At 37.1% G+C, this 72,089-nt stretch overlaps 4 protein-coding genes across 4 annotated transcripts; 2 read left to right on the top strand and 2 right to left on the bottom strand.

The window, feature by feature from the left end:
• Positions 1-9,451: 9,451 nt before the first annotated feature.
• On the bottom strand, positions 9,452-10,572 carry LOC127082663 (uncharacterized). The gene is made up of 3 exons (XM_051022890.1): positions 10,332-10,572; positions 9,720-10,007; positions 9,452-9,651 (listed from the first exon to the last, which is right to left on the bottom strand). Exons 1-3 carry the CDS (start codon positions 10,570-10,572, stop codon positions 9,452-9,454), a joined length of 729 nt encoding a protein of 242 aa, XP_050878847.1.
• A 12,686-nt stretch (positions 10,573-23,258) lies between these two features.
• LOC127082662 (uncharacterized) lies at positions 23,259-24,632 on the top strand. Its single transcript, XM_051022889.1, has 3 exons — positions 23,259-23,435; positions 23,820-23,953; positions 24,305-24,632. Exons 1-3 carry the CDS (start codon positions 23,259-23,261, stop codon positions 24,630-24,632), a joined length of 639 nt encoding a protein of 212 aa, XP_050878846.1.
• Positions 24,633-41,802: 17,170 nt separating this feature from the next.
• Positions 41,803-44,748, top strand: LOC127087617 (uncharacterized). The gene is made up of 5 exons (XM_051028537.1): positions 41,803-42,314; positions 43,862-43,915; positions 44,036-44,098; positions 44,177-44,245; positions 44,357-44,748. The coding sequence occupies exons 1-5, from the start codon at positions 42,039-42,041 to the stop codon at positions 44,450-44,452; spliced, it is 558 nt and encodes a 185-aa protein (XP_050884494.1). The 5' UTR covers positions 41,803-42,038; the 3' UTR covers positions 44,453-44,748.
• A 1,662-nt stretch (positions 44,749-46,410) lies between these two features.
• LOC127082661 (DNA-directed RNA polymerase subunit beta-like) lies at positions 46,411-46,977 on the bottom strand. The gene has a single exon (XM_051022888.1). The coding sequence runs from the start codon at positions 46,975-46,977 to the stop codon at positions 46,411-46,413; it is 567 nt and encodes a 188-aa protein (XP_050878845.1).
• Between the last annotated feature and the right edge of the window lie 25,112 nt (positions 46,978-72,089).

Genomic DNA, 72,089 nt, shown 5'->3' with positions numbered 1-72,089 from the left:
CATCCATGTTGGCGGAATCATCACGCAGATTGCGGTCGCTTTAGGTCAGTCTCGCAAGCTGTTACATCTTCGGACCTACTGTGGGTACACCACCATGGACATCGACTTCTGTTTGACCAGAGGGTTGATGAGGAGAGCCTCTTTCCACCCATGTCAGTTCCGATTGCTAGTCGATAGTGAGGTTATCCATTATTTCACATTGCCAGATCCTATGATGACCAGCGTGCATGATCCAGCGAATTGGAGTTATGCTTTGGAGGGCCAGGGAGAGACCGTCGAGGAACCGAGATCACCACCCATTGCTGAATACACGCCTACACCACCATCTCCCAGAATCACTGTTTTCTCTAATAATCTTTTATTGCAGACACCCGACATCCGCACTCAGATTGCTGAGTGTCGAAGAGAGATCGCAGCGCTTAGACAGGAGGTGGCTGACCTCACTTTACAGATGGGAGTGTCTGATCTCACCCATGCTACTGAAGCCGACTGTCTATATCAGGAGATCGCAGAACTCAAGCAAGAAGTAGCCATGCTCCGTGGTTCCTCTCAGGAAGATGACATCCCCACTACATGATCTCACCATTTAATCTTATTTTATCTCCTTTTTATATTTCTCGTATTTACATAACTCATCTTATATTATCGCATTTGGAATATTATATAAACTACATCTATACATTAGTATTTCTATTTTTATCTATGTATGTTCTATGTTTATTTTATTTGCATTTTAATTTTTCAGTTATTTATTTATTTATATTTAATTTTTGTTTTTGTTTCAGTTTCATTTTTATTTTTGTTTTTACCTTTATAAAATTATGCAAGTCAAAGATACTAGGAGAATCACAAGACAAATGCTATCTGGACCCCTCAAAGCCAAAAGACAAGCGAAGCCCAAGCCAAAGGACCAAAATCCGGCCCAGCCAGATTTTGCCTTGTGGCGCCCGCCATAGACCTTGTGGCGTCCGCCACAACCTCTGTAAAAGGTCGGGACAGAACCCCTTTCTTCACCATTTTTGCAACTTACAACCTTCCAAACCCATTTTTTCACCTTGGAACAACATCCTTGAACCCACAAAAAGCTCAAACTTTTCTAACCACCACACCGTACAAATCATCTTTCCGAATTCCATTTTCATTTTCATCAGTCGGATTTTGTAAAAATCCAACCTTTTCACAAACCACTTCATCTTCTTCATCACTTTTCAAGAGCTTTCAAATGGAGTTTAACGGATTCATTCTTCGAGGAGGGAAACCGGGGGATAGACAAAGAAAAATTATTGAACGGTTGCAAAATCGGGAAATCCTCCCGACAATGTATGTTGACGAAAATTATCTCTACACTTTAGGTATCTATCATAGCATATTTCATTTATTAGATAATTTAGGTTTGCATAATTTCTTTTCCAATAAAGAACCTACCTATGAGCGGTTGACAATTGAATTTTTGAGTTCCTTAATTTATATTGTCAACCCTAACACTGCTAGCACAGTTGGTACTGTCAAATTTAGAATGTTTGCTGTTGAATACCAATTCAGTATCGACGAACTAGCCAACTTGTTAGGGATCCCTCATGGGAAAGGTGCTATTTGTGAGGGCCCTTTGGATTCCGAATGGTCTGTTGAGGTATTTTCCTTCTGGGAGCATTTATCAAACACTTCCATAAACTCTTTTGAAGGAGTTCTTGCCTCAACTATCCATAACCCGACCATCCGAGTTTTTAGATATCTGTTGGCATGCACTATTTTTGGCCGGGAGAATCCAAATAAGGTTAATGCTAGAGAGCTTCTATTTTTACAAGTAAGCCTCACAAATAGACGTATTAATTCGGTCCCGTTCATGCTTGCTCATATGATTTTAACTGTGAATAAAGCGGGACCGATTTCTTTTGGTGGATTGATTACATCTATTGCTCGGGCGCTTAACCTGAACGATGAGATGGCTACCCTAGAACCCTTACCTCCTCGCACAATTAACCTAAAATTTCTAAGAGACATGAAATTGTGTCGCTCGAGGAGATAAGGAGGCTATATGCTTATGGTTCATGGTGTAGCCATCCCGTCTGTTGTTTTACCGTGCACTAGACGTACAGATGTACGAGATGAAAGGAATTGGACCTACGCTTTAGATGCCTCACCTGTTTTGGATCCTCTTCCTCCTAACATTCCTGATGAGGCGGGACATGACACTGATGATGAATATGATCGGAGAGAGAGATCTCCCGTACCCCATGTGTCCCCCCATCATCCTTCACCACCACACACCATACCATCTTCTTCTTCTGCAGGTACCACTTCTGGCTTCTATATTACAGAGGAGATGTGGCGTGACCACATGGCTAGAGAGCAAAGGCGTGACGACCTACTCTCTACCATCCAGCAACAAATGGTGGATAACATGAACTTCATGCAAGAATCGCAGCGGAGGACAGACATGTCCTATGACACTGTTCTACAGTCTCTGCAAACGATCACAGATACACAAGCCCGTCAACAAAACTACCACCAGAGACACATGGCACTAATTGAAGCCACTCAAGGTTCCATATAGGTAACCTTCGAGAGGTGAGGACCGCTCAGGATGCCCTGCAGGCGAGGATGGATCAGAGAGATCGTCGTCGTACCCGATCCCGTCGTCCACCTCAGGATGGCGAGGGCACTAGTGGTCAGCAATAGGTTGTCAGGTAACTCTTCCCTTATCTTATTTCGAAACATTGGGGACAATGTTCGATTTAAGTGTGGGAGGAGATTCTATCGTCTTTTCTTTATTGTCTTTCTCGTTTTTTTTCCTTTATCGCTTTTTCTTTGCTATTTTTAGATAGTTTATTTATTTGTTATTTCCTTTTAGTTGTTTATTTTGCTTTTTAGTATGATGCATGAGTCTGACGAGTCACCAAATATAGTAGATCTTTAGTACATTCCTACCTCCCCGTACCTTTAGCCCCACTGATTTTTTTTGCAAAAGAAAATAGTGTTATTCCGAAAGTTTTCAGGTTTTAAAGACATGTTTTGAGTAAGGATGCGGTGACTTGGGAGAACTTTGCGAAACATCAGTATCTGTTTTAGCACCATAAGCTTCGTAAATATAGGAATCATTCCCGAAACCCCATATACCATGGCCTTAATCATCATTTCCGTATAAGTCCTTAGTAGTTTATCTCAGCAGTCAGCTCCGGCCTACGCATCCTCTATGTAGGGGACCGATGCAAATAAGTGAATGATCCAGAAAAACAAAAATAAATAAAAGAAAGCAAAAAAAGGCAACTCCGATATAGGTGACCCTCACAAAGTCATTTAAACCAAAGAATTGTAAAAAAATTGCTACAAAAAGAAAAAGAAAAAGAAAAACTTACCCACTGTTAGTTGGTTCAGAGGTGTCTGGCACTGAACTCGGTAGGGAGGATTATGATCCGATCCCCCACAACTACGGTTGGGTCCAATAAAAGGGTTTACACATATTTATGTGCCAAAAAACCCATGCTCAGATCATAATCACTAACAGGCCACTCTACTATGAAGCATGTACGGATAACGGGCTTAATGTGATTGCGCCTGAACGAAAAGGATACAAAAGAGATGAAGAGGCAGGCCTAGGTATTGTGGGATAATATGGGTTGGTTAATATAGGAATGAAGTTTATGTCCGTATTTGCGGATTAGTGTCATCATGATACCCTTAGTTCACTCAGTTAGTACCTATCACTGCATCCCGACTTGAACTTAGAATTTTCACCTAAAGCACTCGTTTACACCAATTTTCTTTTATGAGCTTTTTTAATGTTTTGCTTGAGGACAAGCAAAGGTTTAAGTGTGGGAGAGTTTGATAACACTAAAATTTACCCTATTTTCGACTCCGATTTCACATGTATTCTAGTTGTTTTATTATCATTTTGTTGTGTTATTGGTATGTTTTCCTTTGTTTTCAGGTTTTTACTTTAATCGAAGCCCCGATCGAGAAAAGGAGCGAAAAAGAGCAAAAAACCCTAAAATTCAGCATTTTGTTCTTGTGGCCTACCCCATGGTTGGCGCCATAGACCCTGCCATGACGTGTCCAAGCTCAACTTCCCTCAACTCCCACGTTCCCCACTACTTCCACTAAGGCGCCTCAGATTGGCCTTGTGGCGGGCGCCACAAGAGGAAAATAGTTTCCCTCCCATTTTCAAGTTGAAGGGCATCCAAGTCATTTCCATCTTTTTACTTGCTTATAAATAGAAACTCGAATTCACTTTTACAATCATCCAAACTTAGAGCAGAGGCAAACTCAGAGCAACTTTGTTTCACTTAGGCATATATTCAGTTTTATAAAGTGGTGATCGCTTCGCATTGGAGTGTTACCACAATTGTGTAATCGAGTCTGTGATAGAGTCTGTAATCGAGTTTGGAGCACTTTGGAAGGAAGTTAATCCTGCCGCCATTTTCATTTCCTCTTTGCAATTTATTCAACCCTCCGATTGGAGCAGGTTTTTATTACTTGTCTTTATCTTATTTACTTTTCCGCACTCGCTTTACTTTATTTATTTTCCCGCACTCGCTTTACTTTATTTATTTCCCGCACTCGCTTTACTTTATTTATTTCCTCGCACTCGCTTTACTTTATTTATTTCCTCGCACTCGCTTTAAATTATTTATTTCCTCGCACTCGCTTTACTTTCATTTATTTCCTCGCACTCGCTTTAAATTATTTATTTCCTCGCACTCGCACTACTTTTGTTTACTTTCCGCACTCGCACTACTTTTATTTAAATTAATGCACTTTTACTTTACCATGTCTAACTAAATCTATAAGGTTAGAATGTAAGGATCGTAATTGAACCAGTAATCCGTACAATTGTTTGTAGAAGCACTTAAGGGCTATTTTAACTTTCAAATTAAGTTTTCCCGCACTTCAATTCCGTTGGGTAAGATCGAAAGCCGTCCAACGTATTTTTAAACTTAATTGTTTTTAACTATTTCAAAAACAGCGAAAGCGCTTTGTTTAGTTCATTAGGAGATTTTAACATTAAGAAGAAAAGAGATTTTAAAACTATTTTCGGACGCGTTTATAAGTTTAGAGTCTGGTTCCTGAGAACCTCTTTTGGTTAAGAAATCCAGGTTATAATACTTTACTTAGTCAAGATACTATATTTCTTAAAAATAGGTTTACTACTCTAAAGCAATGCGCGCCTTTTTATAAGTGACAATAAGAGGGTTTGATTAGGGAGTACAACTCGGTTCTGAATACGCGAAAGCGACAGTTCCTGTTAAATTAGTTCTTTTCAAAGTAGGAAACATTTCCCATAAGTAGCTCTACTAGCAAGTACTTGGATTATCAATTAATTACGTGAATTACATTCGACCCTGTCTTTATTAATTATATCTTTATTTTAACACTTTACTTTTCATTGCACACTCCAAAAACACCTATTTCTATTGCCTTTGACAAACACCATAACAATAGATAATGATAGATTGACACTTGGTCTCTGTGGATTCGACAGTCTTTTATATTACTCTGACGCGTTCATATACTTGCGAAACACCGCATCATAGCTTCAAACATACCTCATCTTTTTAATCATCTGAATGACGTGATGTCACTAGTGCAAGATTTGCAGATTCTCTACTTTCCGAATTGGATGATGAACTTACTTCATTATCACCCCATGCTATATAGGTCTTTTTTTATTTTGATTTCTTTCTCCTTTTATGATCAATTTTCTTAATTTTTTTGGACAATCCATCTTCATGTGTCATTTGCTTTCCACATTCAAATAAAATGAAATTTTGGATTGTTGTAGAAGTTTCCTTCTTGTTGAATTTTTTTTTCCTTTTTCAAAGCTTAAAGATTTATCATTATTGAAAAACTTGTCTAAACTTTTTACAAGAAGAATGAAGTTCTTATCTTCATCTGATAAGTCTTCTTCCAATTCTTCCCTTGAATCAACTTTAAAGTAACATTTCTTGAGTCTCATGTTTCTCTAGTCTTTCAAGTTCAATCTCATGCTCTTGAAGTTTTCTAAACAATATTGCGGATGTCATTTTTGATAGGCTCTTCTTTTTCGATATCCCCCTCGCTTTTGGTTTTCATGCACCAATTAAAGATATAAGAATTTTAAGATTAAGTTCATCATTAGAAAAAGTATTATCAAGTTCCATTAAGTGGTTTGTCATGTGTGCGAATCTTTTCCGCAAGTCAAGAATTGATTCGTCGGGTTGCATCTTGAACAATTCATACTCTTGAGATAATGTGTTCAATTTTGATCTATTCACTTACATGATTCCTTCATGAGTGACTTCTAGTGTATCCCATATTTATTTTTCTGTTTTGCATTGAGAGACACGAAATAACTCATTCATTCCAAGTGTCGATTGAAACATGTTCTTTTCTTTCTTGTCAAATAAGACTTTCTTTTTATCATCTTCATTCTATAAGTCTTTTGCCTTTACTTATTCTTCATTGTTAATGACGGTTGTTGGAATGAATGGACCTATTTTCAGCAACATCCCAAATATCATCGCATTGTTTTTCAAGATATGCTTTCATTCGAATTTTATAAAAATCATAGTATTCTCCAACAAAGCAGGGAGGCTTGTTGTTATTACCACGGTCTCTAAAAATCGAATTTGTGGAAACCATTCTCTGGATTTTAGAAACAAATTATCTATAACCTGCTTTAATACCAAATGTAAGTATAAATTGTTATCTTAGAGAAAGTAAATTAGATTATCCGATACTTTAGATTTTTTGCAGGATACTATCAAAGAGTAAATCAAGGATCTTCTGAAAGTTGGTGCAACAAAATAAAAACATCAACATTATATTGATTGCACCCAATATTTGCAGTTTTTCCACGACCTTTAATCTACGACTATCACTCATCCTGAAGACGGCCACCAAAATGAGAAGAAGCATACTTATATGAAGCCATGAGTGTTTTCACCTGATGTTTAACCTTCTAGCATATTTTATTTGTGGTTGAATATGTTAGGAATAAGGACTAGTTCTAATAAATGTATAGAGATTTCATAGGATAGCCAGATCCAGATAGTTAAAGTGGATCTAAATTGGAAATTCTGGCAACTCTGTTTTAATTAGAGGAATTAGCATGCATGTAGATGTTATTTTGAAATGCATTCCAATTGAATGAAAAACTGCCAGTCTGTAACATATTGAACTGGTTTTAACGTAAGTTAACCTTTAATGAAGTCGTTTAGTTGTCGATGTCAGGAATTTCTATTAATTATTCATAAACTTTCTATGTTTTCACGGAACTTAATGCAGATTTTGACAGGTATATATGTTAATCGAGTTTTACCCCTCCTATGTAAATGTAGCTATGATGGAAGAATGTGTGGAAAATGTTAATGTGGTGCTTTGGTACCTCCATGAAGCTCTTAAATGCAACAAAAGATTGTTGGGAGAAGATCAAATACATGTATGTCTTTTCCTTACAGATTATTGTAAGAGCATTGATAGAAAAAGTTTCATACTTTATTTTTCATCCTATAGACGGGTGCAAGCTATCACACCATAACCACAACTCTTTCTTTGATGGAAGCATATTGTGAGTGTGCGACACGAGTAAACTACTCGTGAGATACTTCTAGATTTATGAGAAGATCTTCAAACTCAGGTCATTCCCTTTCTTTATTTATTAAGAGATATGTTGTAAGACATTAATTTTTGTTAGTATTCAAGGCGAAATGGATGAAGATGGAAGAAGAGAGAGAAAGAGAATAACAAATTTTCACTACTCTGCTAAAACGATTATAACAAATGATTGTGCGCACACACATACACATTGCTACACAAACAACTCTTACAACTATTACATGCTTAATGGCTAAGCACACTACTGCTTATATACACAAACAATAATGACACGTAGGCAAAATACTAAAATATTGAATTACCCTTCAACACCATTCCTTAATTCACGGTTTAATTAATAAAAACTAATAACATCAATTTCATCCCTCAAGTGGAGAAATTGATCAGTCTTGATCACTTTCGTCAGAACATCTGTCAGGTGCTTTTGAGTGCTACAATGCATAACTTCTAGCATTCTATTATGAACCCGAATTCTTAGAAAATGATTGCAGACTTGTTATCAATCATCAACTTCAGAGGCTTGTTCACCTTGATCTTCAGATCGTGCAATAAATTCAGAAGGAAAACAGCTTGACACGCAACCACAACACCTGCAATATATTTTGCTTCACAGGTTGACAAAACAACAACTGGTTGCTTCTTGGAACACCAAGATATATGACTTTCAAGAAACTTAAATAAGTATCCATAAGTACTTCTCATGTCAACTCTGTCTCCACACCAATCACAGTCTGAGTAATCCATCAACTCTAAATTAGCCTTTCCTCCAGAAGGAAACAAAACTCCATACTTCAGAGTTCTCTTTATATACCTCAGAATCCTGACAATAGCTTGGTAATTAGACCACTTCGATTTACTCATGAACCTACTAACCATTCCAATTGCATAATAACTGTCAGGTCTGGTATTACACAAATACCTCAGAGAGCCAACCAACTGCTTGAAAGTTGTGGCATCTACATCGTCACCTTCAGAATCAGAATCCAATTTGTGATTTATTTCAGACGGTGTAACAACAATCTTATAATTCAACAACTTGAATCTCTTCAGATGATCAAGTTCATACTTTAGCTGATGCAAAATGATACCCTTCTTAGACTAAATAAACTCCATCACTAGGAAATATATCATCTTTCATATATTAGTTTTCTCAAACTCATTCATCAACACCTTCTTGAACTTAGCTATCTCATGTTCACAACTCCCTATTAACAATATGTCATCAACATAGAGAAACACCAAAATTATATTGTCTTCAGAAGTATGATGAACATACACGCCATACTCCATCTTAGACTTTCTGAATCCATGATGCTTGAAAAATAAACCAATCTTCATATTTCAAGCTCTAGAAGCTTGTTTCAGTCCATACAAGGCTTTATACAACTTGTACACCATCCCTTCCTGATTATTTTTATCAAATCCAGGAGGTTGTGAAACGTATACCTCTTCTTGTAATGGACCATTCAGAAATGAAGATTTCACATTTAAATGCATCAGAGGCCAATTCCTGTTAGCAGTTATTGCAATCACCAGTCTAATTGTCTCATGTGTCGCTATAGGAGCAAACACCTCAAAGTAGTCTAACCTAGGTTTCTGTAGAAAATCTCTTGCCACCAACCTTGCTTTATGTTTTCAATTGATCCATTTGGCTTCAGTTTCTCCTTGAAAACCCATATGACGCTGATGGCTTTCTTGTCCTTTGGAAGCTTGGTCAACTCCCAAGTCTCGTTTCTTTCTATAACCTAAAGTTCTTCTTTCATGGCCTTAAGCCACACTTTCTAATTGAGCGCTTCTTCAACATTGACTAGTTCAAAGTCTACTAACAAGTCATACTAAATGACTTCTCCTTTAGAGTCTACTTATGTGTCTTGTAACATATTAAACTCTGCAAATATCCTTGGAATGTTTCTGATTCTTTCCGACCTCTGAACTTATTCATAATCTCCTTCAGATGTTGAACAGTATCAGATGCTAGAACCCCATAAGTACCACCTTCAAAGGCATGACCACCTTCAGAGTATGTAATATTCCAAGAGTCTGGATCTCCACGAGAGTCTGAATCACCATCAGAATCTAGATCATAATCAGATTCACCATCAGAGTTAGACTCGCCTTCAGAGTACTTTCAGAATCAACTTCTGATTCTGACTCATCTTTAAATTCAGAGTCATCTTCTAAGTCTGACTCATTTTCATAACCTTCAGATTCTGAAGTATCTTTAGAGGTTAACACTACACCAGAGTTGGATTGAGGTGTACTCCAATCCCACGCTTCTGATTCTTTCATAAAGGCATATCTACTGAATTCAACCTTGTTAGTGACAGGACAATATATCTTATAGGAACCTGTACTATGGCACCCTACAAGCAACATAACTCTGCTTCTGTCGTCTAACTTCCTTCTCTTAGCATCTAGAACATGTTTGTAACAAACATAACCAAACACCTTCAGATGGCTTACATTTTTCTTATCTCCAGTTCACTTATCTAAAGGAACAATTTCTTTCAACTTCTTGGTTGGACACCTGTTGAGAACATACGTTGAAGTAAAAACAACTTCTCCCCACAAAGTGTGAGGTAACTTCTTCTTCTTCAACATGCTCCTTGTCATATTAAGCAAAGTTCAGTTTCTTCTCTCAACAAGACCATTGTGTTGAGGAGTGCATGAATAATTCACCTCATGCTCAATTCCATTCTCCTCACAGAACTTTCTGAACTCTGTAGAGTTATACTCACCTCCACCATCAGTTCTGAGAATTTTTAGCTTCTGATCACACTGATTCTCAGAGTTGATTCTGAATTTCTTAAATTCAGCAAACACCTCGTGTTTGAACTTTATAAGGTATAGCCATGTTATTCTTTTGAACTCATCAACAAATGACACAAAGTATTTATTCCCTACAAGTGAAGGTACTAGAAATTTTCCACACACATCAAAATGCACCACACCCAGAGCATGCTTTGCTCTTAGATGCATTTTAGATGCAAATGGTAGTCTTGGTTGCTTCCTTCTCATGCACACATTACATTACTTCTCTAACTTCTTAATTACATGAATTCCATGTACCGAATTCTTTGAATTCAGATTCCCTAAGCTTCTAAAGTTCAGATGACCAAATCTTTTGTGCCATAACTCACTTTACTTCACAACACTTGTTACACTAAGGAATTCAGAGTATGCAGTTTTAAAATTCACTTTGAATGTTCTATTCCTCCCCTGTTCTGACTTCATAATCAGCTTCTAATTACAATCGTACAACTTCAAAAGTATTTCCTTCATGGTAACTGAAAAACGTTTCTCAATTAATTGACCAACACTCATCAAATTTCTTTTCATGTCAGGAACATACCACACATTCTAAATCAGCGATGATTTATCATTATTCAAAACTACTCTGACATTTCTCATACCTTCAGCATTGAGGTATTTGTCATCAGCACATCTGATCTTGGTCTTCTTCCCAGAGTCAAAATCAACCAGTCATTTCTTATTTTTAGTAAGATGATTTGAGCATCCAGTGTCCATATACCACCAGTCTGCCAAATACGCATCATCATATTCAGAAGCCATCAATAGCACAAATTCATCACCAGAATCTCTTTTGGCTATGTTTGCTTCTTCTTATTTTCTTTTCTTGTTTGACCAACAATCAGCTGCGAAGTGGCCAAACTTATTATAAAAATAGCACTAAACTTTCTTCTTATCATACTTCCCCTTCCCCTTCTGAGCACTTTTTTTGCCTTCTAGAAGTCGAGGTTTTCGACTTCTGAACACCATCAGATCTCTTTAGGGTTTTTCTAACTAAGACTGCTTATGATATTTCTTATCAGAAGTTGCTTTCAGAGCCTACTGTTCTACCTCCATTTCAGAGTTTCCCTCAGTGAGACGCAACTCTTGTGCCTTTAGACTTCTTTGCAACTTTTCTATCCTCATGGTGCTAAGATCCTTAGAATGTTCAATTTCTACAACGATTTAATCAAACTGAGGAGTAAGAGATCTAAGTACCTTCTCAATGATACTTTTTACAAAGAGAGTTTCTCCACACAACTTTATTTCATTTGTGATCAGAATCACTTTAGAGATGTAGTCAGATACCTTTTCATTGTTCTTCATGCTGAGATTCTCATACTGCTTACGCAGAGACTGAAGCTTTACCCTCTTCGTTGATTCTCACTTTGGAGATGTAATCGTTTTAGCACCATACCGATGTGTCCCATGCAACCTTCGTCGTAATCTAATCAATAATTTTCTCAAACACATTCACATCCACACACTGATGGATGTAGAACATGCATTTTGATCATTCTTTCTCAGATCATGCTGGACATTTCTCTGTGTATCCATTGCATTTTCTGGAAGTGCAACCTGAACGTAACCATCGCTGACGAGATCAAAAACATCTTGAGCGCCAAACAACATACGCATCTGAATCTCCAACGATTTCAGTTCTTGCCATCGAACATTGGAAGGTTGATACCCAGATTACCGTTTCCGTTCATTTTCAACCTTGTGCAAAACTCAGATCTCACCAAACACTAGTGTTTCCCAATCCCACAAAATAAAAAATGTGATTCTGTTACGATTGCAATCAAAAGTTCAACACGAACTCAAGAAACAAAATCAATCACACAACGCCTCACCGTTCACTCGTGTTTCCCTGTAGATCTGAACCAGGCTATGATATCAATTGTTGGTGCACAAGGTGAAATGGATGAAGATGGAATAAGAGAGAGAAGATAGAATAACAAACTTCCATTACTCTGCTAAAACAACTACTATAAATAGTTGCACACATACACATTGTTACATAAACTGCTCTTACATTTATTACATGCTTAATGACTAAATACGCTATTATTTAATATACACAAACAATAACGTCACGTAGACGAAAAACTAAAATACAAATTATCCTTCAATAATTGTATGATAGTTCCAAAGACATTTGTTTTACTAATAATTGTTTGACTAATAATAATTCATATATAATAATTGAAATAAAAAGATCCCAATTAATTTTTTATTGTTACATTATTTCATACTAAAGTAATAGCTAAATTTCAATTGGAGGGATGAAAATACCTTTCTGGCACACATGTATGCAATGCATAAATATTAATGGGTTTTATAGGTTTTTGTTGTGACTGTGTATTTATTTATTTTTAAATAGATATTGAATTAAACCAAAGACTTCAACGGGGACAATTTTTGTTATGTTGTGGTTGTGATTATATATATATATATATATATATATATATATATATATATATATATATATATATATATATATATATATATATATATATATATATATATATATATATATATATATATCACGGAGAACGATCTTAAAAATCAATCGTATAAACTTAAAAAATTGCAACTAATTAAAAAACATTAGTATATTTAATACAAGAGATCAATTTGGATTTTTTTTTAAATAACCATAATTAAAAAAAACCAAAATAATTATTTTCCAGTTTCCCCCCAAAATAACCACCTTTTAAAACAGATGCGCCAGATGAACTGGCACATCCATTTTGTATCATGAAGAGTCGCCAATGCCTATGGCGCATTCATTTGACTCATGAAGATGCGCAAATACCTCTGGCGTCTACATGTCTTGACATGTCAGGCGCCTAACCCTTTGACGCATGCATTTTCTAGTTGCTCTGTATAAATACCTCGTCCTGTATGCAATATTTTTCACGCAAATCTTACCATACAACCATATTTTCTTTCATTCAACTTCACTCTCCTTCAAGTTTTTTAGTTTTAACCAAGTCTGAATACATTCACAAACGAAATGCCGATTTAATATTTTCCGCCGTTGCGTCTCCAATAAAGATTCGACTTTGGAATATATATTCGTTTGGACGTCTTAATCGGACGTTGAACAATTGGTTAAATGGAGGAATTGGGGATGGTGAAAGGATTAGAAGAATCCAATGGCTTGTGCCCACGTTCAACCAAAATGGAGAAGTGCGTGAGTAGATGGATATTAAGACTGACCGAGACGTTCATAGGATGATACATTACATGTTCAAAATAGTTTTGATGGTTGTAATCTCTTAGTTATTGTATTGTAGTTGTTTTTGTCTGCATTGTTGTTTATGTAATGATATTTCCTCACAAACTTATAATATGAAATAAATTTAGTTTTTCATATATTACAACAGAGGTACATGTGAATTTATCTGGTCGTGCTCGTTTCAACACTAGGACAATTAGTACGATTGTGACCTGACTGACGGCATGAACTACATAATTTAACCATTTTGTTCGCCGTATCCATTTTGGTTCGAATGCGGATGCTGTTTGGGTGACCCTTTTTCTTTCTTCGCATAACTTTGTTGTGCCAGACGATGTCCCCTTGATATTCTGGCCAGTAATCCTCTTTTACCACGACGGAAAAACTAATTTTATAAACATTTGATAGGCTGGTGACTTTGTAAACGTCAGATAGCAAGTATGATAGATCCCTTAGAACCTTTGAACATGCCGCAATGATATGGGAGCAGGGCGTACAAAAGGCTTGGAACTTTCCGCAATCGCACCAACCTCTATCTAGTTCGACTTTGTACTGTCCCATCGGCATGCCCTCATTGTGATCCATGGACTCGACAACACTATACCAACTTTTAGTGCAGTCAAACACCGTGACCACATGTGTGTTTGCTTTGGCAACTATACCGTCCACAATCCATCCAACCCCATCGACCTAACTACGATGACATGGGCTCAAATGATGACATATCTATCAAATACCGCTGAAACTTCCGCCGGACCTTCACACAAGGGTATATGTGCCAGATGAATTGGTGCATACGCCACATGCCAAAGCCAGGCGCCATAGGCATCGACGCCTCTTCATGAGGCATCCAATGTATGCACCACTCAAGCTGACGCCTCCTCTTTAGGGGAAATGGATGTGTCAGTTCATCTGACGCAACTTTTTTGAAAGGTGGTTATTTTGGATTTTTTTTTTAAATTATTATTTTAGATTTTTTTTTTAAATTGTGATTATTTAAAAAAAAAATCGACCAACTCATTTAAAAATAAAAGGAAATGAGTGCAATAATACAAGATGTCTAGGTATGTTTAAAAGTTAATGGGACATGAGCTTACACTTTCTTGGGAAGAGCTTTAATTATATATATATATATATATATATATATATATATTATATATATATATATATATATATATATATATATATATATATATATATATATATATATATATATATATATATATGTTTGAGTGTTGATTTATATAAAAATTAGATTAAATTTAATTAAAGATGACATTTTCATGCTTATTTCTATTTGAGTTGTATTTAGTTATAGTATTTGATAATGAATATGTTAAATAAATTTTTGTATTTTTTATGAAAAATGAAATTCTTAAAAAAAAATCCTTGTATAATCTCTAAACAATAATTAAAAAAATATGAGATCCTATAGTAACATTTATAAAGAAAAGTTTTATAGGTGTTAATTGGAAAGCTTATGATAGCGCTTTTCTTAGAAACGCTACTAAATCATGTTCAAAAAATGTGAAGTTAAAAATGGCTACAATAGCCTCTCTTTTTTTTTTAGAAGTGTTATTAAAGACTAGACTTTTAATAATGTTTATATTAAGTGATTAACCTATAATAGCAGAGTTTTAATAGCTCTTATAAATGTTATTAAAGGGTAAAAAATCTATTAAATATCTTTTTTGGTATAGTGGTTGAGACGAGACAAACTTCCTATTTGTTTCAAGAGATCATACCTGATCATCAAAACTCAAATATAGATGACTTTCCTCCTACACAATGTTACACATGTAAGCCACACCTTCGTTGCTACCCTTAAGACCGCACAACTGATATGGTACATAGTAAAAGAAAACAAGTAGACATATCAAGAGTAATCTCCAACAAGATTTAGGAGATTGTGAATTCAACGAAGAAATATGCCTCTGACAAACGTATAAACTGGATGATACTTATATTGCCCAATATTGCATAACACACACACACACAGAAAGAGAGAGAGAGAGAGGGAGAGAGAGAGAGAGAGAGAGAGAGAGAGAGAGAGAGAGAGAGACTACCACAACCTCTTGTTGCACCTATTAAGCCTCGACATAAAGTGATGAGCTTTGATAGCATGAATCATGCTATGAGAGCTTTTTTCTCCTATATTTGGGATGTTTTTGAGACATGTCATAGATGTTTGTCTCTTAATGATTCTCTGAACAGGTTATAATTACAGATGCAAGAACCACAAGCTCCACTTGAGCTAGTACCTACTCTAGGTGAGTTCACTAGCTACTTGTAATGGCCTATTGATAGGCCATTATATTATGAGTGAAGAAGTAATGATGCGAGTGGAAGTGGAGTAGTGGGAGAGTGGGTCTAAGAAAATGATGATAAAGAAGAGGATGAAGGTGATCGAGGAGAAAATGACGATGAAATAATTAATAAAAGTGATTGAGTGGTGCAACATGAGTGGCATCATTGTGAAGTTTTTACAATTTCTTTATTTTCATTTCAGTACTTGTTAAACATTTTCTATTGAATTATGTTTTTATGTTAAAGTGGTAGATTATTAACAATGTCCATGCACAATGATCACGGGTGTGTTGGTCATTATGAATATTATGATATTTATTGTTGGTTTACTCCAAAATTTGATGTGCACAAATCAAGGAAATTGAACAAGAAAAAAAGGTTTTGGTGATGTAGCAGCAAGTGCGCTAGGCGAGCTACAGAATGCGCATAACGCACTTTAATGCATAGGCTGGCTATGTAATAAACATGGAGCCAGGCGAGGTCATCAATATTCCACTTATTATTTTTTTGCCTTAGGACATGCAAATGTTTTCTGCAGGGGTGAAATGCAAAGATGATCAAAGCTAGAACCTATAAATGTTTAATTTTAATTGTTTTCATGATTAAGTGTCAATTTCAGAAGAAAAAAATTGATTTTTTTGAAAAACCACTGCCATAGGAAGTTTGTCTGCAAATGGTTCTGATGATGATGTCAAATTGTATGGAACCACAAATGATAGGTTGCCAACAAAATCTCAAAGAACAAAGAGTATGAAAAAGTTTTTATTCTCTTTAAATGTTGTATTCATGATTAATGTATGACTATATGTGAAATATAGCATGATTATGAATTATTTACTTTATTCAAAGTTTAATTTTTCTACTGTCTAGAGAAAACATGCTGACATAAGTCAGGAATCATAAGTCTACCGAAAGTAAGATGTGTGCATCCTCATATTTTACTTAAATATTAAAAATGGACATACATGTTAACTATGTAGACTTTGCATTAGTCTTTCTAAATTACTTGATATGTTTCAAAGTCATGGTATGATCAAGGCATTATTTTTTATTGAGTGAAAAACTACTTGAACTATAATGCCTACCTTGTGAGGGTGCAGATCTTTTGACAAACCCCTTTGAGTCGTACAACAAATTTTTTTGTTCTTTCAATATTACAACCCTTAGCTGATTTAAAAGAAAAAACATTGCTCATTATCTTATCTTAAGAATAGGAGGGCACATAATAAAAAAAAGACATGTTTTGAAAAATAAAAAACCAAGTAGTATTGATGTAATGAAAGAAAAAGAGAAGTGTTTTGACAAAAAAAAGTCAAAAACTCAAAAGTCAAGCATACAAAAGAAAAAGGAACCAAAAGAAAATGGTCGTAAGAAATCAAAATAAAAACCAATGATTTTTTTAAGCCCAACCATATTACAACCTAGTGATCCATGACTGATGATATATTTTGTGATACTGCTTTGATGAAATGCAAAGTATTTCTATAGTAAATACATTGTCTGATTTTTGAAGAAAATATTTATCATTGAGAGATACTCGGTGAGATCATGATCTTGATGGATGATTAACTATTAATCTAGACATGTTTTAAAAATATTAATTTGGTCAAGCAAATGATTCATATGTATGTTATAGTTTATGGATAGTCATGATATTGATTATGAACTTGCATTTGAAAGAATACCATGTCATAAAAACAATTTCAAAACTCTTGACATGAGTCGGTCAACCCTACAATTAAACATGCATTCAAAAGAATTATGAACCATTTGAGTAATTTTGTTTGAGGACAAACAAGAAGATAAGTTGGGGAGAGTTGATAAGTGTCAGATTTACGTGAAATACGTAGGCATTTATAAATTTATTTTACCAGCAATCAATACAAAAAAAAAACCCAATTTATCTATGAAAAGTGAAAAAAACACGTGTTTCGACTTTTCAAGTATGTATTAATTGAAAATAGGTAAAAAAAGTACTAGAAAACCATGATTCATCATTCAAAGGCCAAGCCAAAGCAATACCATGAAAGTACATGCTTGTAAGGTCAAGCCATAGGCGCTAAGTGCGACTAGGAGGCCAAATGGCACGTCCAGGTTCAAGAACCTTATGGTGAAGCAAGAGTTTGCCCGCTAGGCACAAAGGCGATGCGCTTAGCATGCCAAGGAAGCTAATGCCACCTATCATACAACTAGAATTGCTTAATGGGAAAGAAAGCAGTCTCGCTAAGCGCAAGGGCGGTGCACCAAGCGTGAGGTTCAAAATTTTGCCTATAAATTGAGGCTTCCAGTTCATTTCAGATGGGGTTTTGTTGGAGTGAGGTAGTACAAAATTGAAGTAGGTTCACCTTAGTCTACAATAGGAGAAAAAGAGAGGGAGCCTGAAGGCGGAAGCTCTACTTATGTGATTGGACAGATAAACTTCCAAGATCAGCTTCGCGAGATTAGCTGAATTTATGATGTGTAAGTGTAGATAAAATATCTTTGATGGGGAGATAGATGTAGTCATTATATTCATATGATAAATAGGTCATGACGTTCTATGTAATTTTATTCATGCTTTAATATTTATGTCTCTTTAATCTTAATGTTTGTTTTAAATTTGCTACCTAAAACTTGTTTTTATAGTGTGACCTGACATTAAAAGGTGCTTGTTATTACTAGATCCAAGATAATCCCCTATTGGATACTAATGCCTAGAGATAGAGTTAGGTTTGATATTCTCACGTAATTTAGTAGGATCGGTGTGGAGTCTTGTTGCTTTATAACTATTGAAACTTATTGCTCTACGTTAGTTAATAGACTGATATATCGATTATTGGGTAATGCAATGATCTCACGACGTTGAGATAGAAAGCAGATACGAATGAGAGAAAAAGGTTGTAATATTAATAGTTGAGTGAAACAACATATTATTGACATATGGATATGTATAAATATAATAAATGCGTAATGGCGAAATATACTTAAGATCTTAAAAACTATTGAACGGTCTTTGAAACCACCCGTCTATGCAGCTACAATAATTATAAATCTTATATTTGTCTCACAGGGAACATCATTACAATGCAGAATAATTGGACTTTGACATGAAGCTTGTAGAGCAGAAAACAGACTTCTGAAACAAAGAATTCCATTGGCAAAATGTGCCATAGTTCTATATTCTACTTCACTGAAGGATCTTGATATGGACACTTGTTTCTTTGTTTTCCACGATATAGAAGCATCACCAAGTTTCATTAAATAATCAGAGATAGATTTTCTTGTCAATGGACAAAATATCCAATCAAAGTTACAATAGCCTATCAACTGAAGAACATTGTTTTTAGGCATAACAATTCTTTGGCCAGATGAATATTTCAAATATCATAACACTCTCATATGTGCATCTTCTCCATGGGAAAAGAGGAAGGTTTGGAGCCAAACATTCCATATTCACTACTAATATCTAGAGTATATTTCCTTTGAAAAATAAAAAGTCCATTTGATCCTTGTGCTATTTCTAAGTCAAGAAAATATTTTAGACTCTAGGTCTTTCATATTAAATTGATCAAAAGCTATGTTATTATTTCCCATGCATGTAAATATGTCGATTCCCATGTGTCATTGTCCTATAAATTCTCAATCTTGTGAGCCATGGCCTCCTTCCATCCTTTTCGATTAATAACTTGACTATAAGATGTTGGTTCTGGAAAATCAAAAATAGTTTCTAAATATGCTTTATGATCATGAGGCAAATACTACCAAATATGATATTGTAATTTGTGATTTGCATTCACGTTGTAGCAATAATAATCGTCATGGTAGCTTGTAAAATATCTTCCTTTTAGGCCTAAAACTGCATCATTTTGATCTAGTTGGATGTGTATAAGGCTCCCCTTGAGACCCTCTGAATGATATTTACCCATTTATTCAGTTGTTCTTATGTCTTTCAGAGGATTGTTATTGTGATCCATCTCTAAACTTTTTTCTTGTGGCACAAGTTTTGTAGCATCATCAGGGACTAGGAGCACCTTGTTTAAAGTTAAAGTTTCTAATATTTTGACATTTCCCATCAACTAAGCCAATGTCATGTTTCTAGTAGAAGTGACTATATAAATTCCTTGCATGATAGATTTGAAAGGGGTCATATGGTGTGATGCACCACAATCAAAAATCCTTTTGAAGAAATGTCTTTATGTGAAATTTTTATTTATAAAAGTTTTATAACTCAAACCGAAAAATGAAGTGGGAAAGTGACAGGGGTGTTAAGAATTTATGGGGGAGAGGAAGACATAATGCATGAGGCTACTACTCCTTACATTTCTCAACACATTTGTATGGTTGAAAGAAGAAATATAATTATTTTAGACATGTTAAAACAAAACAAAAATCCACACAAGTTATGGGATGAAGTTGTGATCACAACTAACATAGAAATGGAAGTTAAAGGTTCCAGAAGAATATGGCTAGGCAGAAAATCACGTGCAACTCATTTCAAAGTCTTTGGATTTTTTGGCCAGGCAGAAAACCAAGTTCAAGAAACAAGAAACTAAATATCAAGACAGAAGATGATACTCATATGATTTGAATATTATTTGTGATGTACATCGCATTAAAAACATTTAGGTGCTTCCAAGACCTTTATCTAAAGATGACTTTATATTTTAAGATGAAATTGAGAGTCATTATCACTCCATGTCATCCCTTATATTGAGGTGTTTCATATTAGAAATTCTTAGTGATAAATTCAAACTATATTTAGATTGAGCATCTTAGGCTTATACAATTGCACAAGTCTTTTAGATTATTAGCTTTTATTAATAGATAACGGGTCTAAAAAACATTTAATTTAATTGTATTCTCTCTAGAATGAAACATTTTCTAAGGTAGGGTGACATGCCATGCAATACGTCTGCCCCCTAGACCTATAACTCAATAATGTGATGGAAGTTTAAGAGTCTTGCTGATTTGGTAACTTTGTTAGAATGTCAAATAAAATATTGCAATATTATGTTTAATACGAAAATGTTAGAATATAGTTGGCTAATAGAATAACTAATTAGGAGTTAATTATAAGATACTTAATTATGAGTGATTCCTTGCTATATAAGTAATAGATCATTCATGTACACTGAGTTTGAAGTTGCATTATTCAATAACAACTTTCTCTTATATTCTAACAAGTGGTATCTAGAGCACTGATTGATGATCCGGGTGTGCTTCTTTTATTCAAGAAATTCAATTTCGATACCGTGGTGAGAGAAATTAGTTTTTTCTGTTATCCTCTTGTACCAGTCCCTCATCTGAATCATCTCCATGGTTGATTCATCAAAATTCTTGACACCAACAATTCCCAAATTCGATGGATTATACGATCATTGGGCCATGCTTATGGAGAATCTTCTTAGATTCAAGGAGTATTGGGAATTCGTAGAGAAGGGTGTTACAATTGCACCACTAGATGCAACGCCGGAACTCAGAAAACTTGCAGAAGAAAGCAAACTCAAAGATATCAAGGCCAAGAACTATTTGTTTCAAGCAATTGATCGAGCAATTCTTGAAACAATTCTGAATCGTGACACAACCAAAAATATATGAGATTCCATGCGTAGGAAGTATCAAGGATCCACGAAAGTGAAGAGAGCTCAATTGCAGGCTTTGCATCGAGAGTTTGAAGTTCTTTACATGAAGGATAACATAATGGTTGATGAATATTTTGCAAGAACTTTTCCTATTGCAAACAAGATGACGACTCAAGGTGACAAGATGGATTAAACCACCATTGTTGAGAAGGTCTTGATGTCTATGAACACAAAATTCAATTATGTGGTATGCTCCATAGAAGAATCGAATGATGCCACAACCTTGTCCATTGATGAGCTATAAAGTAGTCTCTTGGTGCATGATCAAAGGATGAAGATCACTCAAGAAAATGAGGATGAACATGTGTTAAAGATTGCAAGTTATGGAAGTGGTGGTATTAACAAACGAGGTAGGGGATGTGGTGGCTTTCGTGGTCGTGGCAAAGGAAGACTGAGCAGATATCAGATCCATTGTTACAAGTCCCACAAGATAGGGCACTATCAAAGTGAATGTCCAAGTTGGCAATAGAATGATGTCAACTTTGATGGATTCAATCTAAGTGAAAAGTTGTTACTCATGGCTCAAAAGGAAGATACAAAAACCAAAAATCAAGTGTTGTTTCTTGAATCAGGATGCAATAATCATATGGTTGGAACAAAAGAATGGTTGTTCAATTTTGATGAAAGATTTCATGAATCTGTCAAGTTAGGGGATAACTCCAAGATGCAAGTATTGGGAAAAGGAAATTTGAAGCTTCACATGAATGAAATCACTCAAGTAATCACTGATATGCATTACTTTCCAGGCTTGAAGAATAATCTTCTAAGTGTTGGTCAACTAATACAAAAGGAGCTAACAATATTGTTTAAAGATGGAGGTTGTAATGTACATCGTGCTGATAGAGGATTGATCATAAGCACAAAGATCTCATCCAACATAATGTTTGTTATGTGTACACCTGTTGTTCTTCCCATGTGCATGAAGATTTCTTCAGATGATGTCACATACCAATGGCATTGCATATATGGTCATCTGAGCTTTTAAGGACTTGTCACACTCATCAAGAAGGGTATGGTGAAAGGAATGCTTAGTTTGAAGGACCTGGATGAGACTTGTTCAAATTGCTTGATGGGAAAGAAACATAAAGAAGTCATACCAAAGCAAGCCACATGGAGATCCAAATAAAAGCTTGAGTTAATCCACTCAGATATGTGTGGACCTATCAGGTATGCATCAAATGGTGGGAGAAGTCTTCATGGCATCAAGAGGCAATTGACAACTTCCTATACTTCACAACAAAATAAAGTGTCAGAGAGAAATAATAGGATTGTGATGAATGTGATCAGAAGCATGTTTACAAGCAGAAATGTTCCTAAGCGCTTTTGGCATGAAATAGATAAATCGGAAACATATGTAATCAATAGAAGTCCAACATTATTTATGAAGAACATTGAGTGGTGTAAAGCCCTAAGTGCGTCACTTTAAGGTGTTTGGGTGCATAGATTTTGCACACATTCCTTATGTGCAAAGAAAAAAGCTAGATGCTAAGAGTCCAAAGTATGTTCTCTTGGTAGTTAGTGAAGAATCAAAGGCTTACAAGATCCACGATCCTGTGAATAACAAGATCCATGATACTGTGAATAACAAGATCCTGATCAGCAAGGATGTGGTATTTGAAGAATGAAAAAGTTAGGAATGGAATAGACATGACAAAGAAGACAAAACTCAATCAACCAACAATGTTGATAGAGAATAAGTAAACATGGAGAGCGACGAAGTTAAAGCGATTAATTATGGAGTGCATGTTGAAAGTTATGGCTCTCGGCATGTGGGAAGAAATGTAGAAATTGTTAGTGAGGATATGATAATGAAGAAGAAAACAATGCTCAAAGGCAAGAGCATGCAAAGCCAATATAGTGAGGCAAAGAAGAAGGCCAAGGTACATTAATGACCATGTTACAACTCATCATTATTTTGTAGCAGCAATGATTCTCTCAATTATGATGAAGCAGTGAAGCATGAGAAGTGAAGGAAGTCTATGGACTTGGAAATTGAAAGTATTGAGAAAAATGATACTTGGATCCTTGTCAATCTAGCACCAGGAGCCAAGAAAGTTGGTGTCAAATAGATATACAAAACAGAATGCAATGAAAAAGGGAAAGTAGAGAAACGAAAAGCAAGACTTATGGCTAAAGGGTACTCACAAGAACATGGCATAGATTATAATGAAGTTCTTTCTCCCGCGAAAAGATGTGATATTATTAGGACTGTCTTAGCACTTGCAACATGCAAGAAGTGATAAGTATATCAAATTAATGTCAAGAGTGCATTCATGCATGGTGATTTGATGGAAGATGTCAATGTAAATCAACCACTTGGCTATGAGAAGGGAGGAAGAGATAATGTCTACAAGCTGAGAAAGGAACTTTATGGCCTTAGGCAGGCTCTAAGGGTCTGGTATAGCAAGATTGAAGCATATTTCAATCAAGAGAATTTTGAAAAATGCCCACATGAACACACATTATTTGTGAAGCATAGTGAGGACAAGATATTGATTCTCATCTTATAAGTATATGATCTAATCTATACAGGAAATAATCAACAAATGTTTGAAGGATTCAAGGAATTAATGAGGAAGATGTTTTCCATAACAAATATGGGGAAGATAAAATACTTTCTTGGGTTGGAAGTAAATCAAGAAAGTGCATGAATCTTTATCTACCAACAGAAATGTGTTAATGAAATACTCACGAGATTTGGCATGGATCAATGCAATAAGGTTTGTAATTCTATTGGGCCAGGTTGCAGGTTGAACAAGAGTGAAAATGAAAAGCCAGTTGATAACATAAGCTATAAGCAGATAGTGGGAAGCTCTATGTATTTTCTTGCAACCAGGCTTGACTTTGCGTATTCAGTATGCTTGGTAGCTAGATACATGGAGAGACCAACTGAAATTCACCTGGTAACTACAAAAGTAATCTTAAGGTATCTAAAAGGAACTATGAACCCAAGTGTTTTGTACAAGATGAATGATGAGATGATCTTGCAAGGATGGTCAGACTCTGATTATGCAGGAGATAATGATGATAGAAAAAGCACTATCGAGTATGTTTTCAAGCTTGGGTCAGGTCTGTAACACCCCAAAATTTACCCTCCTCATTCATGCATTCATTTAGCATTTCATATTGCATTTCATCATGTCAATCAGAATTAGATCCAAGAAACTTTATTTAAAATAAATAAATAAATAAAACGAAAAATAAAACGAAAAAAAAAAGAAAAAAACGAAGAAAAAAAAATAAATAAATAAAAAGAAAAAAAAAACGAAAATAATAATAATAATAATAATAATAATAATAATAAAACGAAAAATAAAACGAAAATAAATAAATATATTTTTTTACAAAATAAATAAATAAATAAAAATAATAAAAAATAAATAAATAAAATATAATAGAAAAACTTGGACTTTGACCTCTCTCATTTGAGCCCACAAAGCCATGAAAATCAGGTTATAAAAGAGGGAGATCAGACAGAAAAAGGAGGAGAAGCAAAACACTCTGAGGTTTCCTTGGAACAAAACCATGGAGGAAAAAGATAGTGAGAGAAGAGCTAACAGAGTTCAGAGCAACCTCCAAACCCTGAAGGGAACTCAACTGCACAGAATCACCTCTGTCTCCCATAAACCCTAAAGATTGTTTTGTAAACCTCACGGGTGCAACTCAATTTCAATCAAGCTCTCTAATCAGGTTTGCCCTTATTCCCATTACCTTTGTGCTTTGAATTTGAATACTCTGAATGTTTGAGGTATTATGGGTGAATTTGATACCCTTTTGATGCATGTGTTTGACAAGAGGTTTAGGCCTCCTACCCTTGATTGCTTTTTGTGAGCTTTTTGTGAATTGAAAGGGCATGATTCATGTGGTTACATTTTGATTTGGGGGCAACCCTTGATTACCCTATTTTTTTTGTCTCTAACCTGTTTGTTGAGTTTTTTTTTTTTGTGAGGGCTCATATGACTCTTGCAGAGATGGTTTGCGTGGTTTTCCCACTTTATTTGTGGGATACCCCCTGGAGGTTCATTCCGATTACCTGTACTGACTCACTTTTCTTTTATGGCATTAGCTTGGGAGATCCCTGGGTTTCTTACTCCTTTAATTGTTGTTACTTCGGATCTTTATCCGTGTGGTACTTTTACCTCTTTTCCGCATTTTATCGCTTTCTTAGCTGGAAGACCTCGATAGGAGGCATTTGTTTTCTTTTGTTTATTTACTTCTGAGCCCCTTGATGGTACATTTACTTTATACATGTTTGTTTTGTATGTGTTCGTATCCCTGCAGGTAGTGTGGTTCCTTCGTCAAGGACTGCCTTTTTGCCCTTGAGCATCCCAAACCCTAAAACCCAAAGCAACACGTTAACTCCTTCTACTACAGGCGAGTAAGTCTCCAAAGGTCGAGCATCCGGTAGATTGCGTAGTAACGTCGTTCGTCCAAAACCCAATCCATAACCCCGTAGTTAGCCGAACTACGGCTTGCTCTGATTCTCAGGCCAGATGAGATACGTAGGCATAAGACGCGATGTCTTAGCGAGCACAATTACCCTTAACCCCTAGGTAGCCGAGCTACGAAGACTCTGATTCTCATATTCATATGAGATACGTATGCAGTGGATGCGACATCCGCGCGAGTCATTTTCATTTAACCCCCTTTTTTTAGTAAATAACACATTAGATAAACCCACGCCCTTTAGACAAGAACTACAAAAGTGGATCCCGTAGAGTACTACGGATGTGTAGGGGTGCTAATACCTTCCCCTCGCATAACCGACTCCCGAACCCAAGATTTGGTTGCAAGACCCCGTCTTGTCCTTTCCTTTTTCAGGTTTACTTAGAGCGTTTCCTTTCCCTCCTTTGGGATGAATAACGCACGGTGGCGACTCTTCTGTCATTTTCTTTCGCCGGTTGTTTTTTCGCGCACTGTATTTTTCAGGTTGCGACAGCTGGCGACTCTGCTGGGGACACTAAGAAGTTGACCTCTTGCTGGTCCATCTTCCCTAAGCGAGTCCCTCCTAGCTTGTGCGATTTCTTGTTTATTGGGTGTTCATGCTTTTGTACCTTTATTTGCTTACCTGCTTGCATGCATCTGTTGTATCTGTTGGATCTGTTTGTTTGTTTGTTTGGATGGGGTGTTCTATGAGAGATAAGCCCATTACCCAGGCTTGAGTGTACACACAGGTTTTAGAGTGGATAATCATGAGGCTTGCGTGGCGTGTTGCTACGTTAAGTCGTTCGTGAAGAACCACACCCAAACGAGGTTTCTTTTGGATATATTATGTCTTACGGGTGTTCCGTAACGGCAGGATGTTCCTCTAGAAATCGTCGACTCTGGTGACCATTTCCCGAGAACTCAGTCGAGGCCTCTCCTCCGAGACGTGATTATGTTAGCTCTGGTGGGCGCATTCTCGCTGCTCAATCCGAGGATCCCGAGACTGGGAACTTGCTATTAGGATGTCCTGTTGAGGGGAGTCAATGGAGGTCTTTTGTCCCGTAATAATACCAAACCTTCAGTGGTAAACGTATTATTCGCGACTGAAGGGCTGAAGCTGACGAACTTCTGTTCTTAGAACCTACCAGTGAGGGGCGGGCTAAATTCAGGAAACCTTAACCTCCAACTAACCCGGTTTTCTGGAGCAGAGTTTTGGTCTTGTATTATATTCCTCAGTGAATTTCTCTCCAGGCAGTGCAACCTGACAGATGTTCAAGCGGATCCATCAACTCTGATTGACATGCCTTTGCATTGCATAACATCATCTGCATATTTGCATCCAACATCTCATGCTTATTCATTTGCAGGGTATTCCCTTTCAAAACGGGGGTGCCTTAAAACTGAACAAGCAGTGCATCGCATACCATGCATATTAACCCTTGTCTGTTTTGCAGGTGTCACCGCAGTGTCTAATGTTTGTTCCCTGTATCAGGCAGTTATTGGTCCCAAGCGAGTCCACAGGTACCCGACAAAGGAAAATCGTCCACAGCTAGCGATGGACCAAGTACAGAAAGAGCTGGCTGATATGCGTGAAAGGATGGATCAGTTCATGACATTGATGACTGGTATGGCAGAAGGCCAGGAAAAACTGAGGGAATTGGTTGAGCAACCGAGACCCGATCTGGAGGTGGAGATACCAAATGCTGAGGGAAACCCTGGTAACCCTGGGAACGCTGATAACCCTGTGAACACTGGTAACGCGGGTAACGCAAATACTGATGGAAACCCGGGTAATGTTGGCAACACAAGGAATGTTGGAAATGGTATTGGCGGAAGGTACAATGTGAATCAAGGAATTCGGATTAACGGGCGCCCCGTTACTGAAGATTATCAGTATGATCAATTTTCTTTGCACGACGAGGCCCTCGAGACCACTCGCCGTATGGATGAGCTTGCTGAGAAGCTCAAATCTTTGGAGTCTCAAAATTCCTTAGGCTTTGATGTCACAAATCTTGGTCTGGTTCAGGGAGTAAGGATTCCTCACAAGTTCAAACCCCCTACTTTTGAGAAATACAACGGGGCTTCTTGCCCACGCACTCATCTCCAATCTTATCTGGGAAGGTTAGGAGCTCACACGGAAGATGAAAAGTTGTGGATGTACTATTTTGAAGACAGCCTAACTGGAGCTTCTCGTGAATGGTATTCTCATTTGTCTCGTACTACCATCAAGAGCTGGAAAGACTTGGCAGAGGCTTTTGTCAAGCAATATCAATACAACTTGGACATGACTCCAGATCGGACCTTGTTGCAAGGTATGTCTCAGACTGCCAAGGAAACCTTTAGAGAGTATGCTCAGCGTTGGAGACAGATTGTTGCGTCCGTCCAACCCCCTATGTCTAAAAGGGAGATGGCGGACATGTTCATGAACACTCTTCAAGGCAATTATATTGAGAGATTGGCTGCTTGCCCGTCAATCAGCTTTGCAGAGATAGTAATTGCTGGAGAAAGAATCGAGAGTCTGTTGAAGATGGGCCGAATTCAAGACAATAGTGCTTCCAACTCATCAGGTCCCAAGAGACCGTTTGCTGGTAACGGTCAGCGAAGAAAAGAAGGCGAGGCAAGCGTTGTGTATGCCGGCAGAGGCAGGGGTAGAGGACGCCCTAATTATTATCAAGATCAAGTGGCCGCAGTCACTATTCCAACACCTGTTCCTCAACCGTAATATCATCCGCAACAACAACTCAGGTACAACAATCAACAACAAGGAGGTAATCCGGGTCAGCAGAGACACTATCAACAACGTCCAAGGCAGACGGACCGGGTCATCGAGCCAATCCCAATGCCTTATTCAGTATTACTTCCCAAGCTGATTGACATGAATCTGGTTACATTGAGAACTCTGGCCCCACCAATCGATCCCAATAATTTGCCTAGAGGTTATGATGTCAACGCCAGATGTGCTTTTCACTCCAACGCACTTGGCCATACTACAGATAATTGCAAGGCTCTCCAATTAAAGGTACAAGATTTGAGAGATGCCCAGGCTATCAATTTTGCTCCGGTGCCTAATGTTATCCAGAACCCGATGTCGGCTCACGGCGGGCAGAGGATTAATGTTGTTGATAGTGGGGAAACTTTGAATTTGGTTTCTGATGTGACTAAGGTGAAGACTTCGCTATCGGTGGTTAAAGACCGACTTCTGAAAGGACAGATTTTCCCGGGCTGTGGGGAAGAGTGCAGAAATTGTCAAGCTGCCGAAAATGGATGTGGCAGTTTGAGAAGGGGTATTCAGCAACTGATAGATGAAGGTTGTCTTCAGTTCGATCAGGCCCGTCCAGTGAAGAATGATGTATCAACGGTGACGTTTTATTTCACTCCTGAAGAAATATATGTTCCCGAGAGACTCGCTCCGACAACAATATATTTCCCAGAAAGTACAGAACCAGCAACGGTGAACATCGAAAGTTCAGCACCAGTTGCAATTTACTCTGACAGCCCTCAACCGACTTTGGTTGGTCCGATCACCATCACAATACCAGGACCCGTTCCATATGAGAAAGACAGTGCTATCCCGTGGCACTATGGGGCTGATATCTACTGCCAGGGGCAGAAAGTTAACGAAGAAGACATTGACATTGGTAGCTCCGCTGTAGACAATGTTGGAGGGGTTGGTGGCTTCACTCGCAGTGGACGCCTATTTGCACCATCAACATTACGCGCGAATACTGAAGCCGAGGCAGCTGCCAAGGCTAAAGGGAAACAGATGGCCGCCGAAGAGGTTACTACTGAGGAAGATCCTCCTAAGACCGCATTCGAGAAGGAAGTGGATGAGTTTATGAGGATTATCAAGAAAAGTGACTACAAGGTAGTCGACCAGCTAAATCAGACACCCTCAAAGATCTCCATTCTCTCACTATTGATGTGCTCTGAGGCGCACAGAGCAGCCTTGTTGAAAGTACTGAATATGGCCTATGTTCCACCGGAGATAACTGTTAACCAGCTGGAGTCGGTAGTTTCCAATGTAAACGCTAGCCGGGGGCTAGGTTTCACCGATAATGACCTGACATCTGAGGGTAGGAATCACAACAAATCCTTGCATATCACAATGGAGTGCAAAGGGGTGATGCTTTCCCATGTTTTGGTTGATACAGGCTCTTCTCTGAATGTTCTTCCAAAGGAAGCCTTAATGAAGTTGGATTGCGATGACACCATCCTGAGGCCAAGTAACTTAGTTGTGAGGGCTTTTGATGGCTCTAAGAGAGCTGTCTTTGGCGAAGTTGAGTTGCCAGTTAAGATTGGACCCCAGGTATTCAAGAGCACCTTTTATGTGATGGATATCCAGCCTGCCTATAGCTGTCTACTAGGTCGGCCTTGGATTCATGTTGTCGGTGTTGTTACTTCTACCCTCCACCAGAAGCTCAAATATGGACTAGAAGGTCAGATCGTCACCGTCTATGGTGAAGAGGATATTCTTATTAGCCACTTGTCTATATTTAAGTATGTAGAGATGGACGGCGAGATGCACGAGATGCTGTGTCAGGGCTTCGAAGCCATAAACATCAATGAGGTCGCGCCCGAAGCTGTCTTTTCACCTGAGTTTGAGAAGGTCGGGACTTCTATCTCTTCATACAAGCAAGCTGTCGAAGTGGTTAAAGCTGGTAATGCCCAAGGCTGGGGCAAATTTGTGGAGCCAGTCATCAAAGAAGACAAGTTTGGATTGGGGTATGCTCCGGGATCTCAGAAGAATGAAACCGGTACTCTCTCCAGCGGGGGTTTGGTTTCTCCCCACATCGTCAATGCTGCAGATGAAGACAAGGCTGACAGCGACTGTGACTTAGATAGCTGGATTCGCCCGTGTGTCCCGGGAGAAAAGCTCGACAATTGGTCGTCTGAAAAAACCGTCCGGGTTACTCTACTGAAAGAGTGATTTTTATTGTTTTCCTTTATTACATGCATAATAAAGTCTTACACTTTGCCCAAGGTGTAACGGCTCATTTGTAGGGCCATCCATTTAGTTACATTTCGCAATTATTTTTATCATCAATAAAGGACGGCTTTTGCAAATAATTTTGTGTTCTCTTTCTTTCAGTTTTTTCTACTTTTACAAAAAAAATGGCAATGTTTCTTTTTCGTTTTTTCTTTCTTTCCAAAAAAAATCTCTCATTCTAAGGTAAAGCATGATCCTCCATCATGCAGAGCTGACCACCCGGATCTCACTACTAATGACACTGCTATGGCCAAGTATGACTTCGACAATCCTATCTATTAAGCCGAAGAAGGGGTTGAGGAAGATTGTGAATTGCCTGAAGGGTTAGCCAGATTGTTGAAACAGGAGGACCGAGCTATTACACCTTATCAGGAGGTGATTGAGACCGTCAACATCGGTACCGCAGACGACAAGAAAGAGATCAAGATCGGGGCAAGTCTACAGGCCGAGAGGAAAGACCGTTGATCATGTACTTGACTGTGTTAGAAAGGTCAATGGGTTGTGTGCTCGGTCAGCATGACGAGTCAGGTCGAAAAGAGCATGCAATATACTACCTTAGCAAAAGTTTACCGACTGTGAACAAAGATACTCATTGCTCGAGAAAACTTGCCGCGCTTTGGCATGGGCTGCTCGCCGACTAAGACAGTATATGTTGACTCACACGACTCTATTGATATCAAAAATGGATCCAGTCAAGTATATTTTTGAAAAGCCAGCACTTACCGGAAAGGTTACTAGGTGACAAATGATACTGACAGAGTATGACATCCAATACACTTCACAAAAAGCCATCAAGGGAAGTGTCTTGTCAGACTATCTTGCAGAGCAACCGATTGATGATTACCAACCTATGAGGTTTGACTTTCCTGATGAGGACATCATGTTTCTCAAATCGAAAGATTGAGAGGAACCACTCCCGGAGGAGGGGCCTGACCCTGAATCCAAATGGGTTATGATGTTTGATGGGGCGGTCCACGTCAATGGTCGCGGAGTTGGTGTAGTGTTGATCACACCGGAAGGGGGTTCATATGCCATTTGGTGCCAGAATAACTTTTCCCTGCACCGACAATGAAGCCGAATACGAAGCTTGTATCCTAAGACTTGAGGAAGCCGTCAATATACAGATTAAAACCCTGGATGTATACGGGGATTCAGCTTTGGTCATCAATCAAACCAACGGGAAATGGTGCTATGCTGGAACTACGTACCCAGAATTGACGTATCTCGGTCAGAGACGAATGAAGAAAGCATTTGGTCAGAAAGTGTGCCCTCGGGGGTATCAAGTCGGTGAATTGGTACTCAAAAGATTTCTTCCTCCCAACACAGATCACAGGGGCAAATGGACACCGAACTATGAGGGTCCGTACGTGGTTAAAAGGATTTTCTCTAGCGGAGCTCTGATGCTAACAACCATGGATGGCGAAGTCTTCCCGTTCCCTGTCAACTCAGACGCAGTTAAAAAATACTTCGCATAAAATAGACCCGCTGGACAGTAAAAAGAATAGCCCAGGCAAAAAAGGGGCATCCCGACGAACCAAAAAAGAATAAAGAGGTTCGGGCAAAAATTAGGGATATAAAAAAAATGTACACCCGGTGAGTCGAAAACCCAAAAGGGCGGCTCAGGCAAAAATGGGTATCCCGGTGGATCGAAAACCCGAAAAGGGGGCGATCCAGGCAAAAGTTAGGGAATAAGCGAATGACTGTGATCTGAGTTCATTAGTGTTATATCACCGTTTCATTCAATCCGACAATCTTCGAAGGTTAAAGATTGACTAATCATCCACTTCAGAAAGCAAGATGAGCAGAGCGTCTTGAGGACATACGAGCCATAGCAGAGTCGAAACTCGGTGGGACCCCGTATCCCCATTGCCATTAGGATAGTTCTCTTTTTATAGCGATCACCTCTTTTCAGGGATCAGCTTCCTGATACCCTCGCCTATTCCTGGCACAAATTGTCTCCCCAGTAAGAGTCGAATAATTCAGTTAAAGAGCCTCTTTATTTTTCATTTATCAGTTTGTTTGCAAAAATGTCCGAATTTTTGATAAAACATATTGCATATGAACATAATGGTGGCTTTTGCAGATGATTTGCACAGGAAAACATTTAAAATTGCTTTGAATGTGCTTAATCACGGACGGTGAATTCAAACCGAGTAATTCCCCTGAGGCATACGTGTATTTTTGGTTGCAGGTCACAGGAACCGGATGCCAAGTCATGAATCCTCATCCCTAAGCGGTTGACAAAGTCTCTCCTCAGTAGAGCATGTTCCTCAGCAGAGCATGTTCCCCAACAGAGTTGACAGTATCCAGACTGTCTAGCCCCAGTAGAGTTGACAGTATCCAGACTGTCTATCCCCAGTAGAGTTGACAGTATCCAGATTGTATATCCCCATCGGAGTTGACAGTGCCAGACTGTATCTTCCTAGCAACAGCGGAGTGGTTGCATAACCAACAGATGAGAGGGTGGTGTTCCCAGTGTTCATCTCATTCCCCAGCAGATTATTTTTAACAGATTTGTTAATCCCCAGCTTGAGGGCGATTAGCAAGGTCATATCCCCAGAAAAGGTCGTTTCCTACGACATTTCCCCAGAAAGTGTTTTCCCCACAGACTCTCCTCACAGAGCCTCGCCGAACAAAGTTTCCATAGTTGATACTCCCCCCGCAAGGTCAACTTTTCAAGCAGCCAATTTATTTTTGGTGGCTCATTGGTCCTGGCAGACGGATCATTCCCCACAGAGCATTCAAGGATTGATACAGCGATCTGTTCCCTACCGGAGTTTGCTTCCCCAAGCAGATTTCTTTTTACACCATACATAACATTTGCATTTGCATGCATATCATATCAAGCATACACATAAGCTGATAAACAGGTTCTTCCAAGCAGACTGAAGAATTACTTTACAACCAAGGTCATGAGATCCAGCCAGAGGATCAAGCGTGAGTGATCTAGCCTGAGGGTCGTTTTGAAGATTCAGCCTGAGAATCGTTTTCCAGTGATCCAGCCTGAGGGTCATTTCGAAGATTCAGCCTGAGAATCATTTTCCAGTGATCCAGCCTGAGAATCGTTTTCCAGTGATCCAACCTGAGGGTCATTTCGAAGATTCAGCCTAAGAATCGTTTTCCAGTGATCCGGCCTGAGGTTCATTTTGAAGATTCGGCCTGAGAATCGTGTTCCAGTGATCCAGCCTGAGGGTCATTTCGAAGATTCATCCTGAGAATCGTGTTCCAGTGATCCAGCCTGAGGGTCATTTCGAAGATTCAGTCTGAGAATCGTGTTCCAGTAAGCCAGCCTAAGGCTCAATTTGAAGATTCCCCAGTGAAGTCGCCTACAAGCTTTATTTCCCCAGCAAGCCCAAGTCTAATTGAGGAGTCGTTACAACATGTTCTAGCCCGAAGAATATGTACGAAGCCCAAAAATGGAATATTCTCGAAGCTACATATCTAATATGAAGGTTGGGTGTAGATTTCAAAAGAGGGTCAACCAGCGCATGCCTCAGATGCGGGATCCTAATGACGGGAATTTATCATCAAAACAATCCAGATCTAGCCAGAAGATCGAAGTAGATTCAGCCAGAGAATCGAAACAAAGAAGATCTAGCCAGAAGATCGAAAATCGCAACAATTCAGATCTAGCCAGAAGATCGAAGTAGATTCAGCCAGAGAATCAAAGAAAATAGATTCAGCCAGAGAATCGAAACAAAGGAGATCTAGCCAGAAGATCGAAGAAGATCTAGCCAGAAGATCGAAGTCAGGTCTAGCCCGAAGACCGGAAATAGATTCAGCCAGAGAACCGAAATAATTCAGATCTAGCCAGAAGATCGAAGTAGATTCAGCCAGAGAATCAAAGGAAATAGATTCAGCCAGAGAATCGAAGCGAAGGAGATCTAGCTAGAAGATCGAAGAAGATCTAGCCAGAAGATCAAAATCGTATCCAGCCCGAGGATCAAAATTAATATCCAACCAGAGGACTAAATTGAGTATAGGTTCAGCCAGAGGATCGAAACTCCAGATTAAGCCAGAAGACTGATTCAGATCTAGCCAAAGGATCGGAAGAAAAATAAACAGCGCGGTGTATTTCCGCGTTTTTGTGGTGTTCTCGGAGCGCAAATTTTCGGTATGTCTTTGGTATTCAATCACAACTCACCCCGTTTGTCTGATAAGTTGTTCGCTTTCATCCTACTCGGGTTAGCTGATGATTGAATAGGGGCAGCTGTAACACCCCAAAATTTGCCCTCCTCATTCATGCATTCATTTAGCATTTTATATTGCATTTCATCATGTCAATCAGAATTAGATCCAAGAAACTTTATTTAAAAATAAAAATAAAAAAAACGAAAAAAAAAATAATAAAACGAAAAGAAAAAAAAACGAAAAAAAATAAAAAAAAAGAAAAAAAATTAAAAAGAAAAAAAAAATAAAATAAAAAAATAATAATAATAAAACGAAAAATAAAAAAAAAAAAATTTACAAAATAAATAAATAAATAAAAATAATAATAAATAAATAAATAAAATATAATAGAAAAACTTGGACTTGGACCTCTCTCATTTAAGCCCACAAAGCCATGAAAATCAGGTTATAAAAGAGGGAGATCAGACAGAAAAAGGAGGAGAAGCAAAACACTCTGAGGTTTCCTTGGAACAAAACCATGGAGGAAAAAGATAGTGAGAGAAGAGCTAACAGAGTTCAGAGCAACCTCCAAACCTTGAAGGGAACTCAACTGCACAGAATCACCTCTGTCTCCCATAAACCCTAAAGATTGTTTTGTAAACCTCACGGGTGCAACTCAATTTCAATCAAGCTCTCTAATCAGGTTTGCCCTTATTCCCATTATCTTTGTGCTTTGAATTTGAATACTCTGAATGTTTGAGGTATTATGGGTGAATTTGATACCCTTTTGATGCATGTGTTTGACAAGAGGTTTAGGCCTCCTACCCTTGATTGCTTTTTGTGAGCTTTTTGTGAATTGAAAGGGCATGATTCATGTGGTTACATTTTGATTTGGGGGCAACCCTTGATTACCCTATTTTTTTTGTCTCTAACCTGTTTGTTGAGTTTTTCTTGTGAGGGCTCATATGACTCTTGCAGAGATGGTTTGCGTGGTTTTCCCACTTTATTTGTGGGATACCCCCTGGAGGTTCATTCCGATTACCTGTATTGACTCACTTTTCTTTGATGGCATTAGCTTGGGAGATCCCTGGGTTTCTTACTCCTTTAATTGCTGTTACTTCGGATCTTTATCCGTGTGGTACTTTTACCTCTTTTCCGCATTTTATCGCTTTCTTAGCTGGAAGACCTCGATAGGAGGCATTTGTTTTCTTTTGTTTATTTACTTCTGAGCCCCTTGTTGGCACATTTACTTTATACATGTTTGTTTTGTATGTGTTCGTATCCCTGCAGGTAGCGCGGTTCCTTCGTCAAGGACTGCCTTTTTGCCCTTGAGCATCCCAAACCCTAAAACCCAAAGCAACATGTTAACTCCTTCTACTACAGGCGAGTAAGTCTCCAAAGGTCGAGCACCCGGTAGATTGCGTAGTAACGTCGTTCGTCCAAAACCCAATCCATAATCCCGTAGTTAGCCGAACTACGGCTTGCTCTGATTCTCAGGCCAGATGAGATACGTAGGCATAAGACGCGATGTCTTAGCGAGCACAATTACCCTTAACCCTTAGGTAGCCGAGCTACGAAGACTCTGATTCTCATATTCAGATGAGATACGTATGCAGTGGATGCGACATCCGCGTGAGTCATTTTCATTTCACCCCCTTTTTTTAGTAAATAACACATTAGATAAACCCACACCCTTTAGACAAGAACTACAAAAGTGGATCCCGTAGAGTACTACGGATGCGTAGGGGTGCTAATACCTTCCCTTCGCATAACCGACTCCCGAACCCAAGATTTGGTTGCAAGACCCCGTCTTGTCCTTTCCTTTTTCAGGTTTACTTCAAGCGTTTCCTTTCCCTCCTTTGGGATGAATAACGCACGGTGGCGACTCTTCTGTCATTTTCTTTCGCCGGTTGTTTTTTCGCGCACTATATTTTTCAGGTTGCGACAAGGTCATATATCATGGTCTTCAAAGAAGCAACCCGTTGTGACTCTTTCAAGCACTGAAGTTGAGTTTGTGCAGTAACCTCATGTGCTTGTTAAGTAGTGTGGCTTCGAAGCATTATTTACAAGCTTGGTCAGACTCAAAGCCAAGTCATCATGTGTGACAACATTTCCAAAATCAAGTTGTCAAAGAACTTGGTGATGCATGGAAGATGCAAGCATATAGATGTAAGGTTTCATTTTCTTATGGACTTGACCAAAGATGGTAAAATTGAAATGAAGCATTGTAGCACAGGAGAACAACTTGCAGATGTGCTAACTAAACCAGTGAACCTCGAGTCTTTCAACCACATCAGAACAAAAATTGGAGTATGTGTCATTTTAGTCATGCTCAATAATGTGCATGAAGATAATGTCTGTAACATGTTATAATCTGTCTCTTTTGCTAATTTCAAATTAGGGGAGTGTTTGTTGGAATGTCAAACAAAATGTTGTAGCATTGTGTTCAACATGTAAATGTTAGAATATAGTTGGCTAATAGAATAACTAACTAGGATTTAGTTATAAGATAGTTAGCTATATTTGAGTGTGATTCCTTGCTATATAAGTAATTGATCATTCATGTACACAAAGAGCTTGAAGTTGTATTATTCAATAACAACTTTCTCTCACAGTCTAGCAAGCTTGTTATTTACACATTCTTATTATTTTACGATTTGTTTGATGAAGTAATGACACAGAAGTTATTTTTTGGATCTATCAGGACTATTTAATCTAATTATTTTGTGTCGGATCGTTGAATCATAATGATAGTTTTTATGTGTCTCTAACCAAACCATTGATTCTTAAGCTTTCTCTTTTCTCAACTTACAAGCCTTTTAATTTATTCTCTGTTACTGTAATTCCTTTTTGTGCTATCTTATGTCCTTGATTTTTGGTTTTGCATCACTTTGTGCTTCATCTTGGTTGTTGTTTTTCTTGTATTCCTAATAAGTTTGGCCTTTTGCTTATTTCCTTTATTTAATATTTAGTAAAAATGGTTGAGTCAGATTTTTTTTTGATTCAGAGAGAACCATTAGTGTCTTATATTTGATCCGTTGAGGAATTGTTTACAAATGATTGGTATGAGGTTACAACTCCCTCTTTTTCAAATATATATGATGTAAGTTTAGGTCCTTGTGTACTTTTCTACAATCCTAATATGCAACTTCAAGATATATATTTGTAAGGGTGTGAATAGGTGGAGAAAAGTATTAGGGAATCATATTCAACTATGTTGAATGAAACTTAGGTCAAGTCATTTGCAAATAGTGTTATGGTAATAAATGACAAAATCCAATCCAATGACCTCCATGTTCTTCCATGTCTTGAGGTAGATATAATTTTCTTTTCTAAGAGTAGAAAGGACAACTTTGATTGTTTCTATGTTTGTCAAACTTAATTTTCTATCATTCATATGTGTTTTACTTTAATTGAGTTTGAATGTGAGGTGATGTGATGGATGGACACCACTTATTATTAACTACACTCCAACAATTAGAAGTATATGGTTTTTTTATTACATATTGATTGGCTTATTTTTATTAGCAAAATATTAAGCAAGATATTCTTTTGTCATGTCATGTAAGCTTTTGAGACATCTTTGTGGAACTATGTACTTGCATATCAATCAAGAAATATCCATGATGATAAAGCTCATGGATAGCAAGACTCAAGATTATGGTATTTTCGTAAGTATTATGGCTAAATCACCCCCCCACCCCACACACGCACACCCGCACCCACACAGACACCCATCCACCCACTCATGCACACACTCACACACACCCATCCACCCACCCACCCAAGCACACACACACGCTCATACACACACACACACACACATAAAATATAGATAACCCTCTCACTTTTTGATTAAAACAACCATAAAATGTTTGTTGGAGCCTAGCCAATTGATTAGGGAATTGCCTTTTGATTAGGACAAGTTTTTTAATTATCTAATTGATTATAATATATGTCTAACTGTATAGGTTAAGCATAATAGTATCCATTATTGAATTTTGACAGTCTCTTAATGATTTGTAACGTCTCTCTGTTTATATCTTTTAATTTGGGCAACAATAATCGATTATTGTAAGTGTCTAATCAATTAGGGTAACTAAAAGGCCCATGGATTGTTTCCATATTTGCACCATTTCTTGGCCTATAAATAGAGGACCTCTCCATCATTTCAAATCATCTAGAAAATATGAAAAATACATTGCTTCTCATCTCTATATGAATCTCTCTAAACCATTTCGATTTTTCTCACATATTTAAGCCATAATGCTTTGAGAGAGTTCTTGAGTTTAGTGGGGAATTTGTTCTGGGTAAGAGTTTATTGTAAATTTACCATGAGTAGTTTTATTTTGAGTAAACAATCCTTCCTTAGGAAGTAATTATTTTGGTTGGGATCTAAGCCATTAAAAAAGTTCTTTTGTTTGTTATTGGGGGATTAGAATAAGTTTTTCGTTTTAGTTCGTGAATTCCGCCATTCAAAAAAGCTCTCCTGTTGGAATTGTGATAACCATATAAAAATCTTCACAATGGTTCTAGAGCTCACCCTGGTTAAAAGCTCTATCAGTTATCATTCTGGTGTAAATTATCACTCAATTTCTGAGTTTAGCATGTGTAAAAGCTCAATAGATTCGAGATCAACCTAGTAAAATCTCGATTCAATTCACGATTAGATCGTGTAACATTTCCATGAACTCCTAAGTAAATTTATTAAGGAAAAGAAAACTTTCATTTGATTATATCAAATCAAAGACCTTCCTTGAATAAAAGGGGACTAGAGTTTAAGTCCAAAAGATCACATAGTAAATTGTTTGGGTTGAATTGATCGGATATTTTTAAAAATATCTTATTTATATCAACTAATTTTTCAAAAATATTTTTAAAAATATCTTGTTTATATCAACTAATTTTTCATAATAATATAAAACTCTTAGTTTTTACGTTTCTCCATATAAGTTGTGAATGTCACAAATGGTATTTCATTTTTTTCTTCTTGAATTTGAATATCTTATACTAGTTTCCATGATAATGATCATATAAATTATATGAATTAATATGGTCGGTTCAGATAGACGGGTTCGCTAAAAGAATTTTGAAAATCCGTTGTCTGAACCAATTAATATTGGATTTTATTAGTTTGGTTCAATTTTTGTCCAATCTAAAAAATGACCGGCCAAAACAACATGGTTTGGTTTGAATTCAGATTTTCCCTAACCAATGAATAACCCTCTAGGATAGTTCTCGTGTGTTGGAGATATTGTAACTCTTCATAGTGAACCAAAATTAATATGACCGCGTATATATATATATATATATATATATATATATATATATATATATATATATATATATATATATATATATATATATATATATATATATATATATATATATATATATATATATATATATATATATATATATATATATATATATATATATATATATATATATATATATATATATATATATATATATATATATATATATATATATATAGTATAGACCAAATGACACTAATGTGTCAAAATTAGTAACATGACACCTCCGATAACTCTTTAATGGATATTCATATAACAAAATTCACTATTAGATTGAAAGATATTATCATTTGACATGTCTATAAAATTTAACATAAATTAGAAAATAATTTGACATGTCAACAAGATATCTAAAAACAAATGATTTATAAAACTTCATGAAAACCGTTAATTTTTATCATTTTTTTAACATATCAATTGATTTTTGATTGATGTGAAATTTTATAGGCGTGATCTATACGACAATAACTTTCAATTCAACTGTGTATTTTATTATACAGGCATAAGATGAAAAGTTATTGAAAATGTCATGTTACTAAGTTTGACATTTTTATGTCATTTGATCTTGTTTTATATATAACTGGGGTTCAACTTACTCTAAAAATATATTTTTTTAAAATTTAATCAAAATTATAGTTTTTAATTTAAATTTAATCAAATAAATAATTGAATAAAAATATTAATTATAATTAAATTAAAATATTAATATTAAAATTAAAGACTAATTGAGAATAAATGTAAAAAAAATTATTCTTGAAATAAAATGAACCTCAAAAAAAAAGTATATATATATATATATATATATATATATATATATATATATATATATATATATATATATATATATATATATCAACTATTTTCATAACAGAGAAAAAAAATCATCTTTTTAAAATATACATAAATGTGGTTGTTGAAGAGATTGTTCATGATTAATTAAATCTTTTTTTAGGTAGACAGTTTAACCGATAGTAAAGTAATGTGTTATTGTGAATAAAGAATTTTAAAATGTTAAATAAAGATTTTTCAAAATTAACTATTTTAAATATCATGATATTGAATATGCATTTTTATATAATATATATTTTAAAGAGTCCTCTATGACTCTCATCGGAATTTCTCTACTGTTTTTAACGAAAAATGTGTCTTCAGCATTGTACAGAGTTGATGGCAAAGAATTTTGGCACTAAGCAATAACCACTTTCATTCATCGAGCAAAAGTCTTAAGAAACACGGCAAAAGAAAATTGTTGTTTACTAATTGTGATTCTTTATTTTTGTTATAAGAATGATGAAGCATGCTAGAATTGGTAAACTTGAAGTCCTGAAGCAAAATAAGAAGAAAAGAAACAGTTGTGTTTGCCACGTGCAAAAAAGTGGGACCAGGTGGAATAATCTCTCTTACACATAAAGAAACAACTGAGAGAGGTTTCGTTGTTTTTTCTCTCTCAAAACAAAACAAACATCCTCTCTCTCTCTCTCTCTTTCTTGAGTCATCCACGCACCACATTCATCTCATCGCAGACATAAAAAAAACAAACCTCAAACCTTCCACTCCTCTCTCATTCTTTCCTTTTTATTTTCTCATTTTTTCCACCAACACCATCTACCACAACCACCGTCGCACCAAACACATCTCACCAGATGTGCGACCGTGACTGGGTCAACTTAGCTCTGGCCGACGACTCCATCGTCGCCGACACTCTCCTCCGTTTCAACCCTCCTCAACCACCACCGCCACCACCACTTCATCTCCACTGGACCGTCCGCCAACCCCGCTCCAGGTCCATTCCAAAACTCCCCGCAAAACCTGACTTCACAAGAGCCAGCCCCACCACCCCGCTTACATGGAGTGCCGCCACGTCAGCCAGCGAAGAATCCAGCCTCCCAATAAAACTCACCAAATCATCAAGATCTAAGGTTCAATAACTCTTATCTCTTGCTTCATTCATGATTTACCTTCTCTTTCATTTTCCGGCGAAATCTTAACTCGTGTCTGTGATTTGAGTTAAAGAAACTGTAGTAGTCGTAGATATGTAACAAGTGTGGCAGTTTCTTTTTCAATCATGAATAGACCAAAATGCCACTTTATTCACCTCCATTAGATTTACAATTCTACCCTTGTATTGCCGGTTGTCGGTAACTGTAACCGCTGTCTCGTCCGGTTGTCGGTAACTGTAACCGGGTCTCGTTAACAAAGTGCAACTTTCATTTCAATATATCAACTTTTTTTTTATTTAAATTACTTATTTAATATAGTTATAAGAAAAAGAGTATTTAATTTAATAAACTCAGGGAAAAGGTGTGACTTCGAATTCAAGTCTCAACAAGGAATGAATTGAAGTCAGACGATTGATTCACGTTTTTTCCTAAGAACTACGTGTCATACTTTTTCGTCCATGACGAAAAAGCCCTTAGTTTGGGGGGCATTTTTGTCTCTTCTGTTCCGGTTTTGTCGGAAGGAAGCTTCAAATTTGAACTGAATTTGTTATATTTGTGGGGCTAAACTGAAATGGGTTGGGTTTGTCACCATTATGCGATAGATTCACCCCTATAAAGGGTAGTCTAGTCAAATCCATTGGCGCCACAACTTTTGGTGGCGTGTTTTCGTGGCAAATAACTTATTCTGTTGTTTTGTTTGGTGTAGTGGTTGTGCACTTGCAGTTACAATTTCTCATGTTATGGTGTCAATTTCTTCATTATTAACTAATGCACTTTATTTCTATTTGAATTGTTGTATTTGTGGAGAAAAAAATGAGTACTAATTATGTGAGATTAGAATATTAAAAAAATAAATAGTAATGTGTGTCGTTTGTCACGTGTCTCTTGTGTACATGCCTAAAGTCAAAAAAGAGTCCAAAATAAATACAAGAGTATGGTAAGTAACCAGCTATTGAAAAAGACAAGGAAGTTGGAAGTTGGAAATAAAAGGGAGGGAGGGTCCTTGTTAATGCCACCAAAAGGGACCACCTTGATTTCTCACCAAATCTCAATGGCTTCATCAAGCCTATCTATCTACTTAGTTATAATTCTTTATCATTACTCCATCCATTTTTCAAACACACCTTTTAATAATTTCTAATATATTTATAGAAAAATTATAAAAGAATCACAAAGGTTTTAAAAAATGGTCGCGTTCTAATCCTATAAAAGATTTTGCGATTTTGGTTGGTATAAGTTTTACGACATTGATTATGGTCGTCGCAGTGTGAATTAACCACAATTTTTATAATATAAAAAGGGTATTAATATCCATACCTATCGATACCGTTTTGTTGAGGCCGTTTTTTTACGGCCACCGACCATTTTTTAAAACATTGATCATGAGTTATCCTCAACTTTTGTTTCTGATTTGTTTGGAAGATTATTGTATTTTTTGTGTTATTTTACAGCATATTTGTGTATGATAATTTGCGTTTAAAATAGAATGACTCAAATTTAATCTTCCCATTTTTTGTATTTTGTAGGTCTCTAATCAAAAGGAAACAGTTACTACTATCAAAAACTCTAAAAGAAAAAAGGTGAGTAAAGTTTTGTATAAACGGATTGAAACATTTCATAAATCTAAATTTACAACGACATTCCCTTTGTTTTTAGTAACATGTTTAAAATATCTTGATGATGCTTTTTGTATTTTGTAGACTTTAGCTGAACTAAAAGAGGAGGAGAGTTTCTTGTTGAAAGAAAGGATAAACTTGAAAAATGTATGATCCGAAGTTGACAATATTGCATTTGTTAAGATTTGTTTAGTAACTAATATTATTGCTTGAATTTCTCAACAGGAACTGGCTTCTTTGCGTCTCACTGTCGAAAAAGAGAAAGCCACAAATGAAAGATTGAAGAGAATGAAGGTAACGTTTCTTATTCTCTTCTACCTTTTTGTTGAACTTTTTGCTGCATTACTTTGTATCTAATATGCTGCATTAAATTAAAATCTAATACGTTTCCATCTTTTGTAACAGCTTGATTTCGATTCGCAACATAACACTAATATAGCTTCAGCCTCTGAGATTTGTAAGCAAGAACCTAAATTTGTTCTCCCAGACCTAAACTTGTAGGTCAATGAGGATTTAACCAAGCTCCAATGCAGTGCATAATGACCACCAAATCTCGGTCGTTGAGTTCGGGTTGCGATTATGCGGTATAGTTTATGGTATAACACATTAATCTAACTATTTAGGTTATTCTAATGTAAGTGTAGACACTAAATCATTCACTTTCCTCACCTAGTCAAAACTGACTCTGGTTTTTATTCATCAAGGTGTTGTGTTGTGGCATTCAAGAACTCCAAACACTTCATTTGTAGTTCCATTTTTTATTTGTTTTTTACATTGTTCAATATTCTTTATGGCTACTCTACTTCTAGATCACCTTATATTATGATGGAAATAAACCTCCATACTTTTTCTCCTCCGGGAATTCAAGAATTGGCACCAGCGGAAACGTTAAATATAAGCTCAATAACACAAAGACAAAGAATTTTAATGTAGAAAACCTTCTTAATGTAAGCAAGGAAAAACCAGGGGACCGTATGTCTCTTAAACATTCGCTATAATGATAATAGGAATACAATAATTTCATCCTTAAGTAGATCTCACTACAATGTATCTCTCAAGAACACTCACAAATTGGTTCACTATTTCTCTCACAAAGAAACTCTATATGAGAATCACTTTTCTCTCTTGAACAAGATTGTTAGACGATAGTACCGATTTAGAAGGGGTTCAATAGATCAGTTTTTAAAATTTAGCGTTTTTTAAAAATGTTTTCAACGGTTGCAGAAACACCCTGAAATTGTTACCACGAACTACGAGATTTTGATCCCTTAGTTTTATGTTGGTACGTAGGCACAAGTTCGAAGGTCTTGTCAAACACAAAAATATAATCAATGAATTCTTTTCTCATCACCACTCTATTTTTCTCAAATATCATTTATACCAAAAACAGATACACACATGAAAAAGGGCTCCCTAGGAGTACCTAGGACACTTTGGGTGCTAACACCTTCCCTCTGTGTAACCAACCCTCTTACCTGTAATCTCTGAAATTTTATTAGTTTTGATTTGAAAACTTCTTATCTTTGGATTTTGTTCGTACTTTTTCCTTTTTCTTTGGATACAATAAAAGCGCAGTGGCGACTCTGATTTTATTGACGTTAAGCTTATCCATAGCTTGATGATCATGAATTTACCGCTACAATCTAATTATCTATCGAGCTATGAAAAGGATTCAACAAAAGACAAAAACAAATCCACTATCCGTTTTACGTGAAGCAATACGTCGGGTAACTCCCAATCTAGCAGTAAAAGCAAGACGCGTGAGCGGATCGACTCATCAAGTTCCCATTGAAATAGAATCGACACAAGGAAAAGAACTTGCCATTCGTTGGTTATTAGCGGCATCCCGAAAACGTCCTGGTCGAAATATGGCTTTCAAATTAAGTTCCGAATTAGTGGATGCTGCCAAAGGGAGTGGTGATGCCATACGCAAAAAGGAAGAGACTCATAGAATGGCGGAGGCAAATAGAACTTTTGCACATTTTCGTTAATCCATGAACAGGATCTATGGAATTACTAATTCATGATTTGACATGTACAGAATGAAAATATCATTCTCGAGTCTACGAGAATTTTTATGAAAGCCTTTCATTTGCTTATTTTCGATGGAAGTTTTCTTTTTCCGGAATTGATCCTAATTTTGGGCCTAATTCTTCTTCTGATGATCGATTCAACTTTGGATCAAAAAGAGATATCTTGGTTCTATTTTATCTCTTCAACAAGTTTCGTAATGAGCATAACGGCGCTGTTGTTCCGATGGAGAGAAGAACCCATGATTAGTTTTTCGGGAAATTTCCAAACAAACAATTTCAACGAAATCTTTCAATTTCTTATTTTACTATCTTCAACTCTATGTATTCCTCTATCCGTAGAGTACATTGAATGTACAGAAATGGCTATAACAGAGTTTCTATTATTCATATTAACCGCTACTCTAGGAGGAATGGTTTTATGCAGCGCTAACGGCGTCCATAGTGACTAGGATGGATATCCCGCATCCGAAAACTAGCAGTTCGCCCCGTCAATCCTCCAGGACCCAAAGAACTCAATTTCCTTCCATGAACTATTTGGGTCAATGGATTGGTTAGATCTAAAACTTGAGATAATGGATGTAATCCAAAAAAAGATTCATAAGTGGTTGTTAATGGCGTTGAAGTCACTAAATTCTGAGGAGTCGGTCTCAATTTAGATCTAATTGCTCCACATATAGTTCCTCTAATTATATGTTCTAAACGAACGAGAGCCAATCCAAATTGATCTTGTAAGAGATCTGCTACGGAACGAATACGTTTATTTTTCAAATGATTCATATCGTCAAGTGTACCCATTCCAAATTTCATTCGAATCAAATGATCTGCAGCTGTCAATATATCTCGCGGTAACAAAAATGTATTGTTCTCAGGTATATTAATATTTAGCCTTCGGTTCATATTTCGCCGACCAATTCCTCCTAATTCACATCTTTGTTGAAAAAATTTTGTTTGTAATTCCGTACATAAAGATTCAGGAAAATGTAGGTAGTTCATCACGAAAGAAAGGAAATAATTTCAATGGATGATCATGAATTTACCGCTACAATGATGACAAAGCTAGTTAGCGTGGATCAATCAAATATCGTGGCTCAGACACAAATTGTTGCGTTGTTACCTACCTAAACCATGCCATATATTGTTGAGTTAGTCTTGCACCATGGATGACTGGTTCGTTTAAGATATGATGTCGTCGATTCCTCCACTGACGACACATCTCTTTTGCGAAGTCTCTCCAGTCGGAATAATCTCATTGTGCATCAACTCTTTTTTTATGCCATAAAAATGTAGATATTGCGGGTCGAACCATTGACCTATGAGTCAAAAACAACATTTTTTACCGTTATGCTAACTAACTTACATTGTAAATAAAATTCAACTAATATTTATATATTAATTTTTGGTTAATAATTTATAAAAAATAATTTTAAGGCCCCTATTCTTTTAGGCCCTGGGCTATGGGTCTTCTTGCCCGAGCGCAAGGTCGGCCCTGCCCCTATGCCGCAACTGATCTAGAAAATTGTTTCTTTCTATGGGGTGTGGTCGTTGGCCACTCTAGTTAACCCAAAACAGTAGCCCCCAAGCTCTAGTCTATGTTTGGTTGTGCGAAAACTTATGTCGTATTCGTTCTTTTGTGTTGGTCACATCCCAACTTGAATGGAAAGCCAAGAGGTGGCATTAATGTCCTTGAGAATCCGCGCCTTTAATGCGCTCCATACTTCAGACATATTTTTGTAGGTTCTATCATAATGATCTTTGGAAACTTAAATACTTGAATGTCTTCCTTGGACGATCTGAGGCGTTAACAGTGCTTATTACTTTTTCAGTAAGTCGTCACGCGATCTCTAAAGAGACAATTTTGCAGTTTCTTGAGGCGTTACATTTGCTTTTTTATCATTGCATTTCTATAACATATTACCTTTTTGTAATTGAAGAAAGTAGTGTTTATCATGAGTCAAAAATCTAAGGAAGATGTTTTTGCTTCTTGGGTTGATCATGTAACTTCATCAACTGTTTATATCTTTCCTCGTGAGGGTAACCTTAATATAGCATTTCTGGATGTATGTCCTTCTTCGAATTGAGGCGTATTTACCCCCTATGAAGACAAAAGGATTTGTAGTGAGTATGAAGAATGTGGCATTCCCTTCTATGCGTATACCTTCTCGATTTTGGGTTTCTACTTTCCCTTCAACAACTATTACATAAAGGTTTTAAACTACTTTTTTATTTCTCATTTGCAGCTACAGTGTGCGAGTTAGGCCTATACTAAGGCCTTTCAGTATTTTTGCAAATATTAGGGGGCGAAAGCCCTATTTGTCCATTTTCTTCTATCTTTTCGAGTACAATGTAGTTCAGCAAACCAGGCACAAAGCCATGGCTTGATTAATCTGGTATAGGTTATTCTTTGTTTCAGAATAATTTTAGAGAGCCTAAAGCATTTCCAAAACCAGATCTTCTTGGTTCTTCCTCTCCAGAAAGACGGTCATGCAATAGTGTGCACCATAGAGACCGAGATGGAAGACATGTGTACTAGCCTGTTACACAAGTACTAGAACAAAGGTCATTTCTTGATGGGGAATCGATCGTACACCTACAAGGAAGGTAATATGTCCCTATATGATCTTTATCTTAATAGACGGCTGGTTACTTTCGTCAAAGAGTTGGTTCATGCTAGGGGCGTCACTCCTTGAGACGAAGCTTCAAGGAAACATTTAAAACGGATTATTGAAACCCTCCTATTGATGGACGCTGATATATGTTCTTCGCAGGACAAATGTAGGACACAATGTCTGAGACAATGTGTAGAACGTGCTTATAGACAAATAATAGTTGATCAGTCACCATTTGCATTAAGTTTTCATTACTGATCCGACAAGAAACTGAGGTTTTTGAAATACTGTGCAAGCATTTTTGATACTTTTCGAGTCAGTTTTACTTCCGGTATTATATTTAAGCATTTTCAGTCATTGTTATATTATAATTATATTTTCGTGATTTTATGCGTGGGATAGTTATGTTTTTGTCCGACAGGTTCAGGTAGAAGAACCAGGGAACTCAGAACGAGACAATGCGAGATTCCGGCAAGTAGAGGAGCAGAAAACTCTGGTACAGGAGGCCTGACACGGGCCGTGTCAGGCAAAGGAGGGTGTGTTGAAGAATACAGTGGTCTAACACGGCCACTCGTGTCAACTGACACGGGTCGTGTCAGGCACCACACCCAGCCGTGTCACCCATGCCAGGGGCGTCTCAGCCAGGACATCCGTGTCAGCCCAAGCCCAAAAATTCAGTTTTCTCGGGCTTTTATTCGTCGGCCTTTTTCAGAGATATTTTTGGACATGTCCAACTGCTGCTTGGAATTTTCACTATAAAAGAGGACCTTCTGCCTAGGGAAAAATCATCTTGGAATACGGCAAAATACAGTATTGTGAAGCAATCAAGTATTACAGAGAGCAAGGCATTCGGAGAGCTGAAGGTTTTCATGAGCGGGAGCGATTGAAGATCAAAGTCATCCAATTACTTGTAATTTATAATTTTTATCTTTCATTTGTTTTAAACAATATGAGTAGCTAAACCCCCCAATGCTATGGGGGTGTCCCTAATTTCGAATTGTAACGAATTTGAGTTTATATTTGCATTTATAATATTGTTTTTACAGTAACCTTTTGATGTGTTTATTGCTTTCTATTTCGGACCAATCGAGATTGACTTGTGGTTATCAATTAGGTTGGACCGCCATTGATAAGGTTTTCATAAGGTTACTTTACAGTAGATATCACCTAGGACTAGGGATACCCTGTATGAACCAGAGTATTCTTGATATTATAAAACTTAGCTTCACCTTAATTGGCTATGGACATAGAAATTAGGGTAGATTGATTAAAGGTTTTCTCACCGAGGACTTGGGAGAAAATACCCTTGAGAACTGGTAGTAATTGATATTTGTTGATGCAATAGTGACTCAGAGTTGTTACAGGGATAAATCACACACCTCCCCTGGCATTGTTCCTTTTTCTCTATAAACCCTTATTTTCATTATTGTTTGCCTTTACCTTTATTCTTATATTTTACACCTAAAAACCAAATTTATACTTTTTATTTAATTGAATGATAATTTAAACTTGATATTGACTTGCAGTCCTTGAGATCGACATTCGGGGAATTTCCGCATTATTACTATAAAAGGCAAAATAGTATATTTGCTATTTTCCCAAACCAAGTTTTTGGCGTCGTTGCCGGGGATTGCCAAAATATAGAGTTTAATTTTAATTTCAATTAAAATTTTGTTGCTCTGCAATAAAATTATTTTTCTGTCATTTATAATTTACTAATTTGTATGCGAGGAGAGCCCTCAGTTGAATTTCTTTTTGACGCAAAGATCGAGAGAACCCTTCACCGAAGACGCGGAAATCAAAGAGTGGATTCCAAAGAAGAAAGTACCTTTGATCACTCAAAAGTCAAAGAACCAATGGCTGAAGTTCCTCCAATTCCACCTCCTCCACCTCCGGAAAGACTCCTGGGTGACTATGGATGTGCAAACGCACCGGGTGGTCGACTGACCATTGTCAACCAACCGGTGAATGTGACAAATTTTCAACTACATCCTAGCATGATCAATCAATTGGAAAGAAAACCTTTCACCGGAAAGGTTAATGAATATGCCAACAAACACCTACAAAGATTTCTGACCATGAGCACCACACTGAAAATTGATGGTCATACTGATGAAGCAAAATAATTAAGAATGTTCTCGTTCACTTTAGCTGAAGATGCGGAAGAATGGTTTTATTCTCTTCCTGCCGGCAGTATCACATCATGGGAAGAGATGGAAACTGCATTCTTAAATTAGTACTTTCCAGCATAACTGTTCCTAAGAAAAAGGTATGAAATTCTTAATTTCAAATAGAAGGATGGTGAATCATTGGGAGACACTTACAAAAGATTCAAAAGGATCTTAGTAGCGTGTCCAACTCATAATATGGATCAGACCGAACAAATGCAGATGTTCGTTAATGAGCTGAAAATAAAAACAAAACAGTTGATTGATACAGCAGTCGGTGGCTCAAAAAATTTCTTAACAGCCACTGGTATTAAGAGGATTATTGAAGCTATAGCTGCCAATGAGCATATAGAATTATACGACAGGTGTACTAGTCAGCCAGAAGGGGGGATTGATCTAAAATTAGAGACAAATAAGATCCGTCTGGAAGACACAGTTGCTGTCGAAGTAGACAAGAAGCTGAAAGCTATGAATATAGGTACCTAACAGATAGCGTAGGTCCAGCCATCTCATGCTAGCACTTGTGAAATCTGTAATGGACCTTATCACACAGTCTATTATTTTGCTACTCCCCAACAAATTGAAGAGATCAAATTCTTGAAGCAGAATAATCCCTACTCTAACACTTACAACTCAGGTTGGAAGAATCATCCAAATTTATCCTGGAAAGATCAGAGAGGGAATGCTCCGCAACAAGGTACATGGAAATATCGGACTCAGTATCAACAACAGCAGTAACAACAGACACCTAAAAAGGCTGAATGGGAAATTGCCATTGAAAAATTAGTAGCCCACAGCATACAGTTTCAAGAAGAAACAAGGACTAATCAGAAAAACACCACGGCCTCCATTAAAAATCTCGAAGTCCAAATTGGTCAGATAACACAACAGTTAGCTTCAAATTCTCAAGCCCCGGGTACCCTACCTAGTGGTACGGTTACAAATCCGCAGGAACATAACACTGTTAACGCTGTCGTAACCCGAAGTGGGAAGTCAACAGAGGAAAATGATATGGAAAAAGATGGATTGATAGAAGTGGATTTAGAAATCAAGGAAACCAAGGACCAAGATGAAGAAGTGATACTACCACTTGTCAAGGAGAAAGAGAAGGTTCCAAAACCAGTCATCAAACTCCCTTACCCTCCAAGACAGAAAAAGAAAGATCAACATGAAAAGAATTTTGAGAGGTTCCTGGAAATGTTCAAAAAACTCGAAATAAACATCCCTTTTTCTGAGGCATTAGAACAAATGCCAATATATGCCAAGTTCATGAAAGACATCATCTCCAAGAAGCGTTCCACTGATATAGACCTGATCATCCTAACTGAAACATGCAGTGCCATTCTCCAAGGTATGAAAATCCCAGTGAAAAAGAAAGACAGGGGATCGGTTACTATTCCATGCACCATTGGTGATAGAAAATTCAAGAAGGCTCTGATTGACTTAGGAGCAAGTGTAAGCTTGATGCCACTTTCCATCTATAAAAAATTAGGCATCGGCACTATTCAAGATACTCTAATGACACTTCAGTTTGCAGATCGCTCTGTGAGGCGACCCTATGGGATTGTGGAAGATGTTCTTGTAAAAATTGACAAGTTTGTCTTCCCAATTGACTTCGTCATTCTAGAAATGCCTGAAGATGAGGAGATTCCTCTCATATTGGGAAGACCTTTCTTAGAAATAGGACGGTGTATGATAGACATTGAAGAAGGAACTATGACCCTCAAAGTCTATGATGAAGAGTTAAAAATAGATGTGAGGAACACAATGCAATACAAAGATGATATCGGCACAAGCAACACTATAGAGATAATAGACCAAGTAATTTCTCAAGAAAGTGAAAAGCTTAGACCCCAGTCACCACTAGAACGGGTCTTAAGTCTATCAATTTTTGGAAGTGATGAAGATGACGGAGAGTCTAAGGTGCTCGCCATGATGGAAAAACAACCTGGATGGATTAGATCTAGACCACACTGGTGGGAAGATTTAAGACCACCACCATCAGATGTCACTGAAGAACCAAAAACAGGGGTAAATCTGAAGCAGTTACCAACAAATCTGAAGTATGTATTTCTGGACACTGAGAAAAAATGTCCAGCTATTATCAATGCCAGTCTACAAAGTGTCCAAGAAGCAGAACTCATTCAAGTGCTAAAAAAATACAAAGGCGCAATCGGATGGGCAATTGAGGACTTAAAAGGTATAAGCCCGACCGTTTGCATACACAAAATCTTAATGGAAGATGATCACAAATCGGTGGTGCAACCACAACGAAGACTTAACCCAGCCATGAAAGAAGTGGTACGTAAAGAAGTTGTAAAACTCTTGGATGCAGGCCTAATTTATCCTATTTTCGATAATTCTTGGGTAAGTCCAGTCCATGTGGTACCAAAAAAAGGGGGCACTACGGTGATTAAAAAATGAAAAGAATGAGTTGATTCCTACCCGAACTGTTACAGGTTGGAGAGTGTGCATAGATTACAGAAGACTAAATGTGGCAACACGGAAGGATCACTTCCCGTTACCATTCATTGATCAAATGCTGGAAAGGTTAGTCGGACACGATTACTATTGTTTCCTAGATGGTTACTCGGGGTACAACCAGATTGTTGTTGCACCTGAAGATCAAGAGAAGACTGCATTCACATGCCCCTATAGTATTTTTGCTTATAGAAGAATGCCATTTGGGTTATGCAACGCACCAACCAGTTTTCAAAGGTGTATGACATCAATCTTTGATGACATGCTCAAAAAGCATATGGAAGTATTTATGGATGACTTTTCAGTATTCGATTCTTCATTTGATAATTGTTTGACTAACTTGTCACTTGTGTTAGAAAGATGCCAGCAAACAAATTTGATCCTGAATTGGGAAAAGTGTCACTTTATGGTACGTGAAGGAATAATCCTGGGACACAAGATCTCCAACCAAGGTATCTAAGTGGACATAGAAAAAATGGAGGTAATAGCAAATTTACCACCTCCTGTAAATGAAAAAGGCACCCGAAGCTTCTTGGGACATGCGGGGTTCCACCGCAGGTTCATAAGAGATTTCTCCAAGATCGCAAAACCACTAACTAGTCTACTGGTGAAGGATACACCATTCCTGTTTGACAAGGAGTGCAGGCAAGCCTTCGAGACCTTGAAGAAGGAACTTGTGTAAGCCCCCATAGTTATTGCCCCCGATTGGTCTCTTCCTTTTGAGATAATGTGATATGCTAGTGATAACGCAGTAGGGGCAACGCAAGGAGAAGCTCTTGCGTGTGATCTATTATGCAAGCCACGTATTGAACCCTGCTCAAATGAACTATGCAACCACTGAAAAAGAACTCCTGGCGGTGGTGTACGCGTTTGACAAGTTCAAATCCTATCTGTTGGGATCAAAGGTAATTGTGTATACTGACCATGCTACTTTAAAATATCTTTTTGCCAAACAGGAATCAAAGTCAAGGCTGCTACGATGGATCCTACTACTACAAGAATTCGACCTGGAAATCAGAGAAAAAAAAGGTAGTGAAAACACTGTTGCTGATCATTTGTCTCGGATGACTCCGATTCAAGAAACAGAAGAAACACACCCCATCAGAGATGAGTTCACAGATGAACGTATCCTAGCCGTTACGCATATCCCATGGTTCGCCAATTACGCGAACTTTGTGGTAGGTGGACTAATACCTAATGACTTTGACTCTAACAGAAGAAAAAAGTTTTTGCATGATTGCAGGTTTTATGCGTGGGACGATTCATTCCTTTACAAAAAGGGATTAGATGGCCTGGTCAAGAGATGTGTTCCAGAGGAAGAGCAAAGGGACATCCTAAAAGCCTGTCACAACTCAGAATATGGAGGACATTTCAGCGGAGATAGAACCGCAGCAAAAGTCCTCCAGTCTGGATTGTACTGGCCTACAATGTTCAAAGATGCACAAGAAGTGGTTAAAGAGTGCGACAGATGTCAGAGAACAGGAAACATATCCAAGAGAAATCAGATGCCTCAGAATGCCATGTTAGAGGTAGAACTGTTCGATGTGTAGGGAATAGATTTTATGGGACCATTCCCACTGTCCTTTGGAAAGCAATACATTCTGGTTGCGGTTGACTATGTGTCGAAATGGGTGGAAGCAGTAGCTCTGCCCACAAATGACGCGAAAGTGGTAATAAATTTCCTCAAGAATTGTATCTTTGCAGGGCTTTGGGTACCCAGAGCATTGATTAGTGGCGAAGGTACCCACTTCCTCAACAAGCTGATGGAGAACCTGCTGAGGAAATACAATGTCAAGCATAGAACTGCCACACCGTACCACCCTCAGACTAGTGGACAGGTTGAGGTATCAAATCGGCAGATCAAGCAAATCCTAGAAAAGATTGGTCATACCGAACAGCGTTTAAAACACCAATAGGTATGTCCCCGTGCCTCACGAAAAGATTGGTCAATCAAGCTAGATGATGCACTTTGGGCATACCGAACAGCGTTTAAAACACCAATAGGTATGTCCCCGTGTCAACTGGTATATGGTAAAGCTTGTCATCTACCACTCAAACTTGAGCATAGGGAATTCTGGGCTACTAAATTCCTCAACTATGATCTTTCCAAAGTGGGTAAATCTCAGATCCTCCAATTACAAGAGTTGGAAGAATTCAGAAATCGAGCATATGAGAATGCCAAGATATACAAAGAGCAAACCAAAACATGGCATGACAGGCGCATTCAGAAGAAAGAACTTCAGGAAGGACAACTAGTATTATTATTTAATTCAAGGTTGAAACTATTCCCAGGGAAACTAAGGTCAAGATGGTCGGGACCCTTTGTGATACAAAAAGTATTTCCGCATGGAGTCGTTAAACTAAGAAATCCAGCAAACGGAGACACGTTCAAGGTAAATGGGCAGAGAGTCAAATCATACCTACAAGACCAGGAGAGTGGTATAATAGACAAATTCCATCTCACTTAAGCAGACGAATAACCGTCGAGCCATGCGACGTTAAACGAAGCGCTTCGTGGGAGGTAACCCAAATTTAATCAGTTATGTGTGTTTGTAGGTTTACACAGGAGCTCTACAAGGAGGGAACATCACGTCAACAAATGTCTAAATCATGCAAAAGGATAATCAACGTCGCCAGAGGTACCGGCGGTTGAACAGGAGAAAAAGCCAAAAAAACCGGCCAAAAGGGCAGCCTGACACGACCACCCGTGTCAGCTGACACGGGTCGTGTCAGGAGGGTGAAAATCAGACCAAAAAGTGGAAAAATAGTGGCCTGACACTGCCACCCGTGTCAGCCGACACGGGCCGTGTCAAGAACACTGAAGGTGACAGAAAATTTTATTTATCAACAGTAGCCTGACATGGGCGGTCGTGTCAGCATGACACGGGCGACCGTGTCAGCGAACATGGCCCGTGTCAGGAGCATTAAAGATAATTCCCAAACCGTGGTGAAGGATAGTAGCCTGACACAGCCGTGTCAGAAAGGCGGAAATTTTGAAAAAAAATTGGAAATCTGAATTTTAAGTGGGACCCACACATTTAATCCACCATTAACCACAATTTTCCAAATCCTTACTCCATAGATTTTCAAAACCTTATCATTATCAGATTTTCTCTTACCATATCATCATTTTCTCTCATCATTCTTACTCTCTTTCTCTCAAAACCTTCCAACCTTCATTAAAACTCACAAACCTCACTACCTAAAACCTTCAATAACCCATACTTCCACTCACCTATCGCAAAAACACCCTTCACAACTATTACTCCACTCGTCATCCCCGTTCTAACTACGGTTTCGGAATTTCCTAACTCCATAGTTCAAATAATTTCTATTTTTGCAGGTCCAAAATGCCCCCGAGGAGAATTCTCACCGGAAAGCAGTAGCTCACGGAGATGGCAAAGTCACGGAAGCGCCCAAGCCAGAATCCAAATCCATACAACATCGTGTTTGAAAATCCGGAACAAGAAAAGAGATATCAAATTCACCGGAAGCGCAAACTCACACCGACGAGGTACATGAGTGAGCATACTCTGAACGCATTAGGGCTCAAAATGGAAGTATATCGGATGTTCCATGTTTTAGGAATGCTAGAGTTCATGAGCCTGGAAGCGCCAACATACGAGCGCGTCACTCTCGAATTCCTCAGCACGTGGGAATTCCAGCTCGAGAAGCGGTGGATAGACACGGCCAGGTATTATTTCACCACTTTGCGTTTTTGGTTGTTTAATAATTATCATGAACTATATATTGAGGAGTTAGCAACGATACTCTGACTCCCTCTGTAAAGACCAGGAGCGGTCCCAGATGGGTTCTCACCTAAGGATTTCTGGATTGCCATCACCTGGAGGACGGATTACACCTCCAAAGGTGCTAAGGCCTCGGGCATCCAGAATCCATGTTTCAGGTATGCTCATAAGGGTTTGGCCTACACCCTGTTTGGGAGAGGCGATAGCACAGGGGTGACTACTCAGAGAAAGTTATTCTTTATGTACTCGATGGTACAAAACAAGGCCATCAATGTAGTTGCCTTTGCAACGGACTATCTGGGCAGAGTTGGCCGAGCCGAGTCCTGAGGCATATCCGTAGGTGGGATGATCAGCCAAACCGCTGAGCATTTTGGGTATCAAGCTGTTTTACTCTAATACACACCAATTGCAGGTAAGACCAAAATTGACATGTCTACTCTAATTTCACAAGGTATGATTTTTGTTGCCCCTACTTACTATTTTGTGCTTATCCATAAGAGGTTTATTATCGCTCTTCCGGATCCGGACAGAGTTGCTATTACTGACTATGCTAATTGGTTGTATGTGAGCGCTGACCCTGACGCGGAGGAAGGCCACGACACTGACCATTTTACTGCAGGTGATTGGTTTATAGATGACCAGGTGGAGGGCACTGAGGCAGAAGAAGAAGAACCTCAAGCACCTCATGAGCAGTTTGTACCACCACATCAGGAACTTACCCAACAGGAGACGGGTTCATCTTCCTGGTCCACTGACCAATGGACCTAGGTACAAATCGAAATAGGTGACTTGAGGACGGAACAACAACGGCAAGGCATTGAGCAAGCCCGTCAGGGGGCGATATTGGATGAGATAAGCAGCATGATGCGACAGTTGATGTTGCATTTCCCACAACCATCTCCTCAGTAGGGTATTGTGAGTGTCCTCCTCCGCTCTTGTTCGCAAACATTGTGGATAATGTTGAGTTCAAGTGTGGGGAGATTTTATGTCTTTTATTGGTATTTTATTTTCAGTATTTTGTTACTTTATCTCAGTATTTTGTTATTTTGTTATTTTACTTTTGTGCATTCTAGATTTGGTTTTTCTGTTTGAAGGTACATTATGATGCGAGTGTTTCAAGTCTATGTTGATAGGTTGGAAATAGTAATGATCACGATTGAGAGTGGATAAAAGGATCACGCCATTTGCCATTGCTTGTTGTGAAGGATCTCCCCAGAAAGTTGACACTGCTGAAAGTAAAATCGGACGCAACGTATACAGCTTAACCGACATGAGTATCCTGTATATTCCGAAGTAAGGAAGAAATCGCACCAGGCTAAAGAGTATTGTGGATCTTGTCAAAGCTGAACCAAACAGGGTGAGTCATAAAAAGCCAAACATATTGATCATCATGAGAGACATTCAGGTTTGTCTTTATCACTCTAAATTTACGTAGATTCTCTGGGACTGTCACTGGATGATACACACACTGAGGCACGTTGTTTGAAATTAACCATGAGCCTTTCTAGCCAGCCTAAATAATTATATCCCTCGTTAACCTCATTTGAGAATGTATCCATTTGTTTGTTTAAATCCTATAATTGTATCCCTTGGCCAAAACACTTCCTTACCCTGTTCAGAGTCATGTTAATGCATTTAAACTGTGTTGAAAAGCTAAGTTTGGGGTAAAAACCCCAAAAGCTCCCAAAGCCCAAGAAAGTGCAAAAATAAAGAGAAAAAAATGAAACAGGAAATCATCGAGAGAAAGAAAAAAAAAAGAGAAAAAAATTTATAACTTGAAGATTCAAAAAGAAGCACGAAAATGGGCATTCGGTGGAAAAATAGAAAGAAAAAAAGAAAATCGAGCAAACAAAAGAAACAAACACAGTATGTAACATCGACTCTAAACCAAAAACTCACTAGTTTCCCGTTTTTGTTTGAATAATCAATACTCTAACCCAAGCCAAGTTACAACCCGAAAGACCTCAAAAGTGTGTGTGTGTTGTGTGTATTTGATATGAAAAGAGAGACTATTCAAACTTACGAGTTGATATTGCATACTCTGAATTATGAGTGAAAACACTTAACCCCGAGAGAATTAATGAGAATCTGATATAAGCTGACAGGTGAAATGGTGCTTTGAAGTGGAAGTGCATTTGAAAACTTATAAGAAAAAAGCATGACTTATGGAAGAAAAAGCAAAGACGTTAGCGAATGATCTCAGCAGTGTTAGGAAACATACAGAATTCGGGGGAGTGACACGTAGTGTTGTCTGAAACATTACTTGCGAACAAGCAATGAGCTAAGTTTGGGGTTGTGATCAGTTACCATTTGCATTAAGTTTTCATTACGGATCCGACAAGAAACCGAGGCTTTTGAAACACTGTGCAAGCATTTTTTATACTTTTCGAGTCAGTTTTACTTCCGGTGTTATATTTAAGCATTTTCAGTCATTGTTATATTTTAATTATATTTTCGTGATTTTATGTGTGGGATAGCTGTATTTTTATCCGACAGGTCCAGGTAGAAGAACCAGGGAACTCAGAACGAGACAATGCGAGATTCCGGCAAGCAGAGGAGCAGAAAACCTCGGTACAGGAGGCCTGACACGGGCCGTGTCAGGCAAAGGAGGGCGTGTTGAAGAATACAGTGGCCTGACACGGCCATCCGTGTCAGCTGACACGGGCCATGTCAGGCACCACACTCAGCCGTGTCACCCATGCCAGGGGCGTGTCAGCCAGGACAGTAGGCTGACACGCTCACCCGTGTCAGCTGACACAGGTCGTGTCAGCCCAAGCCCAAAAATTCAGTTTTCTCGGGCTTTTGTTCGTCGGGCTTTTTAGAGATATTTTTGGACATGTCCAACTGCTGCTTGGAATTTTCACTATAAAAGAGGACCTTATGCCTAAGGAAAAATCATCTTGGAATACGGCAAAATACAGTATTGTGAGGCAATCAAGTATTACAGAGAGCAAGGCATTCGGAGAGCTGAAGGTTTTCATGAGCGGGAGCGATTGAAGATCAAAGTCATCCAATTACTTGTAATGTGTAATTTTTATCTTGTATTTGTTTTAAATAATATGAGTAGCTAAACCCCCCAATGCTAGGGTGGTGACCCTGATTTAGAATTGTAACGAATTTGAGTTTACATTTGCATTTATAATATTGTTTGTACGGTAACCTTTTGATGTGTTTATTGCTTTCTCTTTCGGACCAATCGAGATTGACTTATGGTTATCAATTATGCTGGACCGCCATTGATAAGGTTTTCATAAGGTTACTCTACAGTAGATATCCCCTAGGACTAGGGATACCATGTATGAACCAGAGTATTCTTGATATTATAAAACTTAACTTCACCTTAATTGGCTATGGACATAGAAATTAGGGTAGATTGATTAAAGGTTTTCTCACCGAGGACTTGGGAGAAAATACCCTTGAGAACTGGTAGTAATTGATATTTGTTGATGCAATAGTGACTCAGAGTGGTTACATGGATAAATCACACACCTCCCCTGACATTGTTCCTTTTTCTCTATAAACCCTTATTTTCATTCTTGTTTGCCTTTACCTTTATTTTTATATTTTTACACCTAAAAACCAAATTTATACTTTTTGTTTAATTGAAAAATAATATAAACTTGATATTGACCTGCAGTCCTTGAGATCGACATTCGGGGAATTTCCCCATTATTACTATAAAAGGCAAAATAGTACACTTGATATCTTCCCGATCAACAGTTTATAGGAATTAAATCATAAAGCAGTAAAGAATACACAAGATTGTTAACTCAGTTCAGTGCAATATCACTTACTTCTATGGGGCATTCAACTCAAGAAAGAAAATCCACTCTCAATAGTAAAAGTATAAATATTCTTAGACGAACAAACCTTGCTAAATGTCTCTCTTTCTAATATTATCCGTGAATTTCTATTCAGGACTCCCTATAGAACGGCTCCACTCCCAATAGTCTGAAGGAAAAATGGGTTTACTCTGAAATCTCCTAGTTCAAGGCCACTTTTCTAATACTGCTCGTGAAGATCCGTTCAGGTTTCTCCTGAATAAGATACCCCTCTCACTTTCACTCAAACACTCTCTAAGTGTTTGGACAATTACAATAATAAGATGGATGGTATAACAACCTCAAAACTCAATACAATATTCGGACAGTTTAGATTTAAAGCGCATGAGTAAAGTGTAGAAAATATAAACAAAAACAAAGATTCAACTAAAACAAAATTCTCCTAATGAGTATATATTTTCTCTTGAGGTATGCATCTTCACAAAGGAGATGAACTCATTATATAGCCAAAAAAGGTCCAACTTCAAAAGTCCATAAGGATTTAGGTCATGAATTCGGTTGAACTTCTAAAAATCGCATGAGATCAATCTTTAATAATGACGATTTCCCATCTTGATTGATCACCTTGAATAAATTTGAATCTCTTTACTATTCTTGTTGTATTTGATTTAGATCACATCCTCCAAGAACAAACATGACCAATCAAATATTTATTAGAAAGATTGAGATCCTTGATTGATACAAATTAAGCATTCCACATGTAATCTGGCTAAAGTAAGATCTTTTCCAAATTCAAACTCAAGCTAGCACACTTAAATCTCCGGTATAACAGAAAAGGAAACAGATCTTAAAAAGACAAGATATACTTTAATTTATCTTTCTCTCCAAGTAACCAGTCCAAGATAGATGTCTCGCATATCGTTGAACATTTGGCCTGACATTTGTCTATGTAACAAAATTCTAAATCTTGAACAAATTAGAAAAAATATTTACTTGATATAAATCACAATTTCAACTTCTCAAATAAAGGATTCAAAATAAATCTGAATCACGGTTTAAATCATCTTTAATGGAGATTGGAGATTTTCTTATTAAGTACAAATCCAAATCTTGTAATTAAGACATATCTAATTAAATCTCTTCATGGAATGAATCTTCAATCAATATCTTTGCATATCCAATTTCAGCACAATCTTGAATAAACTAAATCTAGAAAAAAAATTCCTTCAAGTCATATTCAAATAAATATGTTCTTCAAAGAAAATCCAATCAAATTAAATCTTAATCTTTTCTTCAATGCAAATTCAATCAAATTAAATCTTTTTATTTTAATAAAATATTTTTCAAATTGATTTCGATTAACAAGCTTCTTCTAAAAGCAATCTTCTACATCTTCTGGAGGAATTAAAACCGACACAATTATGAAGATAATCAGAACCTAATTTGCACGCAAAGATGTCCCACACCATATGTTGAACACCTTGCTTAACAAGTTTGCTACATAAATTAGTCAATTACTTGGAACATCAAAATTCAATCTCAGTAGTATGAAGAATGCGTGAGACAGGATGTCATACAACATGTCAAGACATCTTGCTCAACAAGTTTCCTACAAAAATAAGTGTGGTGTGCACGCATAACTCAAAGAGAAGGAACAACAATCTCCCCCATTTGGCTATTTTTTAGGAAAAGAACATATAACACATATTAACACTTATTCAAGGAAACGAACCACGGGTAGTAAATGCATAACTCAAAGAGAAGTGTGGTGTGCATTTTCTCTCCCTATTTTCCTCAAAAGAGACAAAGTACATAGTAGCACCAACAAAATAGTGGAAAAGTGACAAAATTGAGCCAGAAACCAACAAAACATCAGTAGATGTTGTCAACAAGCAAGATGTTGTGCAGATTATTCATGACATTATCAGAGTGCAGCAAAATCAATGTTAGCTAATCACAAACATAAGCATCAGCTTAAGATCACAGCAGCACACTACTTCTTATGAACACCTGTTGGAAGCAATAGTTTTTCTTGCAAATCATCATATCACCATATCCCCTAATTTTCTCAAAATGGGCAACGGGTAACAGAAAGAGACATCCTAGAATGGGAATAAGCATTAGATAACAAGAACACAAGAACACATACCACAAAAATCTCATCAGCAAGGTCATCAATTTTATTACTCGCCTTATTCACAACATCATTCAATTAAGAATTATTAGGGACAACTTTCTCATCCTTCTTCTGAGTTGGAAACTCAATCACCGACATGTCATACATGTTGTCTGACACATCCTGGTTGACATCTTCATTACCATATTTAAAGACATTAATATTATAAATAATCTCTTGAGTATCCCTAGGCTTGATGAGAGAAGAAACACCTCCGAAATTACCATCGGCCTTTCCTTTAATCATTATTCCTTTCATACAAACTCCACGAGCCTCCGTTACTACAACATCTTTTTCATCCCCATTCTTTTATGTCTTATTTGGAATTCCATAATTATTCAACCATTTCCTTGTTCCTAACATGTTTTAGGTTAACTCTATAACTTTGTAGAGGAAATTTCATATTTAGAGATTAGTTTAAGGCACTGAAGCAAAAATAGAAAGATGTGATATTTTTGAAAGTTTAAGCACAGTAACTTGTTGTCACAATATAATGTCATGAAATCCAGTGTCACATATTTGATCATCTGGTTCCTTCATAACAGTTTAGTGTAACTACTTCTAGCATATATACTTTAGGAATCAAAAGTGTAATCCTTCCTTTGCTTCACTTGAAAAGCAGATAAGTAGGTTAGTTCATCTACCATGTACATATCTAAGCAATTTGGTCCCTTGTCATTACCTCAAGGTCCATTTTGGTCCCTTGTCATTACCTCAAGGTCCATTTTGGTCCCTTAATTTTTAAAAATTTTGATGTAGTCCATTATGTTTTCAAACAGTGTCATTTAAGTCCTTTCCGTCTAATTTTCACAAACGGCGTCAATTTTGCACGGGTGACATCTAATGTGACATATGTTTGCATGTGTGGCGTATGACGTGGTACATGTGTATCACCAAATTCATCAAAAATACAAGATTTTTTTAAAAAAAAAGGCCTTCATCCTAGATTCAAACTCTGTTTATCTTGATTTCAGAACAAGATTAAACACCACTAAGCTACTTCACATTTGATGTTTTAATTTATAAACTGAAAATATATTTACATTTACATACAATCACATTAAGTTATATACGAAGCAAATGTTGCATTTGCATAAGAAACAAATATTACATTTGTATAAATTTTCTATACAATCACATTTCCGTAAGAAACAACTATTGCATTTGTAGGAATTTTCTATACAATTACATTGAGTTTTATTATTATGTTTCAAGTCCACATAGCTTCATTTTATTTACATAGCATGAAAATTTTATCAGACAAAATTCTTCCACTCAATTGATTTATATAGTATAAGATACATTTCCTAACAATGACCTACCTCACAAAAATCAATGCCATGAAAATCAAAAATTAAGTATAAGCTAATTTCACAACTCCATATTAAGTAATGTTCATTTTACTTGAAGAAGAACATTATTAGTTTCAGAAACAACAATGGAGAAAAAATCCATATCTTAATTAAGTCCAATAACAATTGACTCAATGTTAAATCCTTTTCTCGCAAATACTCCAGTAATTTGGTTAATCATTTCACTCTCATCGCCTACTAACACCGAAATCGCGTGTCGTCGAAATCTGCATTATAATTCATTTATCGAGAAGGGGAATCGAACCCCAAAAATTAAAACCTTAAAACTAAAAAACTGAAATCTAAATCAAATCTGAAATCGAAATCGAAATTGAAATTGAAATCCAAAAACCGAAATCGAAATCTAGAACTTGGAATCAATTCATGGGAAGAATTTGAAGCTGAAGCAGTTACAATCACTCGGTTACGTGGGAAGAATTTGAAGCCGAAGCAATTACAGTCACTCGATTTAGATTTTCAATTTCATGACCCATAATCTGAAATGGTGTTGGCAAGCGAAGGTTCACATTTCGTTCAATGTTCATCTTCAGCAACTTGTTGATTTTCCTTTTCTCCTAATTGACCATTCATATATTTAATTTGTAAATCATATCAAAAAATATGAAGTGGCCTAGTGGAATACTATCTTGCTTAGCAACTAACTTGACCTTGGTTTGAATCCAAGGTGAAGGCATGGTTTTGGAAATTATTTTTGGAATTTCGATGACCCTTGTGAGTTGGTGATTAGCATATGCCACATCAGTGTTAGGTGTATGCCAAGTGGCAATTTATTTTGACTTTGACTAATAGACCTAACGGAAAGGACTAATGTGACACTGTTTAAATACATAAGGGACTTAAATCGTCCTTTTTAAAATCGAGGGACCAAAATGAACCCCGGACTAAAGATACTGGACTAAAACGGGTATTTTGCCAATATCTAATTCATCTTGAATTTTGTGAACAAGATGATATAACACCGTACTTGACATTATTTGAAACAGAAAGCCATCAACAAAAATCAGATTGATCATAATGACACTTTTAATGTTGTTGACATCAGTACTAGCATCTTGACAGACTTCCACATAATCAACCTTCTCAATGACACCATCCATGTCAGTAACATCATTACTAACATCCTGATTGACTGCTACATTCAAGTAGCTATTGAGGAAGACACTTTTCACATCCTCCTAATAACATGTGAACATGATGAAAGTTCGCCGTTGCATGAATTTAGTCGAAGAATCGGATCAAAACAAGTGAAAGATGAGCTAAAATGAAGAAGGACCAAAGAATTAGGAAAAAAAATAGCTAAGTGTGAAGAAATTGGACTTAGTGAAAATTTGGGTGAAAAGGGGAGCAAAAGAGTGCAAATTTTTGGAAAATTACATGCACCATCAGGCAGCATCGCATATGATTCACACGCGTAATGGTCCATTTTTTTAGCTTTTTATGACGCATTTGATCCATTATGAGCTCTTTTTAAGGGGAATTTCTGCACTTTGATAAGGGTTTACGAATTTTGGAGAGCAAAGGACGATTTCGAGAGCATCAAGGGTGATTTTTAAGGCATTCGAAGTCATTGAAGTCCATTACTTCAAGGAAATTCATTTACTATTTTCATCTATCGACCGTGGGATTGTAATCTGAATTATGAGTAGCTAAGCTCCTCTAGGTTAGGTTGTGTTATGATGAACTTATTTCAATATTGTTGGGTAATATGTTGATTTGACTTTGTATGAACCTTTTGGTCTATAATGAAATTCAATTGTGTATTGTTCTTAATGATTTTTATGTGAGATACTCTTTTAAATTAATTTTGGGTACATAGGAAATACTAACCCTTAACCTATGTGTTGGACCTAGGGCAATTGTTATACTTATGCTGGTTGAATATGAATAGGAGATCCTGAGTAGTGGCACAGAGAATTAATGTTATGTGCATTGCCTAATCCTGCTTACGTTGGTGGATTAGGGATAGGAAGCTCTGAGTAGTGATTAGTGAATTATTTCGTGAGGGAACGGTTATAGCAGCTTTGTTAATTCTCACTGGGGTTATAACGACAAAATAATTCATACAAGGAATCAAACATCAGCAATAGAGAAATATGGTATTCTAAACACAACATGGTCGCTTTCGTACTTATGTTTAAACTCTTATTTACTTTCCACATCCCATATGCTAACATAGTGGGTTCTTTGATGTATGTTATGGTTTGTACATATTAGGTTCTTTGATGTATGTTATGCAGTAAGTCTTGTAAGCAGGTACATGGAAAATCCTGGAAAGGCTCACTGGCAAGCATTGAAGTGGATTCTAAGGTACATTAATGGGTCTCTGAATAGAGTCCTGATTTATGGCGGAGCATGTGGTGAAAATAGTAAAGTAGAAATCAAAGGGTATGTCGATTCTGATTATGTAGGTTGTATGCATTCCAGAAAATCTATTGTTGGATATGTGTTCATTATGCTTGACACATCAATCAGTTGGAAAGCAATACTTTAAAAGGTTGTTTCCTTTTCAACCACTAAACTGGAATATATCGCCCTAACTAAAGTAGTGAAAGAAGTATTGTGGCTTGAAGGTTTTGCTAAGAAGCTGAAACTTCAAGGTCGAGTTATCACTGTTAAATGTGATAGTCAAAGTGTTATACACTTGTCGAAGAATTCATCCTATCATGAGCGAACCAAGCACATCGATGTGAGGCTGCATTTCGTCAGAGGGATAATTGAACATGGAGAAGTCCAAGTGCTGAAGGTTTCGGCAGATCACAATGTTGCTGATATGATCACCAAGGCATTACCAAGTTGCAAGTTTTTCCACTGTATGTAGTTGATAAAGTTGCATGAAGAAAGCTAGTTTTTTCCCTTTATGTTATAGATTTTGTTCCAAGGTGGAGATTTGTAAGATATTGGGTCGAACTCTAGTATGGTCTAAGGGTAGCTTCTTGGTTCGACAATTCGACAGAACCTTAGCATGTCTTCGAAGTCTGTTCACATGTTGTAGTCGAAATACGCTAGGATTATTAGCATGTCGAACTGGGACTGTTTGTTATGCTCAATTGTTTAAGTTAGCTTGCTCTCTAAGTTAGCTTGTGTAATGGCCTTGTGTGTAAAAGCTCATTAGTTTAGTGTGTTAGTTCTCTTATAAATAATATACTAGTCTTTCATCAATGTATAACGCAAATCCTAATTAGAGTGAGAGAGGTTATTTGCTAATCTGTAACACTTGTAATCTTGTTTCAAAGAGAAAGTAAAGAATAACAGTTTATAACCAACTTGTTGTGTTCTTCCTGCTTCCCTTTTTTCTACCCTTGTGGGTTTCTTGCCGATCAAGAAACTAATTATACTTTGTTATCTCGGTATCATTTTCACAACAGATTTAATTTTTTTCTTGTATATGCAGAAGGACTTTGACACATTACTCGTAGAATTTTTAGTTTAAAATCCTCAGTATACTCTGATAAGTTCATACTCGATTGATGATCGTGTGGATCTTTATATTTGGAATTTAGTAATTGGAGGGAAAGGGCCTTACGGGTGTTTATTTGATGTTGGATCTTTGGTCGGAAACTACAGACCAGGAGGGAATAGAATATCATTTGAAAAAGTTGCAGATGGGGAAGGATCGTCACGTCCATAACAATTGACACCCTAAATGATTGAAACAGTGTGACAATTGGCGCTAACTGAGGCGAGACGCGAGGCGGCAGAACGTGAGGCGATGATAAATGCCCAAATGGAGGAAATGAAGAAGAGACAAATTGAGATGGAGGAAATAATGCGGCAATTGCTCTCACAGCAAGGGAACCAAACAAATAGTTCAATGGGTGGTGATGTGGATGATGATGATGATGTGGACGAAGCTATGAATGATGATGAGGATGATGATATTTGTTGATTTTTTTATTATTATTTTACTTTTAAATATTATTTTTTGTAAAATATTTGTAATTATTTTGAATTTAATCATTTTAAATTGAAGTTTATATTTTTAATTATTATTTGAAAATATTAGTATTTTTTATTATTCATTGAAATTAATATTTTTTATTGTAAATAAATTTAGAATTTTTTTATTATTAATTTCGTAATAAATAAGTTTATAAATAATTATTATTGATTTTGTAATTAATAAATTTATAAATACTTTTTTTAATAAAAAATTAATCTGTGACATGGAAAACACGAAGCTAATCATAAATAATTTTTCAAATTAGTGGCGTGGAAAACACGTCGCAAAAATGATATTAGTGACTTTAAATTTACGTGGCAAACCTACAATCATGACCTGCAAACCTAACATGCAACAGAGTAGAAGCAGAATTGCAGCAGGATTTTGTGACGTGAATATCACGTGGCAAATGTTTGTGACGTGAAAATCACGACGCAACATTGTGACGTGATTTTCACGTGGCAAAAAAGTGATCACAACTGCTACTGCCTCGTGAATAATACGATGCTAAATTTGCTTTGTGACGTGATTTTCACCTATGACGTAAAAAATTGCAACATACTATTTTTTTGTAGTGAGAACTGTACCAAGTCAACATAGCTTCATTTTATTTACATAGCATGAAAATTTTATCAGACAAAATTCTTCCACTCAATTGATTTATATAGTATAAGATACATTTCCTAACAATGACCTACCTCACAAAAATCAATGCCATGAAAATCAAAAATTAAGTATAAGCTAATTTCACAACTCCATATTAAGTAATGTTCATTTTACTTGAAGAAGAACATTATTAGTTTCAGAAACAACAATGGAGAAAAAATCCATATCTTAATTAAGTCCAATAACAATTGACTCAATGTTGAATCCTTTTCTCGCAAATACTCCAGTAATTTGGTTAATCATTTCACTCTCATCGCCTACTAACACCGAAATCGCGTGTCGTCGAAATCTGAATTACAATTCATTTATCGAGAAGGGGAATCGAACCCCAAAAATTAAAACCTTAAAACTAAAAAACTGAAATCTAAATCAAATCTGAAATCGAAATCGAAATTGAAATTGAAATCCAAAAACCGAAATCGAAATCTAGAACTTGGAATCAATTCATGGGAAGAATTTGAAGCTGAAGCAGTTACAATCACTCGGTTACGTGGGATGAATTTGAAGCCGAAGCAATTACAGTCACTCGATTTAGATTTTCAATTTCATGACCCATAATCTGAAATGGTGTTGGCAAGCGAAGGTTCACATTTCGTTCAATGTTCATCTTCAGCAACTTGTTGATTTTCCTTTTCTCCTAATTGACCATTCATATATTTAATTTGTAAATTATATCAAAAAATATGAAGTGGCCTAGTGGAATACTATCTTGCTTAGCAACTAACTTGACCTTGGTTTGAATCCAAGGTGAAGGCATGTTTTTGGAAATTATTTTTGGAATTTCGATGACCCTTGTGAGTTGGTGATTAGCATATGCCACATCAGTGTTAGGTGTATGCCAAGTGGCAATTTATTTTGACTTTGACTAATAGACCTAACGGAAAGGACTAATGTGACACTGTTTAAATACATAAGGGACTTAAATCGTCCTTTTTAAAATCGAGGGACCAAAATGAACCCCGGACTAAAGATACTGGACTAAAACGGGTATTTTGCCAATATCTAATTCATCTTGAATTTTGTGAACAAGATGATATAACACCGTACTTGACATTATTTGAAACAGAAAGCCATCAACAAAAATCAGATTGATCATAATGACACTTTTAATGTTGTTGACATCAGTACTAGCATCTTGACAGACTTCCACATAATCAACCTTCTCAATGACACCATCCATGTCAGTAACATCATTACTAACATCCTGATTGACTGCTACATTCAAGTAGCTATTGAGGAAGACACTTTTCACATCCTCCTAATAACATGTGAACATGATGAAAGTTCGCCGTTGCATGAATTTAGTCGAAGAATCGGATCAAAACAAGTGAAAGATGAGCTAAAATGAAGAAGGACCAAAGAATTAGGAAAAAAAAATAGCTAAGTGTGAAGAAATTGGACTTAGTGAAAATTTGGGTGAAAAGGGGAGCAAAAGAGTGCAAATTTTTGGAAAATTACATGCACCATCAGGCAGCATCGCATATGATTCACACGCGTAATGGTCCATTTTTTTAGCTTTTTATGACGCATTTGATCCATTATGAGCTCTTTTTAAGGGGAATTTCTGCACTTTGATAAGGGTTTACGAATTTTGGAGAGCAAAGGACGATTTCGAGAGCATCAAGGGTGATTTTTAAGGCATTCGAAGTCATTGAAGTCCATTACTTCAAGGAAATTCATTTACTATTTTCATCTATCGACCGTGGGATTGTAATCTGAATTATGAGTAGCTAAGCTCCTCTAGGTTAGGTTGTGTTATGATGAACTTATTTCAATATTGTTGGGTAATATGTTGATTTGACTTTGTATGAACCTTTTGGTCTATAATGAAATTCAATTGTGTATTGTTCTTAATGATTTTTATGTGAGATACTCTTTTAAATTAATTTTGGGTACATAGGAAATACTAACCCTTAACCTATGTGTTGGACCTAGGGCAATTGTTATACTTATGCTGGTTGAATATGAATAGGAGATCCTGAGTAGTGGCACAGAGAATTAATGTTATGTGCATTGCCTAATCCTGCTTACGTTGGTGGATTAGGGATAGGAAGCTCTGAGTAGTGATTAGTGAATTATTTCGTGAGGGAACGGTTATAGCAACTTTGTTAATTTGCACTGGGGTTATAACGACAAAATAATTCATACAAGGAATCAAACATCAGCAATAGAGAAATATGGGATTCTAAACACAACATGGTCGCTTTCGTACTTATGTTTAAACTCTTATTTACTTTCCACATCCCATATGCTAACATAGTGGGTTCTTTGATGTATGTTATGGTTTGTACATATTAGGTTCTTTGATGTATGTTATGCAGTAAGTCTTGTAAGCAGGTACATGGAAAATCCTGGAAAGGCTCACTGGCAAGCATTGAAGTGGATTCTAAGGTACATTAATGGGTCTCTGAATAGAGTCCTGATTTATGGCGGAGCATGTGGTGAAAATAGTAAAGTAGAAATCAAAGGGTATGTCGATTCTGATTATGTAGGTTGTATGCATTCCAGAAAATCTATTGTTGGATATGTGTTCATTATGCTTGACACATCAATCAGTTGGAAAGCAATACTTTAAAAGGTTGTTTCCTTTTCAACCACTAAACTGGAATATATCGCCCTAACTAAAGTAGTGAAAGAAGTATTGTGGCTTGAAGGTTTTGCTAAGAAGCTGAAACTTCAAGGTCGAGTTATCACTGTTAAATGTGATAGTCAAAGTGTTATACACTTGTCGAAGAATTCATCCTATCATGAGCGAACCAAGCACATCGATGTGAGGCTGCATTTCGTCAGAGGGATAATTGAACATGGAGAAGTCCAAGTGCTGAAGGTTTCGGCAGATCACAATGTTGCTGATATGATCACCAAGGCATTACCAAGTTGCAAGTTTTTCCACTGTATGTAGTTGATAAAGTTGCATGAAGAAAGCTAGTTTTTTCCCTTTATGTTATAGATTTTGTTCCAAGGTGGAGATTTGTAAGATATTGGGTCGAACTCTAGTATGGTCTAAGGGTAGCTTCTTGGTTCGACAATTCGACAGAACCTTAGCATGTCTTCGAAGTCTGTTCACATGTTGTAGTCGAAATACGCTAGGATTATTAGCATGTCGAACTGGGACTGTTTGTTATGCTCAATTGTTTAAGTTAGCTTGCTCTCTAAGTTAGCTT

Source organism: Lathyrus oleraceus, chromosome 5 (genome assembly GCF_024323335.1).
Source record: "Lathyrus oleraceus cultivar Zhongwan6 chromosome 5, CAAS_Psat_ZW6_1.0, whole genome shotgun sequence".
Taxonomy (NCBI): Eukaryota; Viridiplantae; Streptophyta; class Magnoliopsida; order Fabales; family Fabaceae; genus Lathyrus; species Lathyrus oleraceus.
This window is presented reverse-complemented; position numbering and strand designations above follow the sequence as displayed.

Excerpts from the sequence above, each read along its gene's own strand:
- LOC127082663 (XM_051022890.1), bottom strand. The coding sequence starts at position 10,572 with ATGCATCTAAGAGCAAAGCATGCTCTGGGTGTGGTGCATTTTGATGTG. Across the intron at positions 10,008-10,331 it reads TCTCAGAACTGATGGTGGAG|ATGCTAAGAGAAGGAAGTTA; the intron begins GTGAGTATAACT and ends AACATGTTCTAG. Across the intron at positions 9,652-9,719 it reads ATCAGAAGTTGATTCTGAAA|ACTCTCGTGGAGATCCAGAC; the intron begins GTACTCTGAAGG and ends ATGGTGATTCAG.
- LOC127082662 (XM_051022889.1), top strand. The coding sequence starts at position 23,259 with ATGGAGAGCGACGAAGTTAAAGCGATTAATTATGGAGTGCATGTTGAA. Across the intron at positions 23,436-23,819 it reads AGGCAAAGAAGAAGGCCAAG|AGTGCATTCATGCATGGTGA; the intron begins GTACATTAATGA and ends ATTAATGTCAAG. Across the intron at positions 23,954-24,304 it reads AGGCAGGCTCTAAGGGTCTG|GTTGAACAAGAGTGAAAATG; the intron begins GTATAGCAAGAT and ends GCCAGGTTGCAG.
- LOC127087617 (XM_051028537.1), top strand. The coding sequence starts at position 42,039 with ATGTGCGACCGTGACTGGGTCAACTTAGCTCTGGCCGACGACTCCATC. Across the intron at positions 42,315-43,861 it reads CCAAATCATCAAGATCTAAG|GTCTCTAATCAAAAGGAAAC; the intron begins GTTCAATAACTC and ends TGTATTTTGTAG. Across the intron at positions 44,246-44,356 it reads AAAGATTGAAGAGAATGAAG|CTTGATTTCGATTCGCAACA; the intron begins GTAACGTTTCTT and ends CTTTTGTAACAG.
- LOC127082661 (XM_051022888.1), bottom strand. The coding sequence starts at position 46,977 with ATGAACTACCTACATTTTCCTGAATCTTTATGTACGGAATTACAAACA.